At 44.4% G+C, this 72,089-nt stretch overlaps 1 long non-coding RNA gene across 1 annotated transcript; it reads left to right on the forward strand.

Annotated features, from left to right (window-relative positions):
• Nucleotides 1-32,057: 32,057 nt before the first annotated feature.
• Nucleotides 32,058-37,986, forward strand: LOC146831098 (uncharacterized). Its single transcript, XR_014961233.1, has 4 exons — nt 32,058-33,474; nt 34,853-35,324; nt 35,599-35,834; nt 36,110-37,986. It is a non-coding gene; the product is annotated as an uncharacterized LOC146831098 (long non-coding RNA).
• Nucleotides 37,987-72,089: the final 34,103 nt, after the last annotated feature.

Consider the following 72,089-nt stretch of genomic DNA (forward strand, 5'->3'; position numbering starts at 1 on the left):
TTTATATACTTTTTCAGACCAAGAACTTTGTTCTAAGGTAAGTACTTTTTAAGTTATGAATTTTTAAAGTGCGCACAAGAAATCACTATTGTGCGCAATTACGCAAAATATAAGTCAATGGGAGAAAATAGGAAAAAGCATAAAAAATCACACAGTGGGTTCTCGAGCTTCACCTTCTTAAGTAGCAATGCCAGGTCCAATGTCCCAGCAGCAGAAGTTCGGGAGCGTCCCGGGTTTTGTCAGGAGCAGGGTGCTGAAGTCGTTGGTAGCAGGCGCACTACAAAGAAGGGGGCCACCTGAAAACACACCACACAGCTGGATTTAAAGGTAAGTCTGGGGGGTTACCACTCAAGGGGACCGGTCGCAAGGGCCTCAGGACCACGGGAGCACAGCTGGTTTGTTGTTACCCAGGTCAGGCAGGCTGGGTGCAGAGCAAATAGGGTAGCCAAGCATTGTGCATCAAGATGGTCTTTGTGGTCATGGGCAGGCATATTGCAGAGGTGATTGCATGGCAGCTGTTCCACTCACAGAGCGGGTCTCAGGGGTCTCAAAGTCCTTCGTTGGGTGTCTGCATTCTGTGTTGTTGGAGTCCAGATTGGACTCTTTCTTCTCGGTCTTGGGTGTAGGGGGTCTGGTACCATGGCTATTGGAATAACATGGCTCTGGTGTCCTCTCACGTGGTGGGGAGACAGATCTGACCCTTCAGAGCTGATGTACCTCTTCTTGCTTGGGTGCTACATTGGAGTCGCCAGGAAGCAGGGGACTGGTAAACTGGTATTTGAGATTCGGTGCCTGCAGGGAAATAGCTCCTCTACTCCAAAGGAGGTTCTTGGCAATTTGTTGAAGGCTGGAGGTGCTCTGGGATTCTTAGAGGCATCACAGTTGCAGGACAAGACAGCAGGCCATGAGGGTTGAGTACTAGAAGCAGCCACCATGGTTTGCAGCTAATTTTCTGCAGCAGGTTGTTTGTTCTCGGGTCAGCAGCTCTTCTTTATCCGTTGCTCTTCTAAGGTCAGTCCAAACTAAAGTTCAGGGTCCAGGGATGCCAACTAAATGCTACATTTAGGTGCATTAAAGGGGAGACAGGTGGTAGCCAATGGGCTACCTACCTTTAAGGGTGTCAACACCCTCTAAGTGACCACTTCCTGTGGGAAGGGTCACTACCCTAGCCCTGATAGTTTGATTCCTGCCATCTCAAGATGGAGGAATTGGAAAAGTTGCGTCTACATCACCTGCCCCACCTTATGGGTGATGCTGGCTAATTAATTTTCCCACCTTTCCTCCCACAAATGTGGCGCACGAAAGGGGGGGCTGGCATCCTCCTCTATCTGAAGATGCCTGAGTTGCATTTCAAAGGGGGCATAGCCTTTGAAGCTTCCCGCTCTGGAAGGCCAACCTGGCCTGGAGAAGGTGTGAAGCACATCTGCCCAGAGCAGGCTTTGTTCCTGGCCTCTGAGAGTGCTGGCTCTCACCCCAGAAGGTCAGGAACATGTCTGGTGGTGGCAGGCTGGCTAAGACTAGGCAGAGGCCACACCAGTGCTTGGTAGGATTTCAGGGAGCCCTCTAAAAGGGTCTCCTGTATGAATTTATTATAGATCCCTCACTGGCATTAGTGAGGATCTATTAAGACAAGATGTTTGGTACCAAACTTCTTAGGGTACAGTGAAGCCATCATGGAACTAGGAAACTCGTAATGACAAGTATCCAGGCCTTGTACTCTCTATAGATTCCTTGTGCACTTGCAGAACCTAAGAATGGACTTAGATATTGGAGGGTCAAGTCTGCTCATGCAGATATATCCACACATGGGATACAGTGCACCCTGCCTTAGGCCTGCAGTAGGGGGTGACTTACCTATACCTCATGCAGTGTATGTGGGCATGGCACACAGGGATGGGTGCCATGTTGACTCTTCAGTTTTCTCTGCACCAAGACTGCAGCCGGCAGTGGCAGTCTGCATGGTCTTGGTGAGGGGGTTTTGGGGTGGCATAATTTGTGCTGCAGCCAAAGAGGACCCTCTTCAGTACCCAGGCTCTAGGTACCAGGTGTACCATTTACTAGGGACCTACAGGGACAGCTGAAGTTGTGCCAAACTTGGTACAGATTTAGGAAAGAGATCTGGCACTAGGCACCTGGTTAGCAGATACCCAGTGCACTTATATTTCGAAATTACATCAGGCAGCAGTTAAAAAGTGGGTGGCTAACCATGTCAAAAAGAGGCACTTTCCTACATCGTGGTAATGAAGCTTACTGGTAAGTAATGGATTCGATACAGCCCATCTTGCTCTGGGACCAGCCTCCTAACTGACAGCCCACTGGGGAAATGCCAGAGGGGCAGAATGGTCATTCCCGCCATGTGTAGAATTGTCTAACAGATATACACATAGGTAGACAAGTATGAATTATGGTTTGAGGCTGTGAGGTTTTTCAAGGTGCATATTCTTTTTTCTTATTGGAATCTGAAAGCACTGGGAATTTCAATGTAACTAGATGTGGTTGACATGGGCATCTTTTTCTGCTGATCTCCTGTTGAAGCTTGGAAGACTTAGCGACTTTTGTGTGAAATCTGTTAATCTTGTAGAAGACCTGTGATTCTTGGAAGATGTTATCACACCGACAGTTATGGTTACGTGTAATGTAAGCTCGTGCTCGATGCACTGCCTAGTTGAACAGCAAACACCTTTAGCAGCAGTGTCTGGGTGCATTAATGTAATCAGTGGCGGCTGGTGTTAAGCGGCGTAGGGGGCGTTGCCTCACCTACCAGGCAGCATCGTAGAAAACTAATGGGAGAGAAATTGAATGAACACCACCAGTGGAGCAGTTTAAAGAAGTGCTCACTGCTTGCTTGGTGCTCCCCCGTGAAACTTTAAAGTTCAACTATGTAAAATAAATATATATATATTTTTACTTACTTTAACTTTGTCCCGGCCGGAGTCTTCCTGCGCAATATGCGCATGTGCAAAAGCTGGGCGAGAACTATTCCTCGCCCTCGAGGCACAAGTGAGGAGCGAGGAGGCGGGTGACATCAGCCTTGAGGGAGTGGCTGAAAAAAGCAGTAAATAGGTTTCAAATGGGGCGATAATGAATTGGCCCAGGGCGCGGTCAGTGGAGCGCCATTCAGAGTAATGGGAAGGGGCAGGGCTGGCTCACAGTGCGCTGAGTGCAGGGGGTGGTAACAATTACAGCACTCCTTTTGCCTCCGTAAATGAGGCTTTCTCATTGGGTAAGGCCGAGGCGACCGGGAGTGGCTATCCATTTAGTTTCAGTTTGGTAGGCAGGCAGCTCCTATTTCTGGGAGGGGTGTATTTGTTGCTGGAAAAAGGCGCCTGCAGCCGTGGTTTCAAACGACACAACACGACACATGTGCAGGTAAGCTTTTTCCCTTTTTTTGAACTCCCGGACTGGGCAGACCTGCTGGTAAAGTCGTTGCACAGTGGAAGCCTGTGGAAGCGGGCGCGGCTTGGCCTCCCCGGTGTCCAGGGGCCGCACTCGTCGCCGGGCTGACCTCGGGGCTCCATCTTAAGCTTGTTCTGTTGGGAGGTGGTGTTCATACGGTGCAGGCAGCTCACTGTAAACTGCCACTTGAAAAGGGAGAACCTTGTTGACAATGCGTTTAGAATGCTACAGTATACCTCATGCCCGGCCTAGCCAATTCCCTTTGAAGTATGTCATCTCTATCCTCTTGAGACCAGGCTTTCTTTCATTGCCCGCGCAGTATGTTCGCCTCGCTGTTTCACTTGTGTTTAGCCATTCACTGCACTAGGATTTCACAGCAATATGTTCGTGTATTTTTTGACCGTTTGCCAGATTAGTTTAAAGATAAGCAGTCCTGTTGGCTTCAGTCTTTGTTGCTTTCTTTAGTTGTTGCTAGTTATTTATTATCAGGCAGTAGATGGATGTGATTTTTTTAAATTGTGCTTGGGTTAAGCTTTTTATGTTACCGTAAAATTCATAATTTGCCAACCAGGGTTAACCTCCAGTTTCATGTTTGTGTGTATTGTATTTTTTACTTAAACATGTTGTGTTTATCATGATACTCGTGGCCAACCTAATTGCTAAGCCATGCTGAATTCGGGCACAGATGCAGACACAAATAATGTGTGGTTACTTGCTGTCAGTGCAATGTCCACATTCATGGCTGACTGATCGGATGCACTCCTTTTATGCACAGGGGACTATGCAATGGCATACAGTTTGGAAATCCAGGCACTTAGTGAGAACACCCGATTCCGATTACAGCACGGAAAACAATTGTTCTAGGCAGAACAGAAGGATTCACAGTGGACTGAATCTACAAATGCCCCTCAGCCCATCACCTGAAGTGCCCTCCTGCACCCCACTGCCTTGTCTCTGACACCTCCATCTCCTCCCAGCCACTAGTGTAAGGCCACCACAACCAAAGAAAACAAGCATTTGCAATGCAATAGGTCTAGCATTTACGCGAGTTTAAGATATTGGCATTGTAAATGATAATGCCTTTTATTTATGTTTTAAAACCCAAAACATAAATAAAAGGCATTGACATTTACAATGCCAGTAGCTCAAACTTGCGTAAATGCGAGACCGATTGCATTGCAAATGCTTGTTTAAATTACGAAGAGCATGCAATACTGACATCATGTGGTTTTCTTTGGCAACTAATTTTACAGTTTTGTCTGAATCAAACAAAACCATCTATGGTTAAAAGAACGCACGTGTTGCTTGCTGGTGGCAGACAGGCCCACAATGAAAGTGCATCAACTTAAGGTCTATTGATCTGGTCTGCGATAACTGAAGGCAGCAGGGGTGCTGGAACAATTTTCAGAGTGGGGGTGCTGCCATCAATGCTGTGACTGAAATCATAGGGATTGTGTAAAATCCAAAGGTAGCACAAGACAAGTGTCACAAATGCACTACACTCATTCATCAGGAATGTGGTGGTAAGGGTGTAGTATTTACCTGGTAAGATAATTAAAAGCTTACATGTTGCACTACTATGTGTACACTACAGTCAAAGGGGGATATGTTTAGTGCTGTAAGATATGGGGTATTTTGTAATGTATTTGCATATTTTAAGTCTACACCTTCAGAATTGCTTTAGAAACATTCTTGCCCTCTCAAATTTGCTGTAAACTTTGCAAGTCCCTCTCCCCTCGAGTCCCTCCTATGATAGTCGGCTCACTCGCTATCGACATAACACTTATCCTCAACTTTTCCGCCCCACCAAATTTCAAATGTCACCAGCCGCCCCTGAATGTAATTACCATGCCTGCGCGCCATTTGATAGTTTGTGCTGCATAACACTTGTTTTATCTTTTATTGTAGATAATGAAGGAAGCTATAGAGGTGCTCCACACTCTAGGCGTAAAATAGACCCCACAAAGCACGAAGGAACATCGTAGCAGTAATGGACGGCTTTTCATTTATGAACAACGGAATTTACGGATTTAATCTTAAAAAAAACTACCTACGGAATAGAATGCAGCCAATACATGTAATAAAAATAATTGAATGTTGAATTAATTGTACATTTATTCCGTGTTCTGAGCGTAGGAGCAGGGCTGTTTCTACCATTAGGCAAGACTAGGAGGCCGCCTAGGGCGGCAAAAGGGGGAGGGCTGCAAAAAACATGAGTTTGGGAATAAGGGCTGTTTCTACCATTAGGCAAGACTAGGCGGCCGCCTAGGGCGGCAAAAAGGGGAGGGCTGCAAAACACATGAGTTTGGGAATATCTAATGCATTGATTCTTCTAGCCTGGATGACAGGGGGAGAGAGTGATGGTAGTAAAAGGGAGGGGGCGGCATTTTTCAATTCTCACCTAGGGTTGCAAAACACCTAGAAATGGCCCTGGCAGTCAGTTGTACATTATCAATCTTTTCTCCTTAAAGATTTGGCAAGCATGGACCACCAATCAGAATGAACCAGGCAAATCACTAGCTTTAAATGAGAGACAGGAAAATGTTTACTTTTGAACACCCATGGCCTTTACAAAGATCACAAAAGATACCACAAACAAGTAGATTTTTTTTCTTGTGCAACAAGATGAACACCTAATTCTAAAATGTGGGAATGAGCCTGAAATATGTCCTTTTTTCGAAGCACTGAGGAGCACAAAAAAGATGACTTCTAGTTTAGGACCGTTTAGTTGGTACTAACCTTAAGGTCTCCAGTCTTCAATTTTAGAGAGACACCCAACAAGATTGTCATTTTGGGCGTAATTCCCACTTATTGTATGAAGAGTATGGGTGATGTTTGCATATGAATTTAAATAAAGGTTAAGTAAATTACTATTTTTTTTACAGGTGCTTCCTTTAGACATTAAATATACATGACAAAAATGTTGAGCCTCAGGTAACAGACAGATCAAAGAATGTGCTGGGTTGAAAGGTCCCTTTCTGACTAATTGTACTTTTTGGTTTTGATAGAAAACCGCCAGCTTAAGGTGGTAATTGTGTCTTCAGGTTATATATTCTAGCTGGTGGATTCAGAGGTCCACAAGGCACAGCATAGCCAAGTGACATTCATTAAACAAGCATGTAAAAAGTTGGAAAGGGAATGAAGAAAGGACTGTGCAGCACCCACCAAACAAAAATATAGGGCGAGTATTAAAATCTACCAAAGAGAAATCAAAAAGGCACAAGCCATGTACCATGTGGAAAAAATAGTTTTTGCCACTAACGCGCCACCGGAAATTTTCTGTATTGCTAAAACCCTCAATAAAACCTGCACCACAAGCTATCACAGACAGCGCTCTCACTCGCTGTAATTCTTCTACAAGAAGATTCATGACATATGTCTTACATTTCCGTGCTCAACAGCTCACGTTGACAGGTATTTTTCAGATACGCATACCCCAGGTACACAAGCAAAGCTGGATCATATCCCTCTTCTGGATCCTAATTCTCTAGAAGCCATTCTGGTCTGGGTTAAAACAGGATCACCCATGGATCCAGCCCCCTGCATGTTCTAAAATTAGCGACGGGTACAATTCTCCCAGTGATTCAAGAACTTATCAACACTTCCATTTCCTCAGGAGTGGTTCCCTTGCCATGGAAATGTGCCATGGCAAAAGCATTGTTAAAAAAAAAAAAACAATCTGGACTCAGGGACCTTGGGGAACTATCGGACGATTTCCCTACTCCCAGTAATTAGCAAAATTCTTGGAGAGATATGTAAACTCAGTATTATCTGAGTTTCTAGAATTAAGTAACTTGCTTCACCCTTCACAGACAGGGTTCTTGCCCCTTCATGGAACAGAGACAGCACTTCTAGCGGTGGCTGAAGTTTCCAGGAGGATCCTGGATCAGGGTGGCGGAGCGGCCATCATCCTCCTGGATCTCAGCGCAGCATTTGACACTGTTAATCATGAAATCCTAATCAGCAGACTAAGGAGATTTAGAGTCTCAGGAGGTGTTGTCACATGACTACAATCCTTCCTAGAAGACAGATCCTTTCAGGTCTTCGAAGGAGAAGTGATATCTATGCGTATGGCCCTCAGCTGCAGTGTGCCTCAGCGATCTTCCCTGAGCCCCATGTTATTCAATATATACATGAGCCCGCTGGCTGAGATAGTCCAACCATTTGGTATAAAAATTGTCACATATGCCGATGACACACAACTTGTCATGGCCTTAAACCGCCCAGAAAACACATCTGCAAGCCTAGGCCCTTGCTTAGAGGAGGTCGGCAAATGGATGGAGCTCTCATGTCTAAAACTGAATGGAGACAAGACGGAGCTCATGCTCCTAGGCAACTCCCCAACTTCTAACATAGGGTCATTGTGGCCAAATTGTTTTGTCCCTGCCTCACCACAAAAGAATCAGATCAAAAGTCTGGGCATGTGGTTGGACCGTTCCTTGACTTTTGGATAGCAAACAACCAAACTGTCTGCGACATGCTATGGCATCATAAGGATGCTTCGGAAAGTTCTTCCCCTCCTCCCACTCCTGGCAAGAAGGATAATGGTCCAGGCTCTCATTCTCTCACGAATGGACTATGGAAATGCACTTTATCTAAGAGCGCCTAAGGCCACGATAACCAGACTACAGATTATTCAGAATTGTGCAGCCCGTCTGCTCCTGGGTTTCCCTTATCGGCAATCGGCCAAACCTGCTTTGAAAACTCTACACTGGTTACCAATATCAAAGCACTCTGTATTGCCCATAAGTCTCTCGGGGGCAAGGGACCGGCAATCAACCAATCAATGATCATCCCTTACCACCCAAACAGAAGCCTACGCTCAGCAAACACGTTGCTCGCAACAGTGCCAAAAATAAAGAGACTAAGAAGTGGCGGCCGCTCCTTCTCCTACAATGCGGCTAGACTGTGGAATGCCCTTCCCCCCACATACGACAGGAAACCAATCATCTGACTTTCAGGAAATTACTTAAAACCTGGCTCTGTTCAGTAGAGGTGTTCTCTCAGTCCGCGTCCGCAAACAGCGCTGGGATGCCTCAGGGTAGCTATGCGCTCTATAAATGTTTGTTTCATTCATTCATTTCATTCACCCCCTGCTTCTAATGGATTGTTAAAAATATCCAAATATCTCAAATTTAGATTATTTGCTGATTCGAATTCCACAATATCCCATGTATCAGTTGGTGACAACTTTCTCCAGAAGCCTACTGGAAAACCAGTAAGACAGAAATTGATTAATTATCACTGGGCTCTACTGGATTCAACATGGACCTATATATTAGTTTACATTTATGACTGAAGCAGGTCTATGAATAGAAACAATATGTTACATTTGGCAGAATTAGGGTCACATAAATTGGTGGTAAGTGGGACAATACATTGACTGTACTTCACACACATTTAATGCATATTTTTATAACCAAAATAATATATTGGGCTGAGGTCAAGGTGCATAGAAAGTGAGGGCGAGGTGGAGAAAAGTTGTGGGGCACAACACGGCCCCCACTCAGTCTCCATTTTAGCTTTACGTTTTAGTTTGGCATCCTTTTCTAATGGTGACTTTTTAAAAGTTCTACACTTTCACAAAAATGTATTGAGAAACACTTCTGCATACAGTTTATTTCTTAGCAAGCATTATTATCATGTTCTTGTACACTCTGTCCAAAGATAGGCACATGATGCCCTTGCATTTTGTTGTCTGGTTGGAGACAGCTCTAGAGCTCCAGACACACCATTGCATCAGCTCTGCACCTTTGACACAGTGCGATTCGAACAGTGCTTTCATTATTTGAATGGACTCTGCCTTACATTCGGCAGAGGAGCACTTCTGCTGAGATTGTCCTGGAATGTGATGCACTGTGGCTAAGCTGCAGTCCTGCTGACTCTGACCTCTATCTGTGTTTTTTTGGGTATATGAGACTGCTGGGAGGCAGCATGTTATTTCCTATGCAGCCAAATCTCGCGCGCGTTGCTGACATTTGGTTGCCTAGAAACAACTATCAGTAGGAAGTGGTGCCTTTAGCATTTTTTGCTTTCTTCTCTTCTCTCACATTATGGCCATGCAGAGCGTGGAGGATCGTTTTACTGCTCCTGGGTGGAAAGCTGTGCAGAAGAGGAAACATGTCAAGTATTTGGAGGAAGATGAGCTTTTGCAGGTATCTAAAATGGATCTCCATGATGTAATTAATGCAACAGTAGAAGAAGTCATGAATGAGCCACAGACTAAAAAGCAGAAGGGTAATACTGATGATGATCTGGATAATTTACCAAAAGGTAAATATGTGCAAGGGAAGCTGTTTTCAGAAATGGTGGCACATATACGTGCAGTCTGTGGCTTTGATCCAAAAACCCTAGATGAGTAGTGGTTTTATTCACAATGTAGTACCTCTAGTGTTGATGGCCTTTCTTTACATTACATCATTAAGGAGATGATTACAAAGGAATGGAGGGATATTGATAAGCAGAGTATCCCACGTTTTTTTAATATGAGGTATCTAATTGATGATCAATATCTCCAGATCCCAAAGGTGAATTCAATTTTGGCATCCATCGCTTCTTCTTCCTCTTTGTCGTCAGAGGAAGCAATCTTATCTGACCTTGTTGAAAAAATGTGAGAGACAGCCTTGAAAGGGACTTACGGGGCTTCTAATTTTGTTATACATGCAGGCACTTACTCAGCATATGCCTTCCAGGTCCTACAGAAGGACTTTGAGAAACTATTTGATTGTCTCCAGGACCATGGTGATCCAACCCCTACTTTAACCCAAATGCATAGTGACCCAGTTCCTCTCAGACACTACCTTTGATACCCTATGGGCTTTTTCATCCACGTTAAGTGTGGCTATTGTGGGGAGCAAGTCCCTGTGGATGAAGTCATTGCGACTGGATTCTACACAAAAGTCTCTGATCCAAAAGCTGCCATTTGAGGGTCCAAAACTCTTTGGGGTGAGTTAAAAAACTAGGGTCCAGAGGTCTACTGAAGAGAAGAAAGTTTCAAAGGAAGATTTTGTTTTTCACAAGCATAATTTTCAAAGTCTTATGGACAATTCGCGTTCCTATCAAGGCTGCGCTCGTGGTCAGGATCCGTGTTTGCCAATAAGTTCCAACCACAGGGTCAGATCACCCAAGAAACTGGTCAGAAGTGACTATGCCACGTAGTGGCTAGACGTCAGTTCTACTTTCCGCAATGGCTCCTGTACATAACAGATCAATGGGTGCTCCATCATTCACCAGGGATACTGGATTCCTTTTGTCAATCACCCTCCAGAACAGGTGTTTCGAGTTACTCCATTATCAAGAGACATGCAGAAGAGGAATGCAATGTTGACAGGGGAGAAGAAATGACTCCCCAAGGGGGCAGTTGTGCCTGTACCGGCAGAAGAGTAGAAAAAAAAAGCTTCATTCTACTCTCTTCTTGGTTCGCAAATCAGACTGTTCTTTTCGACTGATCCTAGATGTGAAGGCAATGAACAAGTTTGTGAAATTAGACACATTTTGGATGATCAGTCTGCAATCCATAATTCCCCTCATCTAGATGGCTGACTTTTTGACAACTCTGGATTTGGAAGACGCTTATTTCCACATTACAATTCAACCCAACAGCAAAAGATTCCTGAGGTTTGCAGTGAACGAGGCACATCATCAGTTCCAGGTGCTGCCATTCAGTCTGTCAACAGCTCTCGGGACCTTCGCTAAGGTATTGGCACTAGTAGGGGTTTTGTAACTTCAAGGGGTTTCAGTATTTCCATACTTTTATGACTGTTTAATTTGTGCCTCTTCTCTTCCTAAGGCACAAGCAGCGATAGATACCATTAGTCTGCATCAACAATTGGGGTTCAGACTGAACTCATTGAAATCTCGCCTCACCCTAGTTTAAAGGCTGCAGTTCATTGGAGAGAATTTCGATACACTGAAGGAAGCAGTTTTTCTGCCATATCCCAGAATAGAGACACTACAAGAGAACTTGAGAAAATTGTTGTCCCTGGTATGAACCCCAATCAAGTGTTGGATAAAAGTTTGAGATCTAATGGTGGCAACAACTGCAGTGGTTCCCTGGGCTCGATACACCTCAAACCTCTCATCAATCATTTGTTAGCCCGTTGGAATCCGTCCTTTGCTAATTACGATTCCCAGTCCCACTGCCTCCAACTCTTGTTCTTGTGGATTGGAGTTACCTGAATTACCGGGTGAGGGGGACATAAAGTCCTCTTCTCACCCATCTGGCCAACCAGATTCCTCTTGGGCGGAGGCCAATCTTATTGCCATGAGGGCAGTTTACATTCAGGGACAGCTCAATCTTCATGCTGACAGCTTGAGCTGCAATCTGCCCTCCTCAGTTTTCCACCACCTCTCTCGTCCTGTCTTTCTCAAGGTATACCATCTTTTTGGGGAATCATGGTGAGACCTTTTTGCCTCTCCCCACAAAGTCCTTCTTCCAACATTTTGTTTGGAAGTAGTTTGTAATCAAGTATGGGCAGTGGATACTCTCTTGGCTCCCTGGCCCAGGTCTTCTGTATGCGTTCCCACCGATTCCCCTCCTACCCAGGGTGCTTCAAAATATTCGGGTGGGGAGGGTATTGGTGATCATGACGGCCCCCTTTTGGCCTTGTTGCCTTTGGTTCCTGCTGTTACTCAGGTTGTCCAGGGGAAGGTTTGTTAGGTTGCCCGTCATTCCATCTGCTCTCTAGTTTCTAGTGTTGCCGTTGGGGCAGCTCCAACAGCTGAAGTTGACGGCTTGACTCTTGAATGGTTAGCGCTGGAGTAAATGGTTTGTTCTAGCCATAAGGCAGCTGAAATACAACTATCCTGTAAGAAGTCTACTCTTTCCTTCTATAAAAAAAAAGTACTTGGGATCTTTTGTGAAATGGTGTGCGGTTAAAGGTATAGATATAGTTGGAGGGGATTCTTTTCAGGTTCTTGAATTTCTGCGAGATGTATTTTGAAGGATCTGATTCCAGCTACTTTGGCCACCCAGTGTGCAACAGTTAAGGCTAGTCGCGGTTTTAAGGGGGAAGTGGATATGATTGTTCCCTTGATTGGCACGATTACTTAAGAATTTTTGGCTACAAAACTGGTACCACTGGTTTATTGTTCCTTCCTAGGACTCACCTACAGTTCTTCAAGGATTTAAACCTCTTCATGAGGCAGACATGATACGGGTGTCAGCTAAAACTGCTTTTCTGTTGGCCATTACCTCAGCCTGTTGGATAGGTGAATTGGGTGCTCCTGATGATGTCTTATCCCTATTTGCAGATCTTTCCTGACAGGGTAGTCTTACAGTTGGATCCAACCTTTGTTTCTAAGGTGTTTTATAAGTATCATTTGCACCAAGAGGTAATTCTGCTGGTCTTTCAGGATGAAGGTGATCGTCATTTGTCTTCCACTCTGGATGTTACCTGTACCGTACGAAGGATTGTTGCCTTTTCAATTCTCTGTTTATTTCTTTTGGTAGTGTCAATAGGGATAAAAATGTGTCCACTTCGACACTCAACAGATTGGTTCAGCAGGTAATCTGTCAAGCTTACAAATCCCTAGGGGCAGTCCCTCTATTGCAGGTTCAGGGATGCTCCACTCAGTGAGTTGCGAATCCAGGAGATTTGCAGAGTGGCCACATGGCAATCTCATCACACCTTTGTTAAGCACTATCGTCTTGATGGGTTGCTTTCTTCTTCTGATAATTTTGCTGTTGGTGTGAAAGCAGCAATGAAATAAGTATGGTTTAATACGTTTCATTTGTTTGCAGATGATGGTGTCAAACGGGTTCTTTGTTGCTTGTGAAATCTTCGCAATGACAGGGACGAGAAGGTCCTATGAGGGGGTAATGAATCCATTACTTACGGGTAAACTTCATTACCCCAATTAAGGTTCTCTTCGTCCCAGTCATCGGCCCTCCCTTCTGGTTTTACATTTCTTGTCTGGTCTTGTTACTAGCAGGCATGAAGGAGGGAGGGAAAAGTCTTTATTCTTTATTTTTTTACAAAATAAAAGAAAGACTAGCATGTAGATAGGCCTGTTTGGGGGAGTGACCGTCTCATACAGTAATGACAGGGGACGAGGATGACCTTATTGGGGTGTAGGAAGCTGGCTCTCTATATAGTGTGCTAAAACGAAGTAAACTGTGGAGAGAGTCCAGTGCCTCCCCTATTGGTATACAGATGTAAAAGTAGATAATACTAATGCTCTATTTGTGGTAGTCTGGGCGATCATTAAGGCGTATAAGAGGATAGTGGCAAGCATTTGTTGTACTCACAGAGGCAATAAATGAGACATACACTCAAGAATACATCTGAGACAAATTTGTAAAAATAACATAAATGTTTATATACTTTTTCAGACCAAGAACTTTGTTCTAAGGTAAGTACTTTTTAAGTTATGAATTTTTAAAGTGCGCACAAGAAATCACTATTGTGCGCAATTACGCAAAATATAAGTCAATGGGAGAAAATAGGAAAAAGCATAAAAAATCACACAGTGGGTTCTCGAGCTTCACCTTCTTAAGTAGCAATGCCAGGTCCAATGTCCCAGCAGCAGAAGTTCGGGAGCGTCCCGGGTTTTGTCAGGAGCAGGGTGCTGAAGTCGTTGGTAGCAGGCGCACTACAAAGAAGGGGGCCACCTGAAAACACACCACACAGCTGGATTTAAAGGTAAGTCTGGGGGGTTACCACTCAAGGGGACCGGTCGCAAGGGCCTCAGGACCACGGGAGCACAGCTGGTTTGTTGTTACCCAGGTCAGGCAGGCTGGGTGCAGAGCAAATAGGGTAGCCAAGCATTGTGCATCAAGATGGTCTTTGTGGTCATGGGCAGGCATATTGCAGAGGTGATTGCATGGCAGCTGTTCCACTCACAGAGCGGGTCTCAGGGGTCTCAAAGTCCTTCGTTGGGTGTCTGCATTCTGTGTTGTTGGAGTCCAGATTGGACTCTTTCTTCTCGGTCTTGGGTGTAGGGGGTCTGGTACCATGGCTATTGGAATCACATGGCTCTGGTGTCCTCTCACGTGGTGGGGAGACAGATCTGACCCTTCAGAGCTGATGTACCTCTTCTTGCTTGGGTGCTACATTGGAGTCGCCAGGAAGCAGGGGACTGGTAAACTGGTATTTGAGATTCGGTGCCTGCAGGGAAATAGCTCCTCTACTCCAAAGGAGGTTCTTGGCAATTTGTTGAAGGCTGGAGGTGCTCTGGGATTCTTAGAGGCATCACAGTTGCAGGACAAGACAGCAGGCCATGAGGGTTGAGTACTAGAAGCAGCCACCATGGTTTGCAGCTAATTTTCTGCAGCAGGTTGTTTGTTCTCGGGTCAGCAGCTCTTCTTTATCCGTTGCTCTTCTAAGGTCAGTCCAAACTAAAGTTCAGGGTCCAGGGATGCCAACTAAATGCTACATTTAGGTGCATTAAAGGGGAGACAGGTGGTAGCCAATGGGCTACCTACCTTTAAGGGTGTCAACACCCTCTAAGTGACCACTTCCTGTGGGAAGGGTCACTACCCTAGCCCTGATAGTTTGATTCCTGCCATCTCAAGATGGAGGAATTGGAAAAGTTGCGTCTACATCACCTGCCCCACCTTATGGGTGATGCTGGCTAATTAATTTTCCCACCTTTCCTCCCACAAATGTGGCGCACGAAAGGGGGGGCTGGCATCCTCCTCTATCTGAAGATGCCTGAGTTGCATTTCAAAGGGGGCATAGCCTTTGAAGCTTCCCGCTCTGGAAGGCCAACCTGGCCTGGAGAAGGTGTGAAGCACATCTGCCCAGAGCAGGCTTTGTTCCTGGCCTCTGAGAGTGCTGGCTCTCGCCCCAGAAGGTCAGGAACATGTCTGGTGGTGGCAGGCTGGCTAAGACTAGGCAGAGGCCACACCAGTGCTTGGTAGGATTTCAGGGAGCCCTCTAAAAGGGTCTCCTGTATGAATTTATTATAGATCCCTCACTGGCATTAGTGAGGATCTATTAAGACAAGATGTTTGGTACCAAACTTCTTAGGGTACAGTGAAGCCATCATGGAACTAGGAAACTCGTAATGACAAGTATCCAGGCCTTGTACTCTCTATAGATTCCTTGTGCACTTGCAGAACCTAAGAATGGACTTAGATATTGGAGGGTCAATTCTGCTCATGCAGATATATCCACACATGGGATACAGTGCACCCTGCCTTAGGCCTGCAGTAGGGGGTGACTTACCTATACCTCATGCAGTGTATGTGGGCATGGCACACAGGGATGTGTGCCATGTTGACTCTTCAGTTTTCTCTGCACCAAGACTGCAGCCGGCAGTGGCAGTCTGCATGGTCTTGGTGAGGGGGTTTTGGGGTGGCATAATTTGTGCTGCAGCCAAAGAGGACCCTCTTCAGTACCCAGGCTCTAGGTACCAGGTGTACCATTTACTAGGGACCTACAGGGACAGCTGAAGTTGTGCCAAACTTGGTACAGATTTAGGAAAGAGATCTGGCACTAGGCACCTGGTTAGCAGATACCCAGTGCACTTATATTTCGAAATTACATCAGGCAGCAGTTAAAAAGTGGGTGGCTAACCATGTCAAAAAGAGGCACTTTCCTACATCGTGGTAATGAAGCTTACTGGTAAGTAATGGATTCGATACAGCCCATCTTGCTCTGGGACCAGCCTCCTAACTGACAGCCCACTGGGGAAATGCCAGAGGGGCAGAATGGTCATTCCCGCCATGTGTAGAATTGTCTAACAGATATACACATAGGTAGACAAGTATGAATTATGGTTTGAGGCTGTGAGGTTTTTCAAGGTGCATATTCTTTTTTCTTATTGGAATCTGAAAGCACTGGGAATTTCAATGTAACTAGATGTGGTTGACATGGGCATCTTTTTCTGCTGATCTCCTGTTGAAGCTTGGAAGACTTAGCGACTTTTGTGTGAAATCTGTTAATCTTGTAGAAGACCTGTGATTCTTGGAAGATGTTATCACACCGACAGTTATGGTTACGTGTAATGTAAGCTCGTGCTCGATGCACTGCCTAGTTGAACAGCAAACACCTTTAGCAGCAGTGTCTGGGTGCATTAATGTAATCAGTGGCGGCTGGTGTTAAGGGGCGTAGGGGGCGTTGCCCCACCTACCAGGCAGCATCGTAGAAAACTAATGGGAGAGAAATTGAATGAACACCACCAGTGGAGCAGTTTAAAGAAGTGCTCACTGCTTGCTTGGTGCTCCCCCGTGAAACTTTAAAGTTCAACTATGTAAAATAAATATATATATATTTTTACTTACTTTAACTTTGTCCCGGCCGGAGTCTTCCTGCGCAATATGCGCATGTGCAAAAGCTGGGCGAGAACTATTCCTCGCCCTCGAGGCACAAGTGAGGAGCGAGGAGGCGGGTGACATCAGCCTTGAGGGAGTGGCTGAAAAAAGCAGTAAATAGGTTTCAAATGGGGCGATAATGAATTGGCCCAGGGCGCGGTCAGTGGAGCGCCATTCAGAGTAATGGGAAGGGGCAGGGCTGGCTCACAGTGCGCTGAGTGCAGGGGGTGGTAACAATTACAGCACTCCTTTTGCCTCCGTAAATGAGGCTTTCTCATTGGGTAAGGCCGAGGCGACCGGGAGTGGCTATCCATTTAGTTTCAGTTTGGTAGGCAGGCAGCTCCTATTTCTGGGAGGGGTGTATTTGTTGCTGGAAAAAGGCGCCTGCAGCCGTGGTTTCAAACGACACAACACGACACATGTGCAGGTAAGCTTTTTCCCTTTTTTTGAACTCCCGGACTGGGCAGACCTGCTGGTAAAGTCGTTGCACAGTGGAAGCCTGTGGAAGCGGGCGCGGCTTGGCCTCCCCGGTGTCCAGGGGCCGCACTCGTCGCCGGGCTGACCTCGGGGCTCCATCTTAAGCTTGTTCTGTTGGGAGGTGGTGTTCATACGGTGCAGGCAGCTCACTGTAAACTGCCACTTGAAAAGGGAGAACCTTGTTGACAATGCGTTTAGAATGCTACAGTATACCTCATGCCCGGCCTAGCCAATTCCCTTTGAAGTATGTCATCTCTATCCTCTTGAGACCAGGCTTTCTTTCATTGCCCGCGCAGTATGTTCGCCTCGCTGTTTCACTTGTGTTTAGCCATTCACTGCACTAGGATTTCACAGCAATATGTTCGTGTATTTTTTGACCGTTTGCCAGATTAGTTTAAAGATAAGCAGTCCTGTTGGCTTCAGTCTTTGTTGCTTTCTTTAGTTGTTGCTAGTTATTTATTATCAGGCAGTAGATGGATGTGATTTTTTTAAATTGTGCTTGGGTTAAGCTTTTTATGTTACCGTAAAATTCATAATTTGCCAACCAGGGTTAACCTCCAGTTTCATGTTTGTGTGTATTGTATTTTTTACTTAAACATGTTGTGTTTATCATGATACTCGTGGCCAACCTAATTGCTAAGCCATGCTGAATTCGGGCACAGATGCAGACACAAATAATGTGTGGTTACTTGCTGTCAGTGCAATGTCCACATTCATGGCTGACTGATCGGATGCACTCCTTTTATGCACAGGGGACTATGCAATGGCATACAGTTTGGAAATCCAGGCACTTAGTGAGAACACCCCATTCCGATTACAGCACGGAAAACAATTGTTCTAGGCAGAACAGAAGGATTCACAGTGGACTGAATCTACAAATGCCCCTCAGCCCATCACCTGAAGTGCCCTCCTGCACCCCACTGCCTTGTCTCTGACACCTCCATCTCCTCCCAGCCACTAGTGTAAGGCCACCACAACCAAAGAAAACAAGCATTTGCAATGCAATAGGTCTAGCATTTACGCGAGTTTAAGATATTGGCATTGTAAATGATAATGCCTTTTATTTATAAATAAAAGGCATTGACATTTACAATGCCAGTAGCTCAAACTTGCGTAAATGCGAGACCGATTGCATTGCAAATGCTTGTTTAAATTACGAAGAGCATGCAATACTGACATCATGTGGTTTTCTTTGGCAACTAATTTTACAGTTTTGTCTGAATCAAACAAAACCATCTATGGTTAAAAGAACGCACGTGTTGCTTGCTGGTGGCAGACAGGCCCACAATGAAAGTGCATCAACTTAAGGTCTATTGATCTGGTCTGCGATAACTGAAGGCAGCAGGGGTGCTGGAACAATTTTCAGAGTGGGGGTGCTGCCATCAATGCTGTGACTGAAATCATAGGGATTGTGTAAAATCCAAAGGTAGCACAAGACAAGTGTCACAAATGCACTACACTCATTCATCAGGAATGTGGTGGTAAGGGTGTAGTATTTACCTGGTAAGATAATTAAAAGCTTACATGTTGCACTACTATGTGTACACTACAGTCAAAGGGGGATATGTTTAGTGCTGTAAGATATGGGGTATTTTGTAATGTATTTGCATATTTTAAGTCTACACCTTCAGAATTGCTTTAGAAACATTCTTGCCCTCTCAAATTTGCTGTAAACTTTGCAAGTCCCTCTCCCCTCGAGTCCCTCCTATGATAGTCGGCTCACTCGCTATCGACATAACACTTATCCTCAACTTTTCCGCCCCACCAAATTTCAAATGTCACCAGCCGCCCCTGAATGTAATTACCATGCCTGCGCGCCATTTGATAGTTTGTGCTGCATAACACTTGTTTTATCTTTTATTGTAGATAATGAAGGAAGCTATAGAGGTGCTCCACACTCTAGGCGTAAAATAGACCCCACAAAGCACGAAGGAACATCGTAGCAGTAATGGACGGCTTTTCATTTATGAACAACGGAATTTACGGATTTAATCTTAAAAAAAACTACCTACGGAATAGAATGCAGCCAATACATGTAATAAAAATAATTGAATGTTGAATTAATTGTACATTTATTCCGTGTTCTGAGCGTAGGAGCAGGGCTGTTTCTACCATTAGGCAAGACTAGGAGGCCGCCTAGGGCGGCAAAAGGGGGAGGGCTGCAAAAAACATGAGTTTGGGAATAAGGGCTGTTTCTACCATTAGGCAAGACTAGGCGGCCGCCTAGGGCGGCAAAAAGGGGAGGGCTGCAAAACACATGAGTTTGGGAATATCTAATGCATTGATTCTTCTAGCCTGGATGACAGGGGGAGAGAGTGATGGTAGTAAAAGGGAGGGGGCGGCATTTTTCAATTCTCACCTAGGGTTGCAAAACACCTAGAAATGGCCCTGGCAGTCAGTTGTACATTATCAATCTTTTCTCCTTAAAGATTTGGCAAGCATGGACCACCAATCAGAATGAACCAGGCAAATCACTAGCTTTAAATGAGAGACAGGAAAATGTTTACTTTTGAACACCCATGGCCTTTACAAAGATCACAAAAGATACCACAAACAAGTAGATTTTTTTTCTTGTGCAACAAGATGAACACCTAATTCTAAAATGTGGGAATGAGCCTGAAATATGTCCTTTTTTCGAAGCACTGAGGAGCACAAAAAAGATGACTTCTAGTTTAGGACCGTTTAGTTGGTACTAACCTTAAGGTCTCCAGTCTTCAATTTTAGAGAGACACCCAACAAGATTGTCATTTTGGGCGTAATTCCCACTTATTGTATGAAGAGTATGGGTGATGTTTGCATATGAATTTAAATAAAGGTTAAGTAAATTACTATTTTTTTTACAGGTGCTTCCTTTAGACATTAAATATACATGACAAAAATGTTGAGCCTCAGGTAACAGACAGATCAAAGAATGTGCTGGGTTGAAAGGTCCCTTTCTGACTAATTGTACTTTTTGGTTTTGATAGAAAACCGCCAGCTTAAGGTGGTAATTGTGTCTTCAGGTTATATATTCTAGCTGGTGGATTCAGAGGTCCACAAGGCACAGCATAGCCAAGTGACATTCATTAAACAAGCATGTAAAAAGTTGGAAAGGGAATGAAGAAAGGACTGTGCAGCACCCACCAAACAAAAATATAGGGCGAGTATTAAAATCTACCAAAGAGAAATCAAAAAGGCACAAGCCATGTACCATGTGGAAAAAATAGTTTTTGCCACTAACGCGCCACCGGAAATTTTCTGTATTGCTAAAACCCTCAATAAAACCTGCACCACAAGCTATCACAGACAGCGCTCTCACTCGCTGTAATTCTTCTACAAGAAGATTCATGACATATGTCTTACATTTCCGTGCTCAACAGCTCACGTTGACAGGTATTTTTCAGATACGCATACCCCAGGTACACAAGCAAAGCTGGATCATATCCCTCTTCTGGATCCTAATTCTCTAGAAGCCATTCTGGTCTGGGTTAAAACAGGATCACCCATGGATCCAGCCCCCTGCATGTTCTAAAATTAGCGACGGGTACAATTCTCCCAGTGATTCAAGAACTTATCAACACTTCCATTTCCTCAGGAGTGGTTCCCTTGCCATGGAAATGTGCCATGGCAAAAGCATTGTTAAAAAAAAAAAAACAATCTGGACTCAGGGACCTTGGGGAACTATCGGACGATTTCCCTACTCCCAGTAATTAGCAAAATTCTTGGAGAGATATGTAAACTCAGTATTATCTGAGTTTCTAGAATTAAGTAACTTGCTTCACCCTTCACAGACAGGGTTCTTGCCCCTTCATGGAACAGAGACAGCACTTCTAGCGGTGGCTGAAGTTTCCAGGAGGATCCTGGATCAGGGTGGCGGAGCGGCCATCATCCTCCTGGATCTCAGCGCAGCATTTGACACTGTTAATCATGAAATCCTAATCAGCAGACTAAGGAGATTTAGAGTCTCAGGAGGTGTTGTCACATGACTACAATCCTTCCTAGAAGACAGATCCTTTCAGGTCTTCGAAGGAGAAGTGATATCTATGCGTATGGCCCTCAGCTGCAGTGTGCCTCAGCGATCTTCCCTGAGCCCCATGTTATTCAATATATACATGAGCCCGCTGGCTGAGATAGTCCAACCATTTGGTATAAAAATTGTCACATATGCCGATGACACACAACTTGTCATGGCCTTAAACCGCCCAGAAAACACATCTGCAAGCCTAGGCCCTTGCTTAGAGGAGGTCGGCAAATGGATGGAGCTCTCATGTCTAAAACTGAATGGAGACAAGACGGAGCTCATGCTCCTAGGCAACTCCCCAACTTCTAACATAGGGTCATTGTGGCCAAATTGTTTTGTCCCTGCCTCACCACAAAAGAATCAGATCAAAAGTCTGGGCATGTGGTTGGACCGTTCCTTGACTTTTGGATAGCAAACAACCAAACTGTCTGCGACATGCTATGGCATCATAAGGATGCTTCGGAAAGTTCTTCCCCTCCTCCCACTCCTGGCAAGAAGGATAATGGTCCAGGCTCTCATTCTCTCACGAATGGACTATGGAAATGCACTTTATCTAAGAGCGCCTAAGGCCACGATAACCAGACTACAGATTATTCAGAATTGTGCAGCCCGTCTGCTCCTGGGTTTCCCTTATCGGCAATCGGCCAAACCTGCTTTGAAAACTCTACACTGGTTACCAATATCAAAGCACTCTGTATTGCCCATAAGTCTCTCGGGGGCAAGGGACCGGCAATCAACCAATCAATGATCATCCCTTACCACCCAAACAGAAGCCTACGCTCAGCAAACACGTTGCTCGCAACAGTGCCAAAAATAAAGAGACTAAGAAGTGGCGGCCGCTCCTTCTCCTACAATGCGGCTAGACTGTGGAATGCCCTTCCCCCCACATACGACAGGAAACCAATCATCTGACTTTCAGGAAATTACTTAAAACCTGGCTCTGTTCAGTAGAGGTGTTCTCTCAGTCCGCGTCCGCAAACAGCGCTGGGATGCCTCAGGGTAGCTATGCGCTCTATAAATGTTTGTTTCATTCATTCATTTCATTCACCCCCTGCTTCTAATGGATTGTTAAAAATATCCAAATATCTCAAATTTAGATTATTTGCTGATTCGAATTCCACAATATCCCATGTATCAGTTGGTGACAACTTTCTCCAGAAGCCTACTGGAAAACCAGTAAGACAGAAATTGATTAATTATCACTGGGCTCTACTGGATTCAACATGGACCTATATATTAGTTTACATTTATGACTGAAGCAGGTCTATGAATAGAAACAATATGTTACATTTGGCAGAATTAGGGTCACATAAATTGGTGGTAAGTGGGACAATACATTGACTGTACTTCACACACATTTAATGCATATTTTTATAACCAAAATAATATATTGGGCTGAGGTCAAGGTGCATAGAAAGTGAGGGCGAGGTGGAGAAAAGTTGTGGGGCACAACACGGCCCCCACTCAGTCTCCATTTTAGCTTTACGTTTTAGTTTGGCATCCTTTTCTAATGGTGACTTTTTAAAAGTTCTACACTTTCACAAAAATGTATTGAGAAACACTTCTGCATACAGTTTATTTCTTAGCAAGCATTATTATCATGTTCTTGTACACTCTGTCCAAAGATAGGCACATGATGCCCTTGCATTTTGTTGTCTGGTTGGAGACAGCTCTAGAGCTCCAGACACACCATTGCATCAGCTCTGCACCTTTGACACAGTGCGATTCGAACAGTGCTTTCATTATTTGAATGGACTCTGCCTTACATTCGGCAGAGGAGCACTTCTGCTGAGATTGTCCTGGAATGTGATGCACTGTGGCTAAGCTGCAGTCCTGCTGACTCTGACCTCTATCTTCCAAAGGATGATAACCTGTTCTACACAGGCCAGCTTCCTGATACAGCACACTCAAGTATGAGGGAGGTTAGGCTATCCCAAGTAATCTGGCAGTGGGTTCTCCCACTATTCTCACAATTGTATAGATAGTGTTAGGTAGGAATATAATCATATAGTAATGTTATAATGTTTGAACTGTTTCTCTTTTTCACCAATCTTGTAATTTTGGTTACAATGCTTTGCTTCTTCTGCCTAATAATTGCATCACACTCTTTATATACAATATGATAGTTTCAATAAATGTTAGAAAAGCCAATTTGTATCTTTCTTGTGTTTACCTTGGGCATGCAAAAGTAAACAACGATATGGTAGATCTGTTTCCACAACTTCCTTGGGGACTTAAGAGTGGTCATGTTCTAGGTTGCTGATACCATCTGGTACCCTAATAAGGTTAGGTCTTCAGATGGGGCACTGTGGTCTAGCTAGGAATTAGGCCAACATTTCCTGATGATATGTGTTAACCGAGTTCCCATATTCTGAAGTTTATGTTGTCTAGATACACAGTCCTACTTAATTCATGGCATCCCTAACGTTCTAGGTCAGGTACTTATTTAATGGGTCTCCGAGCAGACAGGATTATCTAATGTGTAAAGTATTTGTAATCAAACACACAGCAACACAGTGAAAACATGACAAATGGACACCATACCAGTTTAGAAAATAAGCCAAATAGCCAATAAGTTATAAAAATATCACTTTTTAAATGTTTTAGCAATTCTGCCCATAGAAAACTATGGATGCAGGTGTTTTTCACAAAGTACCTTAGGATGTGTCAGATTTTACCAAAGAAAACAGCCGCAAATGTGCAAGGCGCTGGAAGACACAGGGATGTGTCCGTTTTTGAGTCTGCTGGCAGGCGAAGCGATCTGTCAGTTATGCTGCACGCAGGAGAGGTGTTGCGTTGAGTTTGGACAGTAAGAGGAAGCAATGCATCGAATTCCAGGTGGCTTGGGTCTGAGCATGTCGAACTTGGTGCACAGCTGCAACGCATTGGAAAATCTAGGCTCTCGGGCCGCACACAGGTGCTGCGCCGATCTTTTCAGGAGCATCTAGGTGATGCTTGTGTTTTTCAGCTGCACAACTCTTTGCGGTGGGAAAAAAAGCACTGGAAGTGCGATGCGTTGATTTTCACAAGGAGAAACAGCAAAACAACCTGCAAGGGCCAAGAACTGGAATTGGCAACACAAGGCAGGTCAGAACTCCCAACAGTGGAGTTCAGGGATGCTGTAGGTAAAGTCTTTGTGTCCCTGAGACTTCTTAACAGGAGGTAAGCTCTACATCAAGACTGTGGAGAATCTTCTCAAGCCAGATACACAGCAAAGTCCAGCCTTTGCCCTCTCCAGCAGAAGCAGCAACTGGAGGCCAACCTAGCAAAGCATCACATAGCAAAGGGGCAGTACTCCTCCTCACATTTCTTCAGCTCTTGGCAGAGGTTCCTCTTGATCCATAAGTGTTCTACCTTTCTGGGGTTTTAGATCTAATACTTATATCCCTTTTTTGCTTTTGAAGTCTTTGCAAGAGAATCTCTCTTGCTCAGTAAAACACAGTTCTGTCCTCCTTGGTCCAGATACATTACAGGATGTGGAGACAGCATTGTGCAGGACAGCCACAGCCTATTCAGGTGTTAGTGACAACTCCTCCCACCACTCTAGCCCAGGAAGACCCATCAGCATATGCAGGGCACACCTCAACTTCCTTCGTGTGAGTATCTGGAGGGAATGCGCAAACAGCACCTGTCAGTCTAACACCAGACATTGATTCCACAGAGGCACGAGATGGTAAAACATGCAAATGCCCACTTTTTAAAAGTGGCATCTTCAAACACACAATTTAAAAAACAACTTTCCTAAAATATGTATTTTAAAATTCTCAGTTCAGGCAACCTAAACTCAAAATATCTATCAATTCCCAATTGAAAATTATACTTGTTAGATTTTACAAGGCAGCTTCAATGATAACCTATGTCACAGACAGCCTTTCAATAGGGAAAGACAAAATGCACAGTATTTCACTATAAGGACATGTAAAACACACCACTACATGTCCTACCTTTCACATGCCTGCCCATGGGGGTATCTTGAGCCTACCTTAGGCGTTACTGCCATGTAAGAAAAGGGAAGGTTTGGACATGGCAAGTGGGTGCACTTGCCTGTTCGACATGGCAGTTAAAAACTGCATGTGCAGACACTGCAGTGGTAGGTCTGAGGCACATTTGCAAGGCTACTTGTGTGGGTGTGGTACAATCATGGCTGCAGGCCCACAAGTACCATTTGATTTACAGGCCCTAGGCATCCACAGTGAACTTTACTAGGGCCTTACTAAGAAATCAAATAGGCCAATCACTGATCACCAATCATAATTTACACAGGGACCACTTGCACTTTGCACTGACCCGCAACGGCAAAGTACCCAGAGTACCTAACCAAAGGGAACAATTGCTGGACGGAATGCTAGACAATGCAAACATTCACCTCCAGTCACAAAGATCTGGGTTTTATCCATTGTTCCTTTGCTCACCACGCAACCCTAGTTTGAACCCAGTCATATTCTAATCAGTCTTGACCCTGTTCTTCATGGGAACAGTCCAGCCCGATCTGCCAAACTAGGTCCTCCCTGGACCGGAAAAAAGCATCTTAGGACCGGTTTCAGGGTATCACTCCTCATCAGCCAGGCTAGCTTGAATCCAGTGGCTCAGTGAGCACGGGACCCACGTCTGGGCATACACTTCCCACGTAGGGTGACAAAAACAAAAGAAACTGGGGTGGCGTGGTGATCAAAAAGAACAATGGATTAAACCCAGATCTTTGTGACTGGGGGGGGTGAATGTTTGCACTGTTCAGCATTCCTTCCATCATTTGTTCATTTTGCTTTTGTGTACCTCAAACAGCATAAACTAAATCCAGCACACAGTCAGAAATACAGCAGGTAGAGACAAAAAGATGGGAAACCACGTTAAGAAGGCCAGGGCTAACAGTCTCCTGAATAGTTCTTGCACATGCCCAATGTCTACTTTTCAACTTATACGGAGACATCCATGGTGTTAGCGGTAATCCTCCTCAGCTTAGTAGAAAACCACTATTTTTGTATGATGGTTGTTCAAGCTTGAACCTTAAAAGGGCTACCTCACTATAGAATTTTCATTTCTTTGAATTCCATTCATCCACTATGGTGCTAGCTGCTATTATTTTTGTTAATTGCAGACATGCCATTACAGCATTATTGCTAGGGGGAGATGCCACCTTCATAGTTGAGGTCTACAAAGCATACAAAACAGAGGTATTCTACTCTTGAGTTCACTTTCCTGCAGTCGATGGCACTACACAGACATTTCACACATACACACCAGCTGCCTTACCAGGTCAATGCAGAGCTTATGAAAATCTAGAAATACAATTAATATATCAGCAACTCCAAAATTGGTTCATAGGCGTCCCCCCACATCCACTTCAAAATGTAAGACTGGATCGTATCAGCAATGAGGGAGCGACCTGGCCAGTCAGTTTCAGTTTATTAGCAGTTTGATGTCATGCCTAAAAAGGCCATACAAACAGTTCATATGCACACATAATTCACATCATAAAGCGTGTATACTTTTGAACTAAGACAAAACGTTTTTTTAGTCCTAATATACAAATAAACTTTACCCACCCACATACAAGCATTTAAAATCAATAAGTACTTGTTTTAACCCTGACCCTTCTATGTCTAAAAACATTAAATCTCTCCTTTTTCATTATAAAAAGCCAGACCTTAACCCCCTATCATGAAAACAGTTCTTGCATATTATTTCCGTAGAGGCTTAACATTATCGTAGTGCAAACAATTCAATCCAGTTCAGTGCAAACTAATGCAATCATTTCATAGATGCAACTATTTTTATCTCTTAGCACTTAAGCAAAAACATTAAGTACAAAAAACAGTTTCTTATATTAAATAATAATTACATGATAATAGGAGAGAAATTATAATTCAACAGTCCTCTATAAGCCATATACCCTTTAATAAAACAGACATTAACATTTTCTATACTAAAAATGATCAATTATGAATGTATAGAAGGTGATTCTTCTTTTGTGCAAGATCGGACACAAAGTGCAAACTGCTTGTTCTGTTACTATTAAGAAAAATTACCTTTCCTCGCAATACCCTTTCTTGTATATACATATATATATTTTTTAAAACATATTTTATTGTGTCAACAACCATGCACGGTCTGGTTAGACCAGGTTTCTTGGTAGAAACAGTATGATTCAGTAATACATCTATGATGTCGACATTCGTTTTATCAAAACGAAACAGGAAAGAAATGAAATGAAATAGAACCTTAGCATTCAAAAGTACAACATGTTGTGCCATGTCTACGTTGCAGTCTCTTGTGCTATCCTCTCCCCGCCACCATGTCCCATATGCTATTGAATCACATAATAATACGATCACCCACCGCCCTATTGTCCCAGTACTCCTGTATCCATTGTTGTTGGAGTGAGGGGCTCTAGATAAAGGTCTCAATAGTCTGCCTTTCTCTTTCAAATGTTGGGGTGCTTCTGTGGGCATCCCCTAGCTTTAAATGTTGGTAACTCCATACCCATGCAGAAAGCCAATCCCTTTTTCCCAACTCCCCCTAAAGGTGGGGACGTGGCCTTCCACACTCTAACTATGTCTCGTTTCACTAATGTGAGACCCAGGAGTAGTAAATGGCGCTTGTAGCAATTGCCTTTGATCCCTTCCGTAATGTGTAAGTGGTCCAGTCTCGGCGAAATATCCCATCCCAACACCTTGCAGAGGCGTGTCGTAACCCCCTTCCAGGACCTAATGAGTGTAGCACATTGCCAAATTGTGTTTATAAAGGTGCCATCTGTGTTATCACAGCACAAGCATATAGGGGACGCCACTAGACCTGCCCTCCATAGCTTATGTCTTGTGAAATATACCCGGTGAAGAGAGTTGAATTGAATAAGCCACTAGCGCGAAGCAATAGCTGCTCCCCGAGGGGACTCCAGCGCCTCGGTACAGTCATCGTCGAGCGGGCCCAGGTGTGCTTGCCAGGTTTCTCAAATTGAGTCTAGTGTGGTAGGGCTGTTGGTAACGAGAGACTGGTATATCTTGGTAATTTGGGGGTCTACGAGGTCCCCCATAAAAATGTTGGCCTCTGTAAGGTTAAATTCCGGCAGAGTCACCAACTGCGCAATGAAGGGGGATAGGGCTTGGCGAAATTGGAGATATTTATAGAACTGTGGGTGTTATACCATATTCTCTCTGGAGCTCTTGGAATGATTTTAATGTCTGACATGCATGACAACCCCCAGCGTGGATATACCGATGTCCTCCCAGCCCCTAAATCCATGTATTACCCCCAGACATGGTTTCATCAAAACCCAAGGTAGTATACAGAAAAGGTAGAATGATAAAAAATATGCTATGTCCTAGCTATGTAAAACAGTTCCGGCCGTCTGTTAAAACCTGGTTCCCAGAATAACCATGTGGTTTTATTCATTTGTGGTAATTGCTGCATATGCAGCTTAGGTGAAAATAAAACATCCAGTTTTCAGTATAATAACTCAAAAGAATTCAAAATTAAATCCTATATTAATTGTAATACCACACACTGTTTATTTGCTAAAATGTGCTTGCAACAAAGCATATGTTGGAAGTAGCGTACGCAGTTTTGAAAGCGTGTATACAAGAACATGTATGGGCCATAAAAAACAAAGATGAGATACCATGTATCTGCTCACATACATACAATGCACCCCGATGACACAAGAGTAACTTTTCATGCTATAGATCATGTGATCGGCAATGAAAGGGGTGGAGATAAGACCAACTATCTTAGACAAGTGGAAGCCCGTTGGATTAGTCGCTTAAGAATTGTAATGTTTGGTCTGAACATTAATAATGAATTTAATAATTTATTGTAAAGAAACACAACAGAGTTTCAAATGTGCTACATCACCTGCCTGATGTTGATGAAATACACAAACACCTATGATCTCTTGTTTTCTGTAATGCGATATATGATTGTCTTTGTATATAAATGTGTGAACTTATTGACAACAATGTTCCATAATCATGTGCCGTTTCATTGAACTCCAAAAGCACACCATTCATGGTTACATTGAATTACCATCGTCAGTAAGTAACATGGAGTGCCCAACATTTGTGATCAATTTTATGTACTACTGATGAGTGTCTCTTTTACATGTTGACATTTGCAATTACTGCATTCCATGTACAGTTAGATCGTATAGTTGCATTACATGAGTATGCAGTCTTTTTCGATAATATCTACCATATTTATTTTTGGACGCTATTCTTTACACATTTATCCCTTTCGCAATACTGAACTTTCAAAGTAACCTTAATTGTCAAATCAAAACAGCACTTACCACTAGCATGAAACTTAGTGGTTTTAATTGCCTCTTTCCCCCCAAAAAATTTTCTTAAATCATAAGATTCTTATTTTTACCAAATATGTGTTCGATGCCACGAAATAATTGTAGCTTTTCATGGGATGATATAAATATGACATCACGATAAAGTGGAAACTGTATTCTTAATGGGTACCATGGCCCATCCAAGACTATCACAGTGACCCCAAACACACTACAAAATGGCTGATCCCTTTCTTATAACCTCAGATTGGGGGGTCTAGCGAACACAGAATTGCGTTTTTCAACTGAGATTCTGCACCGCATGAAATTATTAAATACAACAACACTTGATATGTTGATATGTGGTGGTTCGAATTATTATGTTTTATTTCTTATGATACTGAATCTGTTTCTCACATTGGACTTGTTATGCTAATACCGTACAACTCCAGATACTCTAGGATGGAAGAAACCCACTACAAAATAGCGGACCTCTTATACGTGTTTTTTGACAGGGCTGTGAGACACTCACATTTGTTGCTGTTGATAGCATATTGCAGCGCACAGGTGTATGTGTTTCAATCAGAGTATATATACAAGCTTCCTATGGGGCTCGGTTCTGACAAAACCGTCTACATTCTGACTTCGGTCCCCGCTGCAACGTGACATCGCATGTGTAAGTTGCCATATCCCAAAATTGAGCACTTTGACTTTTATCGTGCAGCCCGGATTCTTGAACAAGTCTTGTTCTTTGTTTAATTCTTACTGTTCTTTAAATTTGTTTTTAAGTTTCAACGTGATTCTAGTGTTGGCCATAACAGCCAAGGCATTTCTAAAGCCGAGTAACTATTAGTCTAACATATTAGGTTGCATTCTCTAAAATGGCGGCCGTCTGCACAATATAACGCGACGTGAACGATGATTCAAATTCCAGGTATCTGAGGGGCCGCGTAACTAGTAGTTTGATACTTTAGGATGCATTTTCTAAAAAGGCATCCACCCGCGCAATATAACACGACATGAACGATTATCCAAGTTTAATCTTCGGAACGCTTCGACCAAATTTTGCGGAAATGCAATTGTCATATCTTTACATTAGGTTGCGGTATCATTAGACTATGAATGAATATTGATGTGGCATATAGGCTTCATTTTGATTAAACTTCGTTGACTTCATATTAAATTGCATAGGTTCTTTATCCACCACACTGGTTCTTCGTTTTCCTCGTTTTGATCAAACTTTGTTGACATCATATTAAATTGCACGGTTGTTGGGCTCTCCCCCGACTTTTAAGGTTGGGCTGATCTGTTTCGGTTGGATTTGAGATCGGAAATGGGTTGTTCTATTGTGTGTCGTCATAAAATATCTCCCTATCCTAATGATATCAGTTAGAATCATAGATATATCTCAATAGGCATATTACCTACTGGTGGTCGCCAGTAGGTAGTTATAGTTGGGACCTATTTTCCATAGGAAATCCACAACATTCTATTCCCAATAAGTCTGGCGCCGGTTGACGAATCCTTCGCGAAATCTTCCAAACTTTTGGCCAGCTCCGCTCCGCTGCTACCCTGAAAGTTTTGCGGTGATCCGTCAAGCGGGGGCCAAGAAAAAAGGGGGGTCCCAAAACGCGTTTTCCCCATGCAATTTCCCATAGGATCTGTTGTCGCAGCTACAGCCCGAACCGCTGAACGTAATGACACCAAATTTGGCAAAGAGGTAGTCCCCAGTTCGGACTCGTGCCTTTTGCATATATGGTGTGAATCCGTTCAGTAGTTCCTGAGAAAATTAGAGTTAAAAGTACATATATATCTATGGCCTCGGAGGATCCGCGCACCCTACCCGCACCATAAGCGCACCCTCCCCGAACCAAGCGCGCAACCTCCCGATCGCGCGCTGAATGCTAATTGACTGTCGAGTGTCTCTATACATTCGAAATCAGGAACTGTTGGCGGCCATTTTCTGCCTCGGTAGAAGCGAGGCTGAAGAAGCAAGGGGAAAAAGTGTGTAAAACATACAAAGGGGGCAGAGTGGAAATACTCTAACCCTCTAGAGGTGCTTAGGGGGTCCCAGAAGGACCCCCTGGGGCCCCTTTTTAAAAAAAAAAAATACGGCAAAATGCGCGCACGGTGCGCGCATCCTATCACGTTGGATGCACGGATCCTCTCGCGGTGGGTTCGCGGATCCAAGGGAAAAAAAATGAAATTGTTGGGAGATAAAGATTAACCTTAAGTGTTTTGTTCTTGAGTGGCTATGAAAAGAGCCATTGTGTTCATTCAGAGTTTTTGGTACTTATAAGTAAGTACCTATACAGAGTCTAAAGTTGTTGAGGAAGACTCTGTTTCCTTCATCAGTAAAGTGTACTCCATCTCTCCTATACATCTCTTGCATATGAAAGCGCAGATTGTTATTGTAAATGAACCCCATTCTGTAGTCTCGGAGAAAAGCAGAAACAGATTTATTCACATGTTTCCTAGCTTTCTCAATCTGTGGACAAAAATGATCGGACCAGTTACATTTCTGCCTTTGGCATATGTTAGAATACACAAAGGCAGTTTTAGGGAAAAGTGAAATCAGTTCTGCAAAGGTGTCCTTCATAAACATTTCCAGACCTACCCCAGTCAAAGTGCCTAGGTCATTGCTCCCACAGTGCACTATTATGAGGTCAGGGTGTTGGATTTGCATGAAGGATTTCACCAATGGCATCAAATGGTGCCACTTTAACCCTCTCTGTCCAATCCATTTAATGTCTACATTTGGCAAACCTAGGGCTTTGTGAATGCCTTTGTTTTCTGCCTACCTTTGGCTCCAGAAAATGTAGCTGTGTCCCACAATCCACACTGTAAGCATCTTGTAAGGAGGTCTGGGTGCACTCAGATGGTCTCTCTAAATGAAATGGCAGTTTAGAAAGTAAGATGTTTCTAAAATGGTGGCTAAGATGCAAGTTTGAAAAAAGACAAGAAATCATTGGTTGTTTGACAACCTTCTACACTGAAAGGTAGGGTGCATATTTCTGTTTTTTAAATGCATTATTCTTATTGGTTAACAAAAACTGATTGTAAGGAACATTATATATGATAAGCTGATATGTTGAGAAGTCAAGCACACTTGCTGTCTTGATTAGCAACATTGTGTGTGCTGCACTTCTGACCTGTGTCCTCAGTACAGTGTTCCATGACATGTTTCTATGGTAACGGGCAGAAGGCAGATTGGGGGAAGGGTTGAAGTTTATGTCATTTGAAAAGGGTTGAAATGTTTAACCAATAGAAATGTGTGTTTGCTTTTGAATTTATGTGGGAAGGAGTGTGATTTGATGTTTACATGTATATGTGTGGAAAAAGAGAGGGAAACTTTGCCATTCTTTGGTTCTGCTGACAGGTGCACAGTGCAGAGATTCTGTATAAGGAAATCTGGTGTGTGACTGATATCTGGTGTGTGACTGATATACTTCTTAATCTACAAAACATCTTGAAAGGTGAGTTATTTAATTGTGAGGGGATGTATGTAGACTATTTTGATTTTAATCAGACTAATGTATTTCTTCTGCTAAAGTGTAGGGAGTACCTTTTTTTTCTCTACAATCTTATTGACAGTGTGTGTGCATGTAGAAACCATTCTGTGATAAGCATTTGTGTTTTCATGTGTTTGCAGACAGATAACTGTGCAGTTTTTATATTTTGGTAGAATTAGAAACCAGACATTGTTTATGAATTTGTGAAAGGAGTTATGTTATGTTTCTATACTAAAATGTAGTACTTCTTCTAGATGAAGAAATGTGTTTTGGTATAGTGCAAGGGATAGTGTTGTTTGTCTAGAATCACAGTGTGAGTCTGTGTGCATTTGTGAACCACTGTGAGAGAAGCGTTTGGTAACATCGTCTATTTGCTGACAGATAAGTGTTTTAAAACATGTCATGTTGTCAAGTTTTAGTAGCATTAGAAGCCAGTCTTTGCTTATGCGTTGATTAAATGAGTCAGGCATTGACACTAAAGTGCAGTTGTGAAATATGTAGATTGTGTAGAGTTCCCTTACCTCTTCCACTGTAGTGAATGAGTTTTGGTAAACTCCTAGGGATAGTGGTGCTTGTCTAGAATCACACTGTGAGTCTGTGTGCATTTGTAACCACTGTGAGAGAAGGGTTTGGTAACATTGTCTATTTGCTGACAGATAAGTGTTTTAAAACATGTCATGTTGTCAAGTTTTAGTAGCATTAGAAGCCAGTCTTTGCTTATGTGTTGATTAAATGAGTCAGGCATTGACACTAAAGTGCAGTTGTGAAATATGTAGATTGTGCAGAGTTCCCTTACCTCTTCCACCATAGTGAATGAGTTTTGGTAAACTCCTAGGGATAGTGGTGCTTGTCTAGAATCACACTGTGAGTCTGTGTGCATTTGGGAACCTCTGTGAGAGAACTGTTTGGTAATATTGTGTATTTGCTGACAGATAAATGTTTTAAAACCTGTCATGTTGTCAAGTTTTAGTAGCATTAGAAGACAGTTATGGCTTATGCTTTCAATTAATGAGTTAGGTATTGACAGTAAAGTGTAGTTGTGAAATATGTAGAGTGTGGGCCTTTCCTTTACCACTTTCAGTGTAGTGAATGAGTTTTGGTATATTCCTAGGGATAGTGGTGCTTGTCTAGAATCACACTGAGTCTGTGTGCATTTGGGAACCACTGTGAGAGAACTATTTGGTAACATCGTGTATTTACTGACAGATAAATGTTTTAAAACCTGTCATGTTGTCACGTTTTAGTAGCATTAGAAGCCAGTATTTGCTTATGCGTTGATTAAATTAGTCAGGCATTGACATTAAAGTGCAGTCGTGAAATATGTAGATTGTGTGCAGTTCCTTTACCACTTACACTGTAGTGAATGAGTTTTGGTATATTTCTAGGGATAGTGGTGATTGTCTAGAAGCACACTGTGAGTCTGTGTGCATTTGGGAACCACTGTGAGAGAAGCGTTTAGTAACATCGTGTATTTGCTGACAGATAAATGTTTTAAAACCTGTCCTGTTGTCAAGTTTTAGTAGCATTAGAAGACAGTTATGGCTTATGCTTTCATTAAATGAGTTAGGTATTGACCGTAACGTGTAGTTGTGAAATATGTAGAGTGTGGGCCTTTCCTTTACCACTTTCAGTGTAGTGAATGAGTTTTGGTATATTCCTAGGGATAGTGGTGCTTGTCTAGAATCACACTGTGAGTCTGTGTGCATTTGGGAACCACTGTGAGAGAACTATTTGGTAACATCGTGTATTTGCTGACAGATAAGTATTTTAAAACATGTCATGTTGTGAAGTTTTAGTAGCATTAGAAGCCAGTCTTTGCTTATGCATTGATTAAATGAGTCAGGCATTGACACTAAAGTGCAGTTGTGAAATATGTAGATTGTGTGCAGTACCTTTACCACTTTCACTGTAGTGAATACGTTTTGGTAAACTCCTAGGGATAGTGGTGCTTGTCTAGAATCACACTGTGAGTCTGTGTGCATTTGGGAACCACTGTGAGAGAACTGTTTGGTAACATTGTGTATTTGCTGACAGATAAATGTTTTAAAACCTGTCATGTTGTCAAGTTTTAGTAGCATTAGAAGACAGTTATGGCTTATGCTTTCATTAAATGAGTTAGGTATTGACAGTAAAGTGTAGTTGTGAAATATGTAGAGTGTGGGCCTTTCCTTTACCACTTCCAGTGTAGTGAATGAGTTTTGGTATATTCCTAGGGATAGTGGTGCTTGTCTAGAATCACACTGAGTCTGTGTGCATTTGGGAACCACTGTGAGAGAACTATTTGGTAACATCGTGTATTTACTGACAGATAAATATTTTAAAACCTGTCATGTTGTCAAGTTTTAGTAGCATTAGAAGCCAGTATTTGCTTATACGTTGATTAAATTAGTCAGGCATTGACATTAAAGTGCAGTCGTGAAATATGTAGATTGTGTGCAGTTCCTTTACCACTTACACTGTAGTGAATGAGTTTTGGTATATTTCTAGGGATAGTGGCGATTGTCTAGAAGCACACCTTGAGTCTGTGTGCATTTGGGAACCACTGTGAGAGAAGCGTTTGGTAAGATCGTGTATTTTCTGACAGATAACTTTTTTAAAACTTGTCATGTTGTCAAGTTTTAGTAGTATAAGAAGCGAGTCTTTTCTTATGCGTTGATTAAATAAGTCAGGTATTGACACTAAAGTGCAGTCGAGAAATATGTAGATTGTGTGCAGTTCCCTTACCACTTCCACTGTAGTGAATGAGGTTTGGTAAACTTCTAGTGATAGTGTTGCTTGTCTTGAATCACACTGTGAGTTTGTGTGCATTTGGGAACCACTGTGAGAGAAGCATTTGGTAACATTATGTATTTGGTGGCAGATAAGTGTTTTTAAACCAGTCATGTTGTCAAGTTTTAGTAGCATTAGAAGCCAGTCTTTGCTTATGCGTTGATTAAATGAGTCAGGCTTTGACACAAAAGTGCACTCTTGAAATATGTACATTGTGTGCAGTTCCCTTACCACTTCCACAGTAGTGAATGAGTTTTGGTAATCTGCTAGGGATAGTGTTATTTGTCTAGAATCACACTGAGTCTGTGTGCATTTGGGAGCCACTGTGAGAGAAGCATTTGGTAACATTGTGTATTTACTGACAGATAACTGTTTTAAAACATGTCATGTTGTCAAGTTTTAGTAGCATTAGAAGACAGTTATTTGCTTAGGCATTGAAAAAATGAATCATGCCTTGACACTAAAGTGCAGTACCATGTAGTATTGTCTTCACTGCACCAGAACTGAAAATTTAAAATTTGTACCCAGGCACTGTCCTAGAAGTAGTCTGATGATTTAGTTAGTTTCTAAGTACTTATGTTGTGAACCATTCATTACCAAATACACTGCTTCAAATGTCTATGCAGTATGCATGTAGTTCTCTAACCACCTATACAGTTGTTTTCCACACCTTCAATTCCCTAGTCAGCATGCATACACTTCCAGGAAACACGCTGTCACTGCCTTTGCAGTGTTCTAGTGACCAATTCAGCACCAAGTAGTAATCCACTCACTGTGCCAAAACCCAAACACTTATAAATTCACCAAGACACTCTCTTTCCAGTACTCTAATGATTCAGTCACTGCCTAAGTATTCATGCAGTGAGCCAGGCTTTAGCACATGGACTGCTTCAAACCCCTATCTACTATACATGCAGTCTTCTAACCACCTAGACACTTGTCTTTCACACTTTCAATTCCCTAGTCAGTATCCATACAGACCAGCAAACATCCTGTCACTGCCTTTGCACTCTTCTAGTGACCCATTCAGTACCAAGTACTAATCCATTCCCTGCGTCAAAATCCTACCACTTATAAATTCACCCAGGGACTCTCCTTGTTGTACTCTAATCATTCAGTCAGTACCCAAGTACCCATGCAGTGAGCCAGGCCTTAGCACATGGACTGCTTTAAATGCCTATGCAGTATGGATGCAGTCCTCTAACCACCTATACACTTGTCTTTCACACCTTCAATTCCCCAGTCAATATCCATACACTTCCAGGAAACACCCTGTCACTGGCTTTGTACTACACTACTGATCCATTCAGCACTATGTACTAATCCTTTCAGTGCGCCAAAACCCAAACACTTATAAATTCACCCAGGCAGTGTCCTTGCAGTACTCTAATCATTCAGTCAGTACCCAAGTGCTCATTCAGTGACCAGGCCTTAGCATATGGACTGCTTCAAACCCCTATCCACTATGCATGTAGTTCTCTAACCATCTACACACTTGTCTTTCATACCTGCGATTCACCAGTCATTATCCATACAATTCCAGCAAACATCCTGTCACTCCCTTTGCACTCCTGTAGTGACTCATTCAGCACCATGTACTAATCCATTGACTGTATCAAAACCCAACCACTGATAAATTCACCCAGGCACTCTCCTTGAAGTACTCTAATCATTCAGTCAGTATCCAAGTACTTCTAGCAAATATTCTGTCACTCCCCTTGGAGTCCTCTAGTGACCCATTCAGCACCATGGAGTAATCCATTGAGTGTGCCAAAACCCGAACACTTATAAACTCACCCAGGCACTCTCCTTGCAGTACTCTAATCATTTAATCAGTATCCAAATAGTATTGGAGTGAGACAGGCCTTAACATATGGATGGATTGAAACATTTGTTCAGTATGCATGTAGGTCTCTAATCACCTACACACTTGTTTTTCACACCATCAATATCCATGTCAGTATTCATACACTTATAGGAAACACCCTGTCACTCACTCAGTTTGTTTCCTTGTAGTATTGTAATCATTCAGTCAGTTAGCATGTAGTCTTTTAGTGAGGTAAGCTTTAGGGCATGAACTGCTTCAAAGTAGTATGCACTATGTATGTAGTGTTTTTATCATCGTCACACTTGTGGTTCAGGGACATAGTTTCTTAGTCAGTTTTTATATAAAATGTGTTTGTACAGTAATAGAATAGTATAAATTTGCAAGTTATTAATATACTTTTATTTGTGATTCTTTTTTACAGATACTGTTTTTCAACGTTAAAATAGAGAAATTATGCCAGAAAAAAAAAGAAAAAGAAAAGAGCAGAGACAGGAGGATTATTTGAAGAAACATCAACCACAAGTATTGAATGTACAAGATAATGTGGCTAAAAGGAAAAAATCTTCTGTTAACATCACAAAGCAATTTATTAAAAATGTTTGTAGGAGCAAACAGAATGTAGAGAATGCTCCAGTTTCACAGATTTTTTTAAGTAAGAAAAAAAATCAAATTAGGAGGAAAAGTAAAAAAGCAAATGTTCAGTCAAAGGAGATAAAGTATGGTGAAAGAAGACAAAATCAGTATAAGGAATTACACAAAAACATATTTTACAAGAGAGTAGTGAATAATTTGCTGAAAGATGTGAAGAAATATAAAAAGAGAGCTTTATTTTATAAAAAGAAGAAGCCTATTGAAAGCATTGTGGAGAAGGCTTTTGAAGTAAAAAGGAAACTGTTTATGTTATTGTTGAACAGAATTCGATCACTTGATAAACCAATATATGTAATGAAGGCCAAAAGTAGGAGGAAAAGAATTATTAATTAAAAAAAAATTTGTGATGTTTTTTTGGGAGAATGGAAACACAGTTCTAGTTCAGAGCCTTTTTTTAATGAAGAGAGTTATTCACTAAGTGAAAAATTATTGTATGCAGTCGACACCAGTGGTAGAGGTTATGAAGTTAGTGATGGTTGTTCAATGGAGAAAGAGAAAATGGTTGAAAGAAATGCAGAAGAAGTGATAGCTGATGAAGTTTTAGGGAGACGTGCTAAAAACCCTGTGTACACTTGGGATTGCAGTAGTGTTTGCAGTGTACGACAGGAATCTATTGAAAAATTATGTAGTTTTTTACGAACCTATAGTAAAAAAAGTGTAAAACAAAAGATTAAGCTGTTGCAAGGACTAGACCCTTGCAGAGTGAGAAAACATACTGGTTTGCAAGGTCATTCTCTGGCTTGTCTTTCTAGGAAAGTTTGTGAAAGTGTTTTTCACCATTTCAGAATGCTGGCAGTACATCATACTCAAATGCGGAAGTTAGTGAGAAGGTTCTATTATACAAAAAGTCCAGCACTGAAGTGAAGTGAGTTGAACAGTGCTCTTTTGCGTGGGTCAGTATCAGATGTGAAGCAGGTCTGTGAGGATATTGAGTTGTGTTACTTTGGGCCTCAGCAAGAGAGTGAAGAAACTGACACATTAGTAGAACAAAATGTTGAAGACAATGTAGAACCCGTAATTACAGAAATATTTGAGGATGAAATCACAAAGTTTAAGTAATTTCAGGTGAAAGACCAAATGTTTCTTGTATTTGTTGTCGGCGAAGTCACTATAAAAATCAGACTAGGGGTGTCAATCTGTATTTAAAGAGTGAAATAGAAGATAATGATAAGTGGATGGAATTTGCAACTTATTTGCTGGTAGAGGATTGTTTTGATTTGGGATCTGAGCAGCGTATTTGCAAATATTGTTATAATAAATTAGATGAGAATAAAATGCCTGCTAGAGCTGTTTATAATAATCTAGAGTTGGTTGCTATTCCTCCAGAGCTGATAGATTTAAATACGTATGAGTCTATTCTGATACAATGTGTTCACCCATTTCAGGCTGTGGTTCGTATGGAGCCCAAAACAAGTAAATTACCTCCATCAGAGTTGCAAAGAGGATTGAAAGGAAGAGTTGTGTATTTACCATTAGATTTAAGGAAAAATGTTGACACCATTGGTGTAGATCATGCAGAAAATGAGCCACTAGTCATTCTGGTTAATGGTGTTCCTACTAAGAATAAGAAAATATGGCAAGAGTTAGTGGATGTTAGAAAAGTGCAAAAGGCATCATTGTATCTGTTAAAAAATAATGAGTACTATAGAAATGTGTTTGTTGGAGAAGAAGAAATAGATTTAGCAGAAGATAGTGAAACATTAAGTGGACAAATTGAAAAAGTGGACATGTCCAGATGTGAAGAGATCTATGAACATTACAGTGTACATCCACTTCATTCCAAAGAGGTGATGGGGAATACTATTGAGTTGTTTCAAATGAAAAAAGCAACTGGAAGTCCCATGAGTGTATGGGAAGAGAGCTTGGAAGCTCGTTGTTTCCCGCAGTTGTTTCCAACAGGAAAAGGTGGATGATATGATGAACGTCCTGTGCAGATTCCTGCATCTGAATATCGGACAACAAGATTATATGCAGAAGATCCAAGATTTCCACAATGTATTCCTTATATGTTTCATCTTCTGTTTGAAAGTGACTTGTCTGGACTTTCATATGCAGTAAATCACATTTGAAAAACTGGAATGCATCTTCAAAATGTAACTGCAAAGGATTTTATGGATAAAGTGCATCAGAGAGATGATCATTTAGAATCTCAGTTGATTAATCTGATGGCATGTCAGCGTGGGACTAATGAATATTGGTACCGTCGACATGGAGAACTGAAATGCATGCTACGGAACTTGGGAACTCCTACATGGTTTGTTACACTAAGCTGTGCTGAGTATGCTTGGGATGATTTACTTGAATTTCTTCGAGATGCAAATTGCAATATAAAAAATATTGAATACAAGACACATGGAGAATTGTGCTCTTTGGATCCTGTCAATGTATGCAGATATTTCAATCATAGATTTGAAGCTATGATGTCTTTCATCTGCAATAAAAAGAATCCTCCTCTTGGAGAAGTTGTGGATTTCTTTTGGAGAAAGGAGTATCAAGCAAGAGGTGCTCCTCATAAACATATGTTGTTATGGGTCAAGGATGCCCCCAAATTTGGAACAGATTCAGATGAAACTGTTTTGTCTTTCATTGAAGATTATGCTACATGTGCTCTTCCAAATAGTAGAGAAGAGAAAAACTTAAAACAACAAGTCTTACAATTTCAAAGCCATAGGTGTGGAAAATACTGTAGACGAAAGTACAAGTCAAAGGATAAGTTCTACACCAAATGTCGTTTTGGATTTCCACGTCCTGTATTAGCCAAAGGAAGAGTGAACAGTTTTATGTCAGCTGTACGACATACCATAACAAGAAAGTCTCCAAAAAACACCTACAACTTAAGAAGAAGCGAAGAATCAAAATACATAAATGACTACAATCCAGTTATTTTATCCATGTGGAACGCTAACATGGATATTCAGTATGTTGCGGACAATTCCATTGCTGTTGCTCGATATGTAACGTCTTACATTACTAAATCAGAAAAGACTGAATTGAAAGAAATGTGGGAAGAGATTTCTCACGAGAAGACTCTAAGTAAGAAATTATACAGTTTCAGTTTGAAGATGTTATCGCATCGTGAAATTGGAGCATATGAATGTTCAGATCGGTTATCATCTGCAAGTCTATATTCCAAAAGTAGAAGAATCATTTGGGTGAGTCTAGGTCTTGCAGGAATGTGAAATCGGGTACTGAAATCTGTTCAATAAATTGAATATTTAGCAGAAAATGACCCAGAAAGTACAGATATTTTGAAAACCAATATGTTGGACACATACTATCCAAAGAGAAGTCATCATATTGAGAACATGTGTCTCTATGAAGTGCTGCAAAACTACACTTTTAAACGGAATATTACAGAGAACATCAACGATGGAAAATATGGAGTGATTGGTTCCGAAGGATGTCTGGTGAAACAAAGGAAAGGAAATTTAATTAATCACAGAAAACTGAGTTGCGACACTGCTGACAAAAGGGAATTTTACTATTTAGCCCTTTTGCAAATGTTCAAACCATGGCGTTCTGAACTGGAATTACTTGGAGATTTTCCCAGCTATGAAAATTAATTTAATGCTTGTAAAGATAGCATACAATGCAGTGCTTTTGCAAATTATGTGAAAATGTTGAATGATGAAATTGATCAAGAAGCTACAATTGCAGCTGAGATTGCTAGAGACAGTTCTCAAGACAGTTAAAGTTCTGCTGTACTGAGTCAAGATCCACTAGGACAACCAATTGTTGAAAATGAAGCAGCGATTGCAATGAATGAGGTGGAAACAGCAATGTATCAAGCACAAGAAGATGCAATACAGTTAGGAAACTTGGAAGAGCAACTAAATGTTGAACAGAAAGAAATATATCAGCAAGTGAAAGAGCAGATTGACCATGGATTACTTCATGAAAAGAAATGATGCTCATGTACATCATTTCAACCTATCCGAATGTATGTGAATGGTCAAGCTGGAACAGGAAAGAGTTTCTTAATTAAAGTAATTACAAGTTATCTGCAAAAAAACTGAGTCGCTTTTGTCTTGTGTTGTCACTGCTCCAACTGGGTTGGCAGCACATAACATTAAAGGAATTACTTTACATCGTTTACTAATGCTGCCGGTAGAGCATGAGAACAAATTGGAATACCACAAGCTATCTGGAGAAGCTTGTTGTGAAGTTTCAAGAGTGCTGAAGAAAATGAAACTTCTCATTATTGATGAGGTGAGCATGGTTTCAAACTTGATGCTTGCCTTTGTGCATTTAAGAATGCAGCAAATTCTTAAAACAGAGTATGACGTGTTATTTGGAGGAAAACACGTCATAGTTTTTGGAGATCTACTGCAACTGACACCGATAAAAGGACAACCGGTATTTAAAACACTTGCCCATGAAGATACCAGAAAGTCTCTTGGCAGTGTTGGTAATGTGAACATTTGGAGTAATTTTGAATACAAGGAACTAACAACAAATATGCGACAGGCAAATGATGCTGAATATGGAACTATTCTTCAAGATATAAGAATTGGAATTCTATCAAAAAAAGGGAAAGAAGCTTTGGAGAGTCGATTACTTTGCAATGTCTTTCCAAATGAAAATTCAGTTGCTGCAAAAGTGTACGTGGAAATTACTAAAAAAAAGTCAGTGATTTGCTTAATGCCGATACTGCGTGAGTGTTCAATATTCAACGAAGAATGATTAAAATTGGAAAATGAAGAAATTGTGAAAATGGAAGCCACCGATAAAATACTACATGAAGGAATCACTATTATTTTGACGGGTAAGTTGAAATAAAACTAGATTGTTTAGAAAAAAAAATATCTAAAACTGCTGGTTTGGAAAAGACACTGTATGTGTGTGTAAACTGTCGGGTAATTTTAAGGCGTAATTTGGATGTAGAGAAAGGTTTAGGTAATGGTGCAATGGGCAAAGTGGTGGATTTTGTGAATTATCGGAAAAAAGAAGGAATTGAATTTTTAAAAATTAAATTTGATCAGATTGATGAAGTTAAAGAAATTGGTCGTTGTTCAGTTCGTTTTTTGCTTGTTGAAGATTTATATGTCCGTAGGAAACAATTTCCATTTTCTTTGGCATATGCAGTGACTATTCATAAATCTCAAGGATTAAGTGTAGACAGTGCATTGGTGAACATTGGATCTACTGTATTTAAAGAGGGTATGGCATATGTTGCTTTGTCGCGAGTAAGAACATTATCTGGTTTGTTTTTGATTGATTTTGATGAGACAAAGGTTACTGCAGATGCAAACTGTGTAAAAGAGTATAATAGGTTAAGAAGGGTGTATGCTCCAAATTTAGGTCAATATCCTGTATTTGAAAAGCGTATGGTTGGTCGAAAAAGAAGGTTAGAGAATATCTGTTCTGAAGGTATCAAGAAAAGAAAAGAAGAAGATAATGTTGTGATTGTAGGTAAAAAGAAATTGGACACTGTTGAAGAGATTGTTGGTTATCATTTTGAAAATAGTTCTGGTGTCAACTGCTATGCTAATGTAGTGGTTAATGTTGTTTTTTATCTGGAACGTTTGCAAGCACAAATTATGCATAATCGGCAAAAAAGATTTTGTTCTCTGTTGCATTCTGTTTATGAAAAATTGACAACAGATAGAAGTAAAATACAATCTGTTTCAGATGTTCGTAATCTTTTGGATGTGTGTTCTGGTTCTACATAATTTACACAAAATATCCAACAAGATGCTCAGGAATTTTTAATGTATATGCTTACAATTTTTGAAAATGAAGGTGTAGAAATAGAATTTTTTTTTGGCCTTTCTTACAAATGGGAACATTATTGTGAGAATTGCATGTATACATGTACCACCAATGTAGACACTGAGAGATTTCTGTATTTAACATTACCAGACTGTAATTCAGTGTCTTTCAATAAATTAGTGAAAGGTGCAATTCAAAACATGTTGTGTAGCCAATGTAAATCAGAAATGTTATCCACATTATTTTTAAGAAAATATGGAGAATACATAATTTTAATGATGCAACGTTGTACAGCTGACGGAAGAAAATTGGATACTTTAATAAAACAATTTGTAGCAGCACAACTATCAATATCAGGAAGGACTTTTGTAGCAATTGCAATAATTTTCCATGATGGTCCTTCCACCACATCTGGGCATTACACTGTCTATCTAAAATGTGACAAAGGCTGGACACTTTGTAATGATGCCCAGTTGGTTTTCAAACAACGTTTGCCTAGTGAATTACCAAATTCCTACCTAATATTTTTAAAGCCAAAGTTTAGGAAAATAATTCACTCTCTGAGGAATGTATTATTATAATTTAATAGGACTACCATTGGACAATTTACATAAAGAAGAAGTGCTAAAATACCATTTGGCCTCAAGGAAAGGTATTTTTTTGAATTATGGACTTTTTGGTGGTCATTTGTTCGGTGATTATTTTAATGCGGCACTATGGTGCAAGGGTGCCTGTGTCACTACGTGGCTGCAGTTTAAGCAGCCGTGCAGAGAGAAGCATAGACTTGCAACATATTTATGTACATATGTTGCATCCCTGTGCTTCGGAAGTACTACAGCACACTGCAGTTAAAGAGGTTACTGTGTGATGCTGCAGCACTTCCACATAGTTCCACACTTATACATTCACCATACGCTGCTAATGCATTCATTCAGTCAATTATGTACTACTCATACATTCATCTAATCTTTCACACACTAACAAAGAAATGTAGTTCTTTTTTTAAACCAGGAAAGTTAGTTCTTATAAGAACTTTTTTTTTTCTTCTTTTTTGTTTTTTAATTTTTTTGTACTTTTTGGAACAATGTTGTTATTTTTTTGTTTTTTTCAAAAGGAAAAAAAGACAACAGGAGGAACAAAACAGTTAACTTCTCCAAAAAAAAAATAAACACAAGTTTAGCACTTGTGGTTTTGCTGTGCTCGGCAGATAAGGTCAATTGACTGCTCGCCGTAACATAGCAGTTTGTTGCACTTAATGCAACTTATTTTCAGTTTTCCAAATTCAGGACGTATGTCCGGGTGAGTGGTTGATGGTGATGCTGCAGAAGTTGCTGTAGAAGTGCTTGCCACTGCTGGCTGAGGCTGCTGTCGGAGTCTTCTGCATTCCTGCCTGGCCAGGTTCACGGGATGCAGAGTCTTCAGGTGTTTTAGCATACTCGCCGTCCCACAAGAGTATTTTTATGAGGGATCTCCTCTGGAAAGCACTCTTTGACATATTTTACATGTCACTTTAGTGGAGTTTGTCCTTCTGGGAAGGAAAAAAATATCCACACCACAGAGGTGTATCTTTCTTGGCGTGGAGATTCCACAACAAATTCCTCATCGGACGAAAGGTCTGATTCAGATGTTGGTTGTTGTGCAGAAGCCATTGTTTTTGAGAAAAATTGCAGCTGTGGAAATCTTCCCCAAAAAGTTTCTTCTAGATGAGATGTTCCTCTAAAGAAGCTCAAAGAAGAATGATTGAAATGGCTGGGGTCTTTCAGTAGTTAGAAGAGGAAGTGTAATGAACCAATCAAATCTCATTTTTTGGAGGTCACATGGGATCCACGCACCATGCACTTATGCAGCAGGCACCCAGCACGCATCCGCGAAATTGAATTAAAAAAAATTATAGGATTAGATGTAAAAATATATTAGTTTTAAGACTAGTTTAGAGTTTGTCTTCAATTAATATTCACATGAAATACAGATATATGTTTTTTTAAATGTTAAATACTTCGTGGGATCCGCGCACCTACCGCGTCATAGACGCAGATGACGCATTGCGGAAGCGCATAAACGTCGCGTTACGTACATCGAACGTGTCGCGTATAGGCTGGGAGTCGCATAGCGATCGCGCACTAACCACGTACCCGACGCATACCATGCGCGGAGGCTGTCGCGTAGGAATCGTGAACGGTGCGCTTAGGGTGCGCGGATCCAAAAACATTAAAAAAAATATATATAAAATAAAGTTTTGCACATATAGATCGAATAAAATTTTGAAAAATATAAAAAAAATGTTTGAAAAAGCAATTAACTTCAAATAATATTTTATTTTTAAAAGAATTAATTGAAAAAATAAGTTTAAAAAATGGTGATAAAAAAGTCTATAAAAAAAACAAAATGAATGAATTTGAGACACTGAATTTGAAAAATATACAAATCCAATCAAAATCATTAAACATGACATCTTCAGAGATAAGTTAAAGATAGGAATTAGCATTTAAAAAACCTTTGAAATTCACTGAAAAAACCATAGGTTTCATGCACGTTATAGTTAGGAATTGCCATTTAAAAAACCTTTGAAATTCACTGAAAAAACCAAAGGTTTCAGGCACGTTATAGTTAGGAATTGGCATTTAAAAAAACCTTAGAAATTCACTGAAAAAACCATAGGTTTCAGGGGCGTTATAGTTAGCTGGACATTTCCCTCGTACAAAACCCTAGAAATTCCCCTGTTATAGTTAGTTCAGCTAACTATAACTCACGCCCCCGCAATGCACTGCTGATGACGTCACATATTACATCACTCATGACATGGTCAGTGACATCACTGATGACATCACTGATGACATCTCAAATGACATCACTGATGACATCACTGATGACGTCATCCATGTGATAAATTAGTGCATCTTCTCACACCCTAATATAACCTTTGATAAACCGACTCAAAATTTCAGACGGCCATTTTGACAACCATAGATACTCCAATACCAATAACTACTCACCCACTCATTGACTTTTAGGTCTACATACATGTCCACTCACTCACCTCTACAGTCACTCTGTGCATTTATACACCTATATAGACACTCACACACCGCCAATCATCCATTCAGTCAATCAATCATGGAATTTATATCGCGCGCTACTCACCCGGAAGGGTCTCAAGGCGCTTGGGGGAGGGGGTCTGCTACTGCTCGAACAGCCAGGTCTTGAGCTGTTTCCTGAAGGCGAGGTGGTCCTGGGTCAGCCGTAGGTGGACGGGCAGGGAGTTCCATGTCTTAGCCGCCAGGTAGGAGAAGGATCTTCCTCCGGCGGTAGCTCTCTTGATGCGAGGGACGACGGCGAGGGCAAGGTTCGCGGATCGTAGCTGGCGGGTGGACGTGTAGAAGGTCAGGCGGTCGTTGAGGTACCTTGGGCCCAGGTCGTGGAGGGATTTGTGTGCGTGGGTGAGGAGTCTGAACGTGATCCTCTTGTTGACAGGGAGCCAGTGCAGGTCTCTCAGGTGGCTCGAGATGTGGCTGCGTCGGGGGACGTCCAGGACGAGTCGGGCGGAGGCGTTCTGGATACGCTGAAGTCTTTTCTGAAGCTTGGCTGTTGTATCGGCGTAGAGGGTGTTTCCGTAGTCTAGTCTGCTGGTGACGAGGGCCTGGGTGACCGTCTTCCTGGTCTCGGTCGGGATCCATCGGAAGATCTTACGGAGCATGCGGAGGTTGTGGAAGCAAGCTGAGGAGACGGCGTTGACTTGTCTGGTCATCGATAGGGAGGAGTCCAGGATGACGCCCAAGTTGCGTGCGTGGTCCGTTGGCTTGGGTGCGGTGCCTAGGGCCGGGGGCCACCAGGAGTCGTCCCATGCGGAGGGCGACGGTCCCAGGATGAGGACTTCTGTCTTGTCCGTGTTCAATTTCAGGCGGCTGATGTCCATCCATTTGGCGACGTCTTTCATCCTTCGTGTAGGCTGGTTTTGGCGGTGTCGGGGTCTCTGGTGAGGGAGAGAATCAGCTGGGTGTCATCGGCGTAGGAGATGATGTTGAGGTTGTGTTGGCGTGCGATGGCAGCGAGGGGTTTCATGTAGATGTTGAAGAGAGTGGGGCTGAGCGATGATCCTTGCGGGACGCCGCAGATGACTTCGGTGGCCTCAGAGTGGAATGGAGGGAGGCGTACTCTCTGTGTTCTGCCGGAGAGGTATGAGATGATCCATTCCAGGGCCTTCCCTTGGATGCCGGTGTCGTTGAGGCGTTGGACTAGGGTGCGGTGGCAGACAGTGTCAAATGCTGCGGAGAGGTCTAGGAGGATGAGTGCCGCTGTTTCACCGTTGTCGAGCAGGGCTCGGATGTCGTCGGTGGCTGCGATGAGGGCGGTCTCGGTGCTGTGGTTGGCTCTGAATCCGGACTGCGATGGGTCGAGGGATCCGTTCGTCTCGAGGAAGGCGGCCAGTTGCTTGTTGACGACCTTCTCGATGACTTTGGCAGGGAAGGGAAGGAGCGAGATGGGGCGGAAGTTCTTGAGGTCGGTCGGGTCCGCTGTTGGTTTCTTCAGCAGTGCGCTGAGCTCGGCGTGCTTCCAGCTCTCCGGGAAGGTGGCTGTGTCGAAAGAGGTGTTGATGATGTCTCGGAGGTGGGGTGCGATGGTAGAGGCGGCCTTGTTGAAGACATGGTGGGGGCACGGGTCTGTCGGCGATCTGGAGTGGATGGTGTTCATCATGCGTGTTGTGTCTTCGGGGGTCACCTCGGTCCATGTCTGGAGGATGGCGGCGGGGTGCGTAGGTTCGACCGATGGGTGCGGGGGTGGAACGCCGAAGCTGTTGTGGATGTTGGCGATCTTGCAGTGGAAGTACGAGGCGAGGGAGTCGCAGAGGTCCTGTGAGGGAGTGATGTCGTTGTTGCCGGTGCTGGGGTTGGAGAACTCCTTGACGATGTTGAAGAGCTCCTTGCTGTCATGGGCGTTCTTGTCCAGTCGTTCCTTCAGAGATTTCTTCTTGGTGGTGCGGATGAGCTGGTGATGTCTGCGGGTGGTGAGTTTGAGGGCGGTCATGTTGTCGGCGGTCTTGTCGAGGAGCCAGGCCTTCTCGAGGGTGCGGCAGGCCTTCTTGGAGTTCTTGAGTTCGTCGATGAACCAGGGGGCCTTCTTGCGTCTGGGCCTGGTGAGTGGGTTCTTCAGTGGGGCGAGGTCGTCGGCACAGGAGGTCAGCCACTGCGTGAGGTCGAGGGCTGCTGTGTTAGGGTCCGTTGTCCTGACAGGTGGGTTCTGGCTGAGGGAGGTGGCGAGCTGGTCGACGGTGATCTTGCTCCAGTTTCTGTGGGGAACCTGCTTCGGGTGGTGGTGGACCGTGTTCTTTTTGAAGCTGAAGTGGACGCAGCTGTGGTCAGTCCAGTGAAGTCCGATGGAGTGGCTGAAGGTGACGTGCTTGCTGGATGAGAAGAGGGGGTTGAGCGTGTGACCGGCGTAGTGGGTGGGGGTGTTGACCAGTTGCTTGAGTCCGAGGTTGGCGAGGTTGTCCAGCAGGGCGGTGGTGTTGCGGTCGTTGTTGTTCTCCAGGTGGAAGTTGAGGTCCCCGAGGAGGATGTAGTCGGCGGAGGGGAGGGCGTGGGGGCTGATGAAGTCCGTGATGTCTTCGCAGAACTGTGCGCGTGGTCCCGGGGGTCTGTAGATGAGGGTGCCTCTGAGGGTAGTCTTGGGGTCGGTGTGGATCTGGAAGTGCAGGTATTCGGCGGCGTTGAACGCGTCGATGGAGTCAGTCGAGATGCGAATGGTGCTTTTGTGAACGATGGCGATGCCCCCTCCGGTCTGGTTGACGCGATCTTTCCTGATGATCTTGTAGCCGTCCGGGATGGCTATGGCGATGTCGGGGGCTGAGGAGGCGTTCATCCAGGTTTCCGTGAGGAAGGCGACGTCTGGAGATGTGGTGTCGAGGAAGTTCCAGAGTTCCACGGCGTGTCTGTGGACGGAGCGGGTGTTGATCAGGATGCACTTGAGGTGGTTGCTGTTGTCTGTCTTGATGGGTGCGGTGCCGGTTCGGAGGCAGGAGAAGTTGCAGGATCGGCAGGCAAAGGGTCCATGGGTGCGTCGTGGGGATGCTCGGTAGCACCCGGGGGATCGGCCGGTGTTGAGTGCGATGAGTGTGGCGGCATCGTGGGTCCTGCGGGGGGGTTGGCGGACGCGTGGGCCAGGGGTTCTGGCGCTGGGCGCGGTCCAGGCGCGGACGGGCGCAGACGGGCTTACCTTTGGTGCACCTTCGGCGCACCTTTGGCGCTCCCGCTGCGCGCATCCGCTGCGCGGTCGCTGGGGGGGCGTCATAAGTAAGGAGCCGGGAGGGAGGGTCAGCTGGGAGGCGGGAGGCTGGGTGGCCAATGGGCAGGGAGGAGAGGCGGGACTGCAGGGTCAGCGGCGGGAAACCAGGAAGGAGAGTGACCGGGGCAGCGGCGGCAGAGAGTTGGTGAGGAGAGTGGGCAGCAGCAGCAGGCAGTGAGCAGCGAGCGGAGGGCGGTACCTCCGAGATGCAGAGGTCAGCGCTGGTGAGGAGGAAGTGGCGTCAGCGGGAGCAGCAGCAGCAGGCAGGCATCAGGCAGCAGCAGTGTGAGAGGAGCGACCGCCTGTGGGGGCACAGGGGGTCACACTGACCAGCCCGCCGCGGTCCCCTTAAGTAAGGAGCCGGGAGGGAGGGTCAGCTGGGAGGCGGGAGGCTGGGTGGCCAATGGGCAGAGAGGAGAGGCGGGACTGCGGGGTCAGCGGCGGGAAACCAGGAAGGAGAGTGACCGGGACAGCGGCGGCGGAGAGTTGGCGAGGAGAGTGGGCAGCAGCAGCAGGCAGTGAACAGCGAGCGGAGGGCGGTACCTCCGAGATGCAGAGGTCTGCGCTGGTGAGGAGGAAGCGGCGTCAGCGGGAGCAGCAGGCAGGCGTCAGGCAGCAGCAGTGTGAGAGGAGCGACCGCCTGTGGGGGCACTGAGGTACTGATACATCTAGTCAGTCATGTAAATAATTAATCACAGTAAAATTTACTCACCTATACAGTTAAAAACACTCAAGTTCACTTACTCATAAAAATACTAACAAATTCTGTGTCTTCCTGCAGAAAAAACAAACAGCACATGACACAGATATCCTTGCACTATGGCGCATACAGCCACTCCCAAAATCACACACTCTCACATATAGATAGTTATATACTCTTACACACATATACACTGCGTTTCACATATGTAGTTACCGACACATGTACAACTGAGATATACATTCAATAACTAACACACCCATACATACACTCACCCAACCATACGGTGTATCCCAGATGCACTCTTAAAACCATGCACCCACTGAATCACCCACTCACACATCTAGTCACAGAGTCACACACACCCTACCCACACAAACACTCAGGCACCCATACAGATACTCAGACAATCAATCAATAACCCATATAGACACTCATATAGCTATTCACAAAACCATGCAGCCACTTATACACCAACACACAGACACATACAGACATTCACACAGTTTAGTCACTAGTCTGCAGTAAGATACATTTAATGACTCACTTATAGAGTTAGTTACACACCAAGAAAATCATCTATTCACACACTTGTACACCCACTTATTTTTCAATAGGCCTTTCCCTCTATATATTAAACATATTAAAACTGTTCAGAAACACATACTCAATGGATGATGTCATCAGTGATGTCATCAGTGATGTCATCAGTGATGTCACTGACCATGTCATGAGTGATGTAATATGTGACGTCATCAGCAGTGCATTGCGGGGACGCGAGTTATAGTTAGCTGAACTAACTATAACAGGGGAATTTCTAGGGTTTTGTACGAGGGAAATGTCCAGCTAACTGTAACGCCCCTGAAACCTATGGTTTTTTCAGTGAATTTCTAAGGTTTTTTAAATGCCAATTCCTAACTATAACGTGCCTGAAACCTTTGGTTTTTTCAGTGAATATATATATATATATATGAGACTGTAGGGTAAGTAGATTTTTTTCTGTGTTACAGATTTTATGCCACAAAATGCCCTTTGTACATCAGTATCCACGACACACAGCAGTCGTATGTTCTTCCTTTTCCTACCAAGGTATGCTAGACATTTCTTGGTAAACTTCAGTGGTCTTTAAGAAAACTGTATGACCATGTTACAAGTCGAACTAATTTCTGAATATTGAACTAGCTTACCTATCAAGAAAATTTATAAAGAACATATAAATACATTCTTTTTCAGAAATTCTTCGCTAAGGTACTTCCTCTTGATTTGAAATATTGTTGTGTCCCTCTCGTGCAGACCACTTAAAAACATAACAGGTATGCTGGACCAACTATAATCTTTCGAAGATAAGAACTTCTGCATATGGTTGCTTTTTTCTAAATTGGTTAAATTGCACAACTACATGAATGACGTGGACTTGGTACTATAATATTTGCAATAAGATTAGTAAATTTGAAATCATGTATAAATTTTACATATCACAATGATGGTGATTCCATTGGGTGTATAGGTTTGCCTCTACATTACATTGATTTATGTTATTATCTATAACCTTGTTATGTACAGTTTGCAGCAATTGCTCTGAATTATCTCCTTTCATTGTAATATTCTCCCTGTGCTATACCTTCTCAAGAGATGTCTCCCAATGACTGCCATTTATGTCATGTCACAAATTTTTCGATGAACAGATTGTTTGGTCAAAATGTTGTGTTTTGTACATATTTTAAAAATGTAAATATTAATGTTTGCCCCGTATGTATTTTTATACCCTTGAAGAAGTCCCTTTGGGATGAAACGCACTGGGTCGGCTATGAATTTTGTCCTGTGTTTTTAACGAAAGAAATCTGAAAAAAAAGAATAAAAGAATATATTTCTAGTAAACCGAAGGCTTATCTGATTCATTCGGGAGACTCTGTTATTGACAGTTGTACATTACTGTATACTTCTAAACCATATTTGATCACAGTTGTGTGCTGAGCCTGTTTGTGTCTTTGGCTTTCCCAATTAATGGGAACTTAGGAAGGTCACGTTTTCGGCTCTTTGCACCACATTCTTGCTATAACTATCATAAACCAGACTGACTGGTGCAGCCCTTGAGTGCCCTGACCTTCTGTTTCTTGTTCAGCCCCTAAATACTGTCAGTGTGGACAGCTGGGGCAGAAGACCGTTATGCCACAGGGGAGTCTCCCTGGTCAATCGGCTCCACCATCCCATCCGGCGCACCACCCTTGTCGCTGGCGGCAATGCCCGAAGCTCCGGCCCCATATAGGTATGAATGAAGGGTCATGTCGCCTATCAACCAGCGCTCTGTTGCATGTGCCGAGTCCCACCTAACTCCATACCACCATTCGTTTAGCGAAAGGAGATGGGACGCTGCATGGTATGATTGGATGTCAGGGGTTGCTATTCCTCCACAGTATGTGGATTGAGAGCAGGTTCTCAGGGCCACCCAGGTGGAACTGCCTCCCCAGAGGAATTGAGTAGATTTTGCGTTTATATGTCAAAACCATGTGGTCGGTATTGGAAAGGGATTATTCTGTAACTAAAAGAGAAGATGGGGGAGAGAAACCATCTTAAAAGTAGCAGATCTTCAGAATAGGGACAGAGGCAGATGTAACCAGGACTATACCTCTTCTTTTACTTGCGTCCACAATGGAGCAAGATTCCTGTTCCACGATGTGAGCTGGGAGGCCGACAGAAACACACCCAAGTATTTAAATCCCTCCGTGGCTACCGTCACACCCTTGACCGTGCTCCCAGTTCACTCGATCCCCGCAATAGCCAAGGATTGACTTGCGGGCATTCATTAATAGGCCAGAAGTCTCGCTGAATATCTGCATTTTTCAAAGAAGGCTCGGTCCTGTTCTATTAGGGTCTATGAGAAAGAATAGGACATCGTCCATGTATAATGCTACGCTATGCGATCTGAGATCTCCCTGAACCATTCAAATCCCTGGACCGGAGTGTCGATTCTGAGCCAAGCTGCCAGCAGCTCCCCTGCCATAGCAAATAGATATGGGGATCGGGGACATCCTTGACCGGTGCCTCGTCTAATGGAAAAGGTATGGGAGACCGAGACCGCCACCCGTACTGAGGCTGTGAGGTCTGTGTATAAAAGTTGTATATATGAAAGGAATCGGGGGGGCCTATATTTAAGCGTCACAGAAGCACACCGAGATATGACAAGATGAGCGAGTCAAAGGCTTTGTCTATATCTGCTAGTAGTAGTGCCGCAGGGCTGTCCAGGCAGTCTTTTGCTACTATGACGTTATGGACGCAATGGATATTATGGTGCGCAGCAGAGCATGAGGCCCGCCTGGTCTGACTGTACCAGATTGGTTATGTATGGCAGTTTGCGAGAGCTTTAGCAAGTAAATTTTATTGAATTTTCAGCGTACCAGATGGGCTGAGCCCAACAAGAAAAGTACAAAGGAAGCGCGTCAAATGATATCTCTGGATACATTATACAAATCCCCAATAGCCTGCAAAACATTAGACCAAGGAAACATGAAACCCCCCCCACAAAGCGCACCATACATACTTAAAAACCATTACAAGTAAACGCCAGGGAATTTCCCAACCACTTTTCATTAGCAATGATACACTAAACAGGTAAGTTGTTCACCACTAATTGTTCAATGGGGTCACAAGCGGCAGTCTGCAACACTGGGGGCAATTCTAAACCTCTGTAGGCGGCCCACTGGGAGCAGATCTTTCCCTGCTTCTGTGGGCATCCCCTCGCCTGAAACACTACAACCTCTGCAGACATGCATCTGTCCAGTGCCTTTTTCCAGGTGGTGACACTGGGTGGGGACGAGTCCTTCCAATGTTGGGCTACATCATGCTTGGCTAATGTGAGGCCCAAAAATAAAAGATGTCTCTTGTAGCGATTCCCCCCCAATGTCCTCTGTGCTGTGTAAAAGCGCCAATCTGGGATCCAACGGGATATCCCACGCCAGGACACGACTCAGGCAGGATGCCGCGCCAGACCAGAACAGCTGAACTGCCACGCAACCACACACCATGTATAAAAATGATCCATCATCTGCGTCGCAGCAGAGACAGACTGGAGATTGGATTGCACCCATTTTCCAGGGCCTATGGCGAGTGTAATACACCCTATGGAGGTATTTGAACTGGATTAGTCCGTATCTGGTAGACACGGCTGCATATCGAGGACTGGCCAAAGCGTCGGCCCAATCATCGCCAGTTAGGGCCGGCTGGTCGGCGGCCCATGCCTACTGGGTTCTGTGGATAGTGGTCTTAGTATGTATGATGAGTGTCTGATAAATTTGCCAGATTTTGTGAGCCCCAATATCCCCCATCAATAAGCAACCCTCCAATGGATGGAACTCGGGTAAAGCCTCCAGCTGTCGGATCAGGGGGGTCAGGGCGTGGCGGACCTGCAAATAGTGATGGAACTGCGACTTGTGAAGATCAAAATCCAATTGCAGCCTCTGAAAGGATTTAAGAGTGGTGCCCTGCATAATATCGCCGAGTGTGGAGATACCAGTAAGGTCCCACCTGCGGAACCCCACGAGTGTCGAAACTGGCCGTAAGTGGGAAGCCTGCCAGAGGGGAGTGGCGCCCGTCAGCCTGCCCCACCAACCCGTGGACCGAACCACCCTTCTCCATGTCCAGATGACTATCTGACAAGCCGGAGGGAGAGCATCTAGTGACGCAGTGTTATATAGAAGATGAAGCACAGGGGTGCCCGCCATGGCGATCCGCTCCACGGCATAGGCCGGGTCCGTCTGGGATCCATACCACCATTCGTTGATCACCAAGATGTGCGAAGCGGAGTAGTACGTACGAACGTCCGCAGCAGTGATACCCTTTAGGAAGTAATTTGGCTTCCACGTTTAATAGGGAGATTTGAAGGAAGTGGCCCGAAAGGGCCACCCGGGTTGTCTACAACCTCCTACTCGCCTTCTACCAAATGAAGAGTCGGTCAGACAGAGAATACAAACAGTTGTTTATTAGCAATACTCTGCAGAGGAGTCCAATCTGACCTGCACCCTAAGATGTCTGCCTAGGGACTGACCCCCCAACAGTCTGCAACGCATAACCATTCCTCCTATGAACCTCCAACCACGCCCACAGTGGAAAGTTACCGGTTTAGGCCCAACATGAACAAAGGAGGCACTGAAGGATGGGCTACCACCTGCTAGATGGGTGCACAGTATCACTGTTTCAAGGTTGCCGTGCTGGGTCTCAGCATCTCCTAACGTGGGAGCAGAACTACACACATGGATAGGTATGCGACAGCAGAAAGGCCTATTCATTAGTAAGTCAGAAGGCAATCTTGAACAGAAAAGAAAATAATAACTAAATACAGTGTTCTGCTAAGGCAAGCAATACGAATAATGAGGCCTAGTTCAGACACGGCATAATAGGGATTACGAAATACAAAATGAAGTCACACTCGCTAACTGAAGCTCGCACATTGCAAAGATAACTCAGTGGGTTGCATAAAGTGGATACGACTGGTGACTAATTTAGCCGCACAATGCTAACCTAATAGAACAGTGGTTCCCAAACTTTTTGACCCATGGCTCCCTTGACCCACTTGGCAGTTGGCCGTGGCTCCCCACCATTTTTTTACCGGCGCACCGGGGTGCCGCGGCGCACAGTTTGGGAACCACCGGTCTACATGAAGAATCAAGCCTAGACGTGATGAAGGATTCAGAGAGTAGCCATCACCATCATAAAACTTTATTTGCAATCAAAAAGATCTTATAAAGTACATCTCAATTGCTAGAGAAAGGCTCAAGGAGCTCTGTGGCGTTACAAGAAGTTTACATGGGGTGGGCTCTGATGAACCCAAGATGGCTCACCAGATCCCCTCTACCCAGTGTTTTAAGTGTGCTGGGTCCTGCTGGTGCAGTTCTAAAAGGCAGGTGTCAGGACAATAGGTAAGTGACACATCAGAGGAGGCTGCGCAGTAGTATATAAGTAAGCCCAGCCATATCCAAACATATTCAATCATTTGCAAACCTATCCATCATGTATCCTTCCAGATATCATTTCACTCATCCATCCCTTCATCCATCCTTTCACTCATCCATCCATTATCAATCCATCCACCCTTTCACCCTATCCATCTGTATACGCATCCATCCACTCTTCTACCCATCCATCCATTCACTCATCCATCCAGCCATTTACCCTTTCACCCATCCAGCCATCCTTTCACTTACTCATCCATCCACCCAGTCACTCATCCTTCCACCCATCCACCCTTTCAGTCATCCATCCATCCTCCCTCTCTCTCTCCATCGACCCTTTCACTTAGCCATCCTTCCATCCATCCACCCACCCACCCATCTACTCATCCACTCATTAATCCATCCATTGACCCGATCACTCATCCATCCTTTCTCTCATCCATTTATCCTTTTACTCCTTCACTCATCTATTCATCCTTTTGTCCGCCTACCCTCCCTTTCACTCACCCATCCATCCATCCACCCTCTCACTCATGCATCCATCCATTCACCCTTGCACTTATAAATTCATCAATCCATCCATAATTTCACACCTCCATCCTCCCACTTACTCACTCATTATCCACCTTTTCACACATCCATCCTTTCACTCATCCATCCTTTCACTCATCCATCCACCCTTTTACCCATCCAGCAACCCTTCGACCCATACATCCAGCTATTTACCTTTTCTCTCATCCATCCTTCCACCCACTCATCCATCCATCCTCTCATTCTCCATCTATTCAATCTTTCATTCATCCATTCACCCTTTCACTAATTCATCCAGTCATCCACCCATCCCTTCACTTACTCACTCGCTCACCTTTTCATATTAATTTTGAGCTGAGCCTTTTTGAGAAGAGGCCCATCAAGAACTTCACCCTCGCTGCAGGAGCCATTCCAGGACTGGGACAGAAACCACCCAGGGCGGAGACAGGATCCACCATAGGGGGGGCGGGGGGGACAGGAGCCATCACAGGTTTTGGGGGGGGGGGGGAGACAGGAGCCACCACATGGGGGGGACAGGAGCCATCACGGCGGGGGGGGCAGGAGCCATCACATGAGGGGGAACAGGATCCACCAGGGTGGGCATGCAGTATTCTAGTATCATCTTTGTCTCTTTCAGGGTGGGGTAGGGCTCCTCACCCCCTCCTGGACAAGACAACGAGACGACAGGGTCTCTGTCAAAAATGTTAGTTTTGCCATCCCCCACTGTGATGTACAGTACTTAAAGGAGATACTCCAAGAGAACTGATTTAACGGATTGTCCTCCATACTTTGTTAATCAGTGTGGGTGCGATTGTGCCATGTCTTTATTTTATTACATTTTAGACTGCATGTTTGAAGAACCGAGGTTTTCTTACAATTTAGTAACATTAATTAAACTCTGTGGAGAGAACCACGTGCTGCCTCGGTGTAATCAGGGCCTGTTCTATGATTTTTATGGCCCTGGGCAGGAAGGGAATGTGTGAGGCCCCTCTAAATTGCAGAGACATGACACGACGCATTCAGGGTTGTTTGCATCTGAAAAGATGCCCCTGCGACCGAAGCTGCAGCCCCTCCCTCTCAGTCACCTTCAAACACGACTTAACAGCCCATGACGGGGCTGAAGGTGTGAGTGTTGCCATCCCCCTGCGACCGAAGCTGCAGCCCCTCCCTCTCAGTCACCTTCAAACACGACTTAACAGCCCATGACGGGGCTGAAGGTGTGAGTGTTGCCATCCCGCTGTGCCTCTCCAATGCTGCTGGGTATCTGAGCTGCGGCTGCAATCTCCCACATCCTGCGAGGCGGCGCGGCGCCCCTGGCTTCTAATCGCGGCGCACCGGGGTGCCGCGGCGCACACTTTGGGAACCACTGTAATAGAACATGGAACAAGTGTATAACGAGAATGGGGTTTTCAAACCTAACAGACCCTCCTATTAGCAGTTGGAACTAAATGATTTATTGACGCTATCCGGTAGGGTATTTACAATTCTAAGCAGGGGAGAAAGAAAATGCATAGTCACTCAAATTGCAAAGGAAAACAAAGCAGCACAGGTATATCAAGATCTCTTTAGTACTCAAAAATACCCTCATCTATCAGCATCATATCCTGTATGTCTTGCATCATCATAGCAGTGAATTTATTATCACGTCCTGGCAATTTAGGGGTAGGTGTGAGCTTGCTCACACAATAGGTGCAACATGCTGGAAGGCAATTGACACATGGGCAGCACATGAAGATGACACCTGCAATAGCTACCAGGAAAAGAAGTATCTTACAACCCCAGGATAGCAGACCCCAGACCCACCCTGTCAAGGACCATGAACCATTGTCCTGATGAATATCAGAAGCAAGCCTATGTGGCTTCTGGATAGCTGAATATACATTAGGGGCGTGGCCTGGGATGTAGAGGCAGCAGCTGCTGCCGATGACGTGACAAGCTCCACCCCTATCTACAAGGGTGATGTCTAAATGCAACAGCAATTTAACAGTGGTGTCCTTACAGCCATCTTCAGTATCGGAGGCCACAAGGAGATCGTCAACGTATTGCAATAGCGCATTACCAGGGGGAAGTTCCAAAGAGTCCAATTCAGTTTTTAAAGCTTGACTATAGATACTAGGACTTTCTGTAGAGCCTTGAGGAGCACGACAGAATCTAAAGCTCCTGCTGTCTAGGGTGAATCCAAACAGATCTGCTATCTGTATGGACCGGAATACTAAAGAAGGCATTCTTTAAATCGATCACGGAAAATAATTTTGCTGATGAGGGAATCATTGTCAATATCGTGGAAATGTCTGGGACTACAGGATATTGTAGTAACCTCTCTGAGGTCTATTACAAAACGATAGACATCAGGATGAGCAATTGAGGAGTCCAAGTGTGTCTTCTTGAGAATCGGAAGGATAGGGCTATTACACACATTCGCCACTGTCTCCTCAACCATGCCAGACTTAACCAGATCCTGTATTATTCACAATAAAGCCTTTTCTCCTGCTTGTAAAATCTTATACTGGGGAACAATACAGCATTGTCTTTCATCTTAATAGAGACCGGCGGGATCTAGAGTAATCCCACATCCATATCTCCTGCTGCCCACAAGCTACAGGGTACCTCTTTGAATTCAGCGGGGAGAGGTGCATCTTTAGCAAAGCATTCTTTTGCACGAGCCACTTGTGGACCAACGGTCATGTAAACACCATCTGGAGAACAAAAGATGGTGTCCTGTAATCTCTTCAACAAATCCAATCCCAGCAAATTCTCTCCACAATTTGTTGTTAACAGGAATGGCGATTCTACTATAAAGGGACCAATAGTCAGAGCAAGAGTCTTGGAAATGGGGCTAACAACCGGCATGCCTGAGAAACCTACCAAAACATTGTGTTGGCCAGACAGAGCTGCCCCCAGGACCAGTGAACGGGAAACAGAGCTATTCATAGCCCCCGTATCAACTAAAAATGTCTCACCGTACCTTGCAAATCCGCAGTGACATAGGGTCCGTGCTGATCTACAGGTACCAGAAATGGTCCCTCACCCTGCCCCTGGCTGTCCTAGCTGTGGGACATCCCCGTCACTTTGTCCATGTCCTAGTCGTCATGATAGTACTGCCTTCCCCTATTAGCATACGATGTATTTTCAGACTGCACCTCTCCTCTGCCTCCTCCTCCTCTACCTTCCTCGCGGGCCCTCAACTTTCTGCAACAACTCCGGACACTCACTTAACCAATGCCCCTCCTTTTTGCAGTACGCACATTGGTTGTATCCTATGGGCACACCCAGAGTACTATTCCTGTCACACCGGGACCCCCGCTGGGCCGGACCCGAAACTCTACCTCTTCCATTCCCCCTCGTCACTTGCTGCATCAACACCCTCGTCTTCAGCTCCTTTGACTTTATCTCCACCTTCTCTTTGTGCTCATTGTCTCTATGCTCGTAGTTCTATGCCATACTCAAAATTACTGACGGGGATGAGGTGGTCCAAGTCCTTTCCGAAGCCTGCAGCCTAGTCGCAATCTCGGGCAGCAGATTAGTGACAAACCTGTTGACGAACAAACACCACCCTCCTATGACAGATCTTGGCCACTAAAATCCAGGAACACCCCTTCAAACCTAGTAAAGAAATCAGACACACTTTCATCCTTCTTCTGACGGCACGCAGTCAACTTGTCCCAATCCATCTGATTATCGGCGGGATAAGGGAATGCATGCAGGTGATTATATGCCCCGGCAAGGCTAATAGCTCCGCCTTCGGCTTTTCGTCGTGCTTACGCTCCTTATCCCATGTCCTGATCTCGTCCCATGTTCCACCCAATTCCACTACATGATCCTGCGTATGCACCTGTCTCCATATATCTACCGGTACCAACAGGCTGAAAAACAACTATATCAGCTAAAGTCATCACTGTGGTGGAGGCCTCCTCCGTCTATTCTTAATAATACGCAATTGGATTTCTCTGAGGGTCTGGCAATTGACCCTTTAGGGATATTACCTCACTCCTTTTCCAAGGAGTGTAGATCCACTGTTCCTGAACATGGGCCACCACTCGTGGGCGAGTAACAACATCATTCCCATCTCGCATCTCCGGTATTTCGGGCTGGTAAATGGGATGAACTTCCCTCATGGGAAGCTGTGACAGTCGTCAGGACCTTCTGAAGTAATCTACCCCGATAACCCACCAATGTCGATACATTACTGAAAACCTCATTGGGGGCCAATCCTGCAGCATATACCCTATCCCGAATGTCAACAGGGGATGGATCGCAACCACCTTAAGCTAAACCTGGGCAAGACGGAGCTAGTCCTCACTGGAGACAGCCATAAGTTCTGGGGACCACGCTACTGGCCGACAGAGCTAGGGCCCCCATCCATTCCCTTCTCCTCGACTAAAGCACTCGGACTCACCCTAAACAGTGACCTCTCACTTAAAACGCAGGTCGGGTCAGTAATATCTAAATGCTTCTTTCAACTGCGAAAGATCAGGAAGATCCGCCGTCTACTCACACAGGATGCCTTGACACAGGTTGTAATAGCCACGGTCCTGTCGCACCTGAACTACGCAAACACTGTCTACCTGGGCATGACACTGTACCTGATTAAACAGCTACAGATTGTCCAGAATCAGGCTGCCAGACTGATCCTCCAACAACCCAGGTGGCAACCAGCGACTCCACTCATGAGGAAACTGCACTGGCTCCCCATCCTCCAACGTGCACTTTTAAAACTGGATGCTTGATCTTCAAATCCTTGCACGGTCAAAATCCCATATTCATAAATAACCTGATACTTAAGCACACCCCCATGTTCAAATGGAAACGGCTGGGAGGCTGCAGACTTGCGGCCCTTGCCCCAGACTGTGGAACTCCTTTCCCCTGGAGATTCTGCAATTCAAAAGGTCACTTAAAACATGGCTACTTGCACAAGCCAACAACTGACTCCTCCGCAGGTAATGGACGGCACCCTATCACAGCACCATGAAACCTACCTGTTTACGTGCGCTTTACAAATTATTCTTAACATTAACATCTGCGGTGCAATACCCTTGAAACACTGTTCCCACAATCCTATCAGCGTAGCTGCCATATGCTTAAGAGCATGTTGCTGTATAAACGGCTCATAATCTTTCATCACACTCCACACATCTTTCACACTATATATCGGATTCCGAGCCCATTGGGCAGCCTGGTCAGCTAACATTTTATTTTCCTCGTCACCCACAGCAGAGCGCGCCAACACTTTCTCCATGCGGTCACGTGCTGCTGCCCAATTCGCATCATGCACTCCACGTACAGGTGTCTCGGAATTTTGCAACGCCTGAGGTAAAACACTCAAGGGGAAAAGAGCAGATGAAGAAACGGGTACCATCACAAATAAAGACTGTGTTGCGGGAGTAAGAGAAGGCGTAACCACAGACACGGAGCAAGGAGACTGAATAGGAGAGCTGACAGCACCAGCCCCTATTACTTGCAAAGGTGTGGAAGAAACAGACGGGGCTGGGGCCGAAGCAGTAGAGCTTAAAACAGAGACTAGGAATAGCAGAACCAGAGGCCGACTGAGATGTCGGGATTATGGGGTATATCCGTTCGGGGGCATAAGGAGGTGGGGGTCTAGAATCTAATAACTCCTCAACGAAAGCATCACTTTCCTCTCTAGCAACATAACATTTATCACTCTGCAATCAAAACTTCCTATCTGCACACTCTATGCCTTTCTCGATCTTTTTTCTCTGTCATAGGCCATTGCTTTCTACATTATCGTTTGCGTCTTTCCCCTCTGAGCTTGCTTCTTGGGTCTTATCCATGGTTTCTTTGCTTCCTTCTGCCATAAACTCAGAGAATCAAACATGAACTGCCTGCTCTTTTTGGCAAACAATTTGTCCTGCAAGCAATTCAACTTTTGTTTATCAAATGTGCCAGTAAGCGGCCACTGTAAGTCAGCATTGTCCCTCGTATATTTATTCCACAATGTGCTAAACATAATAGGGCCAATGCCATGCTTGGTTGTCTACAACCTCCTACTCCCCTTCTACCAAATGAAGAGCCGGTCAGACAGTAGAGAATACAAACAGTTGTGTATTAGCAATACTCTGCAGAGGAGTCCAATCTGACCTGCACCCTAAGATGTCTGCCGAGGGACTGACCCCCCCCAACAGTCTGCAACGCATAACCATTCCTCCCAAGAACCTCCAACCACCTCCACAGTGGAAAGTTACTGGTTTAGGTCGCACAGGAACAAATGAGGCACAGGATGGGCTACCACCTGCTAGATGGGTACACACTATCACTGTTTCAAGGTTGCCGTGCTGGGTCTCAGCATCTCCTAACGTAGGAGCAGAACTACACACATGGATAGGTATGCGAGGGCAGAATGGCCTATTCATTAGTAAGTCAGAAGGCAACATTGAACAGAAAACAAAATAACTAAATATAGTGTTCTGCTAAGGCAAGCAATACGAACAATGAGGCCTAGTTCAGACATGGCCTAATAGGGATTACACAATACAAAATGGAGTCACACTCGCTAGGATCCTGTTCCTAAGATTGCAAGGATAACTCAGTGGGTTGCATAACGTGGATAGGAATGGTGACTAATTTAGCTGCACACTGCTAACCTAATATAACATGCAAAAGTGTATAATGAGAAAGGGGTTTTCAAACCTAACAGATTGTATGGTATGACGTGTGGTGATCTAGGGGTTGGCCTGGCTTAAGAAATATACTACCTCGGCGTGCATCCAATCAGGTGGGAGACGCTCCGTTTCCTGGCGGTGTTGATCACCGCAAGGTAAGGGGCACAGAGTTGAGATTGATTATCATTTTTAAAAAACTCGCACGGAAAGCCGCTATGACCTGGTGCTTTGCCCGAATGCAAGCCTGCCAAAACGGCAGCTTCGGTTGTGAGAGCGGCGTCCAATTCTGTTCTCGCCGAGTCCAGCAGTGTTCTCAGGGGCAAGTTATCCAGGAAGCCCTGTATGGTGGCTCCCGGTGGAATCTCGCTAGGGGCGTACAATTTTGCAGAGTAATCTGCAAAGCTAGTTGCAATCTGAGACGAGTTGGTGAGTACCTTGCCGTCTGAATCACAGATACCAGGATTATTAGGTGGGTGCATCGCCTGTTGACACAGGTAATGTAGTAATGTACTCGATTTATCCCCCATTAGTTTATCCTACTATGGGAGGCCAGCCACGCCAATCTGGCATCATCCAACAATTCCCCAGCATATAGTTGTTGCGTGAGAAGCAATTGACGGAGCGCCTGATTCCCATTCTGCCCCCTGCCCTGCCGCTCTAGATCCATAAATTGAGTCTGTCTGGATTAATTTCTCTTGACTTTGCTTACGTTGTGTTGTACAGAAGGAGATATGTACACCCGTAAGGTTGGCTTCATAGCCTCCTATAGTGTCTTATTGGACTCAACCGTCAAGGCGTTATAGGAACGGTGTTCGGCGATCGCTTGATGCATGTATGACCTATATTGTGGATTATGCAAATGCCAAGCCAAGAGGTGCCAACAGAAGATGGGGCAGTCTGGACCTATACGCAGCTCAAGTACCACAGTGGATTGGTCAGACAGGCCCCTGAGTAATATCACCACAGTCGTTATTCTGTGGAAGCAACCAGAGGGCACAAACATGTAGTCTAGGCAGGAGAACAAGTCATGAACACCTAAATAGTAAGTGTACCCTTGGTCTGTCAGGTGAAGTCACCTCCAGGTGTCTACCCATCCCATCCCATCTACTAAGGATCGCAACCTTGATTCCCGTGTCACCATTGGTTTCCCAGCCCCTCGCCACCTGTCTTGAGTCAGGTGTAACATGTAATTCCAGTCTCCCCCTACTACAGTCAGTCCTTCATGAACCTCTGCACACATGGTCATCAGGTGCTCCACAAAGGCCCAGGCAAGGGGTGGGGGGCATAAATACTCCCCAGGACAATTTGTTTTCCATATAATGCATCTGATACAATGACGTACCTTCCTTGGGGATCTAACCAAGACCTGGCGTGTGCAAAAGGATTGCCACTCCCCGAGATCATCTAGTGAACCCTGAATGAAAGACCTGGACATAACCAAAGCGGGAGAGACATGATGTTTTGGTACCTAAGAGGTGAGTTTCCTGTAGCAGTGAGACGTCTGCCTTGTATCATTTGGCCATGTATAGCGCCCCTTTTTCTTATCCAGGATGCCCCTTACATTCCAGCTAACTATCCAGAGCCCACTCCCTGGGGCATCAATCACGTTAGTAGACATATGGTCTGGTGAATCAAAAATGAGATTGGACCTATGTGTGGCCTTGCCTGAGGGGGTACCATATGTATGATAGAGAGACATAGCACAACCAACAACAAGAAACTGCCCATTAACCGACCCCACCCTCCCTCCCCTACACTTCAGGAACAGTTGAAGTATTTGTCGTGGCTGAGGTGTAGACCCAACCTCAATGGGAACCAGATACTAATCCCCCCAATGGATCCCCATTAAACTTCCCCTAGTCAAGTAGTTATCCCTTGAGTTTAGAAATGTCCTTGTGTAGGGAGTAGCCCTCACGTTCTTTGCCGCCATCAGCGATGGATCAAATTCAAGCTTTGGCAACTAGGTATTTTCCTATGAGGTTGTCGACTCGCGCTGGGTCCAGGCTGTTCTCAAGTGGGATTCGCTTCGGGCTCTCTGGATAATCGTAGTGACCGTGACCTATGGCTCAGTTTTCCTTTAAATTTGGACAATGTTCAAGCTATACCTCCGAGTCCAAGTCATGCCGTGGCGGGGTGTGTGGTTTTACCTTTACTGATTCATCAGTCTATGCGAATACCTCCTCCGGAGTGTCGAGGAAGAGTGAGCGTGAGTTGTACATCACTCTCAGGTGGGCCGCGAACAGGGCGTAAGGGATTTTGAGGTCTCGCAGGCGAGCCTTTGCCTCCGTGAAGGATTGTCGACGCTGCTGAAATAGTTTAGTATAATCTGGAAATATCAGTATGCGTTGTAAGGTGTAAAATACCGTGTCTTTCAATCTGGCCTGTTTCAGGACAGTATCCCTATCATGAAAGTTCAGGATCTTGGCTATAATAGGTCTTGGCCTGGTGCCTGAAGGAGGATTTTGAAGTAAGGTCCGTGTGCTTGCTCTATAATTAGGCTGTCCGGAATTCGGTTAAAACCGACTCTAACCGACAGTACCCTACCGGATGAAAATCAGCGGACCCGGTTTAAACCGAGTGTCACTGGTTTTCATAGTTGAAGTGGGGGGGAGAGGAGCTGTTGTGGTCTGCCGTCTGCCGTCTGTCTTACTGCGGCTGCACCCGAGTATTTCACAGGTCTTTAAAAAGACCATTTGCTTAACGAGGCTTTGTAGTTCTTTCGCCCCTTCTCAGACCCCCTGGGGGCAAAGCTGAGCGCAGAAACAGTCTTCGTTGCCTGCGGTTTTGGCACATGTCTGAGTACAAGACAACAGCAAAACACGACGGGCCTAACCCTGTAGAATCTATACTTATTTTAGTTTCCCATCTCTCTTCTGGAACGTCATTGTGTGTACATCAAGAGTATTGATGTGCTTTGTACCATGAAAATCAAATTATAGAAATATATTTTAATGGAATAGGGTGCCTACTGCACACGTTTTAAGATACTTTGCAGGTCCTTTGTCGAAAACAAAAATGTTCCAATGGTAGAAAATAATGACAAACCTCACTTCGGAAGTTGGCGTTGGGTTTGCTTTGTAGTGACGTTGGGGCACAATATCTCCAATACACAATACCAAATAACCAAGAAATATAAGATTAACAGACATAAATAGTAAAATTACAGTAGCAAGAAGATATGCGCCTTTCACTTGCATGCTGTATTTACGTCCTAATGCCCTACGGATTGGATTTTAAAATACTCTCTTCCAGGCAAGGGTAAGATATCTTTATAAATATTTGAACCGATTATCTTATCACTTTTACATCAGCGTGGCTCCCGAGACGGCTTATCTAAAGTCAAGATAACACTGGGTAAAGGTGTTTGTATGTCCATTTGAATGTCTTCTGAGAGTGTGGGTGGGTGTTTGTGCGTCCCCTGTATGTGAGAGGGTGTTCATGGTGAAAATTCCTACTGTCCGTTTCATGAGTTTATGTGTCTATCTGCTGTGTAGTGTTTTTATGAGTGCTCCAGGGTGGTCATGGTGTGTGTGTGCATATGTCTGCATTCTGTACGCTTATCTGTGGTAGGTACATATGTTTGTGTTACATGCTTGTTGATTATTTTTCTTGTGTGGGTGTGTGAAAAATTATTGAGTTGTTGCCCGTGCAGAGTGCGTGCTTATATTCTGTGCCCGTGGTTTATGCAGGGGTTCCTGGTGTTTGTATATATTTCCATTTTGTGTGTGTTTTCTTTATCTTCCGTGTGTGTGATGTAAGTGTGAGTAGGTGTGTCAGAGACCAGGTTATGCGTAGGCGTATGGTTGCATGCCATATGCTTACCATAGGCGAGTGGGGTGTGTGCGTTTGTTTAAGTGTGGGGGTACTGTGTATGTTTGTATATTGTCTGCTGGTCCTCCGTGTATGATATGCATGTGTTGTGTGTATGATGGGATGGTGCATCTTCAAGTGTATCTCTGCCTGGTGTGTGTTTATTTTCCGTGCATGGTGCGTACGCTCCTCTTTTGTTTGTGAAGGATGTTTTTTGTTTGTGTGTGCCTGGTGTGTGCTTTTCTTCTGTGCGTGGTGCGCGCTTGTATGTGCATGAAGGACACATTGTTTGTTCACGTGTATGTCTGCCTGGCATGTGTGTAGTCACCAGCTTCTGTACATGTTTCACTCAGTGTGCGGAGTGGCCTGCACCGGTCCTGCCTGCTGCTGCCACCATGGTACATGCTTCGAATACCCCTGCCTCGCCCCAGCGCACAGCACATGCACAGGCGACGAACGCACTATCGTTTCTGCACTCTGATGTACTATGGAAACACGGCTGCACGCTCGCACACTGTTGAAGTAGGTACTACATAACATTAATGGCTGCTGTGTTTACAAAGAGGACTTGGAGTTTATCTGTGAGATTGGGTGGCCGGGTGATTTCTAGCAAGTTCCTGAGATAGCTGGGAGCCTCTGGCCCTTTAAGGCAGAGGGCCTTGCCACTCAATAGTTGGAGACATTTGATAAGACATGCAAACACCCCCACCCTGCACCCTGTCCCATCACAAGACAAAGGCAGGCTGCAAAGTGCCCCCATTACAAACACCGCCACTTTGATATTTTATTTGCAGGTGGCGCCAGGGTCTGGGGTGGTGAAGCAAAGAGGAACCGCCAACACAAGCTGCTCACACCTTGACCCGTCTGCGCGATCCTTATCTCAGGCCTCAACTGCTTCTGAGCTCAGGAAACGGAGGCCGAGGGAGGGGACAGCAGGCTGAGGATGTCTCTTTAAAAATAAAACTGAAAAAATGGACAAAGAACCTGCGCGAAATTAACCCGCGCATCCTCAGATTGCAGACCGATAGCTTGTTGGCCCGGGTATGCAGGGAAACTGTTGACAATAGAAATGACAGCGGCATTCATACCAACCAGCACTTGCACCAAACTACCACACCACCACCCCACCTACTCTCATACCTGCAGCATTCCCGCACTCCAACACAGACCACCACAATCGTACCCATGCCATATTCCCACACTCCTACCTCCAACACTACATGCCCACTAACACCTACAGCGTTCCCACATTCCACAAGGACAGCCACACACACACACAAGCTCCCCACACTCCCACATCCAACTCCACGCACACACTGACCTACAGCGTTCTCACATTTTCATCCATGCACACACCTACTCCTACACCACCTCCCTAAACTTACTCCCCTTTTCAATGCCACATTCAGCTTGCACACCATCCTTACACAGATGCATACCACCACCATCCCACAATTACACAAATACAGCTAGGACAGTGTCTCTCAGGCGCAGTCAATGCGAGGTGCCTCTCTCTGATAGCATTGCAAGGAGAGGTGCTACTTACAGACCCCACTCAGAGCACAAGAGTTGCAACTTATGGACACTGCACTCACAGTAAGAGATGCCTGTCGCTGACACCACATAGACTGAGAGGTATCTCAGAATGGGGCTGGACTGAGAAGCCATCTACAGCCCCGGTTGTAAGCGACCACAGTCAAGTTTCGAAACTCACACCACATCCACCTCTTCACGAGCACCTTTGTGGCAGTATTTATTTATACATGTCTGTGGGAGGAACGTGCTGCAACGCAGTAGGCATCAGACCAATGCTTTTACCCTTAGAATTGGTAGTTAAGCATCTTCTGTAGGGCCTCTGTTGAGGGATTCCTTGACTTGGTGTAGCATAGATGGTTGCACGAAATGTCTTCCAGAAACAAGCAATAATAAAAGCAAAGCGTTCCATAAACACCGGTAAAACACTGTTTCAGTTGTTTGTTATGGGGCGAAAACGAGTAACCACTGAAAAGCACTGTTTTTTTGAGGTATTGAAATCACTGGAAAACACTGAAAAAACACCACCAGAATGTACCAAAAATAGAAACTGAAGGCCGGAAAGCCTATCTATAATGAAGCATTGAGACAGAGTTGGGTAGAAGACAGTCCATGAGCCATGTAGTGAGAAATTGCTCCTTGTTTCCCTAGCAGCCCTCGGGAAAGCCCACAAACTGGAGTTTGTTCCTGGGGGGGCTGTCCTTCCACATCCTTCACCCGCGTTGCAAGTCCTCTTGTAAGGGGCTGTAGGGTAGACACCTTTCTGTGGAGGGAGGTGACCATGTCTTCCACGCTTGAAGTCCTTGTTTCGATCTCAGTGATTCTGTCAATCGCATTGCGTAAGTCTTGGCAGATGACCACAACGTCGGAGCACACGGCACCACTCTTGGTGTCAAGCATGTCCCTTGATTGTGTGATGGCTGCCATTAGCACTGCATTCTCTGGCATTGCACTAGTCTGATCCCCTGGGTCTGCCGCTTGGACCCTGTCTCCCGTGAATCGGTTCATTGTGCTGTGCTTGGTGTTCGCACCCCATATTTTGCCCCACGTCATTGTTTGTTAGCGGGGGTCGGACAAGGCAGCCACTATGGTGTCGTAGGTGTGAGACACTCCTGGGCTAAGCGGATATCTACTGCTGAAAATGATAACTTATCAACTGTTAATTTGGGGGGAGGATCCCTTGGAGTCCGGGCTGAACCCCAGATAGTAAATGAAGGCTTGGGGGAGCACCACACCCGCAAGCCGCACCTGGGCCTGGCCGACCGCCTCTGCGAGCGAGTGCACCCCCCAGCCGCTAATGGGCACCTCAATCTTCAACTGTCTCAGGCCTGTCGTCAGGCAGCCGCTACTGCCTTGTGTTGTCCCTTCTGCCCCAAACTGTCAGGCACAGCTGGTCACGGGCTCTCAGGACTACTCAGCCCAGGCCCTCTGCTACTGTCCACGGTTCAGCGGGATCCATGGCTCAACACTACCTTGACCGACCTCCGGCCCAGACAGTCCTCCAGCGTCAGCCGTACTCCGGCAGCAGGGACCGCGGGGGTGCCCGGCGCAGGACAGCGCTGCGCCAACTCCAGCGGGTCCTTCTCCGGTGGTATTCTGCCCGTGGCCTCGATTCTGTGGGTCTCTCTCGAGGAGGCCCCAGCCCACCAACACGTGGCTTCCTCCAACGTGTAGCCCGGTGGACTGGGACAGCAATAGGCTGGTTCCTCCTACTGGTCAACTTGCTCTGGAACACTTCTGGTCATCCAGGACGCCTCTCAAGCCCCACTATGGCCCTTCAGCGATCTCTGTGGGGAGGAGGCCATCTGGTACCGCAGCACACGTCTGCCCACCATCACAGCAGGGCCAGCAGGGCCACCAGGCCACACCACCCCGGCAGTTGCAGCAATATCACTCAGCCAGCTGCTAGCGATGTCGTTTTTCTTGGTGTGGGTGACGGCTGATCTAGGGATTTCCTGTAGGGTCACAAGAATATATGGGCAGGCTGATTCAGCAGGATTTTGGGTGTATATGGTGTCGGGCTACCAGAGCTTGCCTAAAGCGGATCCGCCATGTTGGACCACTAGGCCCCGCCCCCCTTCTTATATTTGAGAATATAACTAAAACATAACAACCTCGGTATATCTATTCCATATTCATATTGTGGCAAGCCTTTTTCTTTATTTACTGATCCTGAATAACGGCTAAGAAGTACCTTACTGCATAACACACTTGTATATTATCGCATCCTAGAATTAACTAAAGGAGGCCCTTTGTATGTCGAATCTGAGCCAATCTAAAGGTTGGTAGCTACAACGTTCTTCTACTAACTGAAAAACTGGAGCAGATTATAAGTAAATGCAAAAAGGTCAGTGGTCACCTCAAGGAAAAGGGACACAAAGCTTTATCCATCCCAGGATGCTGGACCAGCTTCCATTGTATAAAAGCTGGGTTTTACCCCCAATCCAACCTTTAATGCCAACCTCCGTATATGTGTGGTCTTTATATCCTGCAAGGAAGATCAACTATGCCCCCCCCACCTTACATCCTTTAAATGGCACAGGCTATCTTTCTTACACCCACCGTCTATATCACTCCTAGAGTCCTCTTCAACTAAGTACTTTACTATTTGTGTCTGCTGTGTAACAGACAGCCTTTGGAGTTTCTCCCTACTGTAACATCTAATGAAGCCTTAACATCCAGTAGGTTAGTCGCCCACCTGTCGGCATACTTTTCCTGCAGCCTGGATTTTATCATTTGCCTTAAGCAACTCTCCTCAGCTCTAAGACCAAGGAAATAACTAAGGAACAGTTTCTTATACTT

Source organism: Triturus cristatus, chromosome 5_1 (genome assembly GCF_964204655.1).
Source record: "Triturus cristatus chromosome 5_1, aTriCri1.1, whole genome shotgun sequence".
Classification (NCBI taxonomy): domain Eukaryota; kingdom Metazoa; phylum Chordata; class Amphibia; order Caudata; family Salamandridae; genus Triturus; species Triturus cristatus.